Genomic DNA, 72,089 nt, shown 5'->3' on the forward strand with positions numbered 1-72,089 from the left:
ATTCATTTGTGGGCATTAAACAATGTTTATATTATTATGTAATCGCATTATGTTTAATAATAAAATGGCATTCCTGGATTTGCCTTCGTCAAATTTGTACAAAACTTTGTAAGACTTTCTAATGTTGCAACTTTGAGTGCTACTAGTTAGTCTGTTTATATATGATCCCTAATACCCCACAAAAAAAAAAAATTTGAACTATCATAGTCTTTTGTTTTCATGCTTGATAGTCCCATGAAAAAGCTAGAAGTTTTCATTGGAAAGTAATTGCAAATTGGGATGATCTAGTAGATTTGTGCAGTAAAGATAGGGCAACTAGTCTGTGAGGGTGCTGAAACAGGTGTAGAAGTTGTTGATTTGGATAGTGGAACTCGGGTCCAAAAGAATTGTTGGCTGATGATGATAATTTATCGCCAGACTTGGTTAATATTGAAAAGATAAGAGCTCAAACTCCATATTTGTACTCACTGATTCTCCAAATTTGACATAACAAGAGGGTAACATCCAGAGCCTATAACTAATGACATGGCCTATCTATATACAATTCTAGTATATTTGAGACATTTACAAGACTCAGAGAGTGAAAAACTTACAAACTCTTTTCAAGAACATGCATTGAATATGTGAATAGAGAGTTTACTAAATCACTCTGACAGAAGCACTCACACCTATTGTGGTTAAAACATAATGTAATTGTAAAAGGGAGGCCAAAAACCAAAATGTAAATAATAGCCTCCAACTATGGCATTCCTTTTTCTTCAATTCTTATGTAATTAATGTTATTTCTACAAAACTTCAAGCTGTGTGAATGAAGATCATATTAATTTTATCACTGTGAGCATCACACAAATTATGAGTAGCCAAAGGGAAAAAAATCAATTATTCTACAAACTCCATCAGTAAAATTCTATCAAACAGAACACAAAAATTCTACCCTCAATAGACCTGTTAAAAACGAGTAATTGACAATAGAATACCCAATTCAATGCTCAAGCTCAGGAATTGACGACTTTCGTAGATCTGAGTGGTAAAGAATACTCACAATTCTTTCAAGAAAGGATGTTTGTAGAAGTCTGCGTCAATTCTCCTTGTCAACTGGTTGTGATCCAAGTACCTGAGATTGAATCAAAGAATCCTTTAGAGTATATACCAAGACAATTTCCTGCCCATGGACATCAACAATAATAACATAATCCAACAACGCATGTATACAAAAATTTTTACATTAAGAAAGAAAATGCATTCCATTAATTGCCAACTCAAAGATGCATGCCAGGACAGCAATGCAAGTTCTGCGTAGGTAAAACAAGCCATGGAAAGTCTTCAAAATGCATCTATATTTTCCACATTTACAAAGGCAAAAGATTAAAATCTTAAGTCATAATCTAAGAAGTTCAAGAATTGGGCATGAAATACAAAGCCATGGATTAATGAATCATCTAAACAATGCATGTAATGGTACTGAAGTGAAGGTTGCATATCCTAATGAAGGCAGCAACGAAGACACAAAGTTAGGAAGATTAGTGTGGATCATTTGGAACAAACTGAAGTGTGGCAGACATTCCCATTAAATTTAATTATTATCATTCTTACTGTTTCATACACTGCCTTGGTTGCCAATAGCAAGCAAGCAAAAACAACAACAAACTTAATATTACAAAACGTAAAACAGCATTTATATATATCATAAGAACATTATGTCAAAAGGTTAATTATATCACTGCCTTACTCCACATATATTGACATGGTTGGAGATAACTAACGCTATTAGATCACTTATTTGTAGAAGGTTGATGACATGGCCATTAGATTTATTACAAATCAATGACTTATAAAAGTTGTAACTGTTTCAAAGTTATACCAGATATAACTTGAACTCCCTCATATATATATATATATATATATAAGTTAATTAAAACGAAAATAAGATTAATATGTCTATGAAGTCAATTATGCATAAAAATTACATGACCTTCTCAAATCAAACCAAGTCTGTTGATGAACAGTATCTGTATAAGTGTATTGAGGTATTATTCATAAATTATTTTGGTCCATAGTTTGTTGACTATAAAGTATTTCTGTCGTTGGGTAAGTTTAGCTATATTTAGTAAAAGCGGGGTTTATTGAGCCTAATGGGAATGCTCTAATGCCAAAAGAACTTATATAGAAATATGTAAAATAAGTTTGTGTTTTCCCTTATACAGATTATCACAATCTATTTGAAGACTGTTTTTGTATTTTTTTTATTTGTTTGCCAATTTCAGATTGGTAAGAAAAAGAAAAATGAAATAAGAGAAATACAACAAATTTAGCTAGTTACAAAGGTTAGCAAATTGACTAATATCCCACTTCAATCAATTTAAGATCACCTATCGAAACTAATATATGTAAGGAGAGGATTACAATATTAAAATAAACTATTTGAGGAAGTGGCCAAGATGAGATGATGATATCTCTAACATTTCAAATGACGGCAACAGAAATGAAATAAAGATATGTTATATGCAATTTGCACTTTATTCTTTTGGCAAAACCAAACTGCCCAATGAGAAAGACATATGGGACTTTTCAAACCCATAATTAATATCGTATATGGAAGCAACATGCTTTTATTGACTTATACATATATATGAATAGTTCACATGCATATCGTATTTGAAACAACATACTAATTTCTTACTACTGTGAGTTTAAACTTGAAACCACCAATTATTTCCTTTCTCACACTTTTTCTTTTAGGGTATGATATCAACTTATCACTGAACCAATGAATCTCAGGCATAGTAAACATTAACCTGAGTACGTAATTAAAACTGTGTTTTCTAAAGCAACTTCAAGAAGTAATGACTACTGACAGCTATAATGTCCCCTAAACCGTTACGATTGTCCTCTTCATTTTAATATTAAAGCCGTAAAGTAACGTTTAGACTTAGAAGGATTGCTATGGAATTTCAAGGATTACATATTATGATTGGGCTTGGAACTTAGAAACCACTTCTTGTTCCAAAATCCAAATAAAGGGGATAAACTGTTCGTAGCTTTGATGAGTTATAAAATAAGAATGCCGCATTGCCCCACCCCCCGCCCCGTTAAAGAAGTCGTAAAATTTACTAATTGCTTGGTGTGAGTTAAGCTATTGGTCAAATCAGTAGGGTCAAGCTTAATAAGATTGTGAATTTATATTTAAATATTTATGCCGTGGAGCATTTCACTTAATTAGTATTTTTTATATGGCTAGACCACGTTGGTTGACACAATAGTCACAAACACATTTAGCCCAAAAAGTGAAAAAGGTCTCAACACACACCCGGACTTTTCAACACCAGCCCATGGGCTGAAGAGTCACTCGTAGGCTCATAGCGAGTGCCTTCGGCTTCTTGCCTTCGTTTCCAAACAAAAACAAATTAAAAACAATATACAAGACTTCCCCAATGCAATCATTAGGAGAAAAAAAAAGTTTTTTTTTTTTTAACATTTATATACGCATTGATTTGTTGATTATAGATTAAATTTCTTTAATCTCTAATCCAGTTAATGAATTACCTTATTCACTCATTTTGATTTATTTTTTAACATTTATATACGCATTGATTTGTTGATTATAGATTAAATTTCTTTAATCTCTAATCCAGTTAATGAATTACCTTATTCACTCATTTTGATTTATTGATAGGATAATTATCTATAAATGTTAAATACTATGCCGAAATAGTTTTCTAGTTTCACTTTAGGTTCCATCACTTTTATGAATTGTAGAGCAAAACTTTCACTACACAATTCAATGCCCCGGATTCAATAGGACTCATAAATCATAACCTTATTAAGCATCAACATATACTGCAAATCGAGACCGAACCCCTTCTTCCGAAACTTTAGTACTATAGTTTATACAACCACCATAAGTTAGTCAATTTTTATTTTTAATACAATAATACTAGGAGTACTATAAATTTTATCATATAAATTTTATAAACCTATGTATGAAGATTTAAAAATAAAATAAAAAATTAATTAAATTCAAATGTAACTCTCCAAGATGAAGCACATGGGAGATGATGGAGATGTGGAAATTCTAGAAAAAGTGGATACAATACGCAAACAGTTGCGAGAAAAAGAAGGAGAACTTGAAGATTTAGAAGCTTTGAACCAAACATTAATAGTGAAGGAGCGCAAGAGCAATGATGAGCTGCAAGAAGCTCGAAAAGAATTAGTTAATGACCTGAAAGACTTAGCTAGTAGTGCTCATATCGGCGTTAAGAGAATGGGAGAACTTGACAGTAAACCATTCCATGAAGCAATGCAAAGAAAGTATAATGAGGAAGAAGCAGAAGACATAGCTTCAGAGCTATGCTCATTGTGGGAGGAATATCTGAAGGACCCTGACTGGCATCCTTTGAAAGATATTACAGTTGATGGGAACCATCAGCAAGTTATAGATGAAGAAGATGAGAAATTGAATGATCTGAGGAAAGAATTGGGTGATGAAGTTTACAAGGTTGTGACAGCAGCTTTAATGGAGATAAATGAATACAATCCTAGTGGGCGGTCTATAATATCAGAATTGTCGAACTATCCAGAGGGAAGAAGAGCTACACTTGAAGAGGGGGTCATGTTTATATTGAAGCAATGGAAAGTAGCTAAACGCAAAAGGGGAATGAGTTGAAGGAAATAATATATCTAAGTCCTCTAACGGAACAATGTAGTGGAATTTGGGAGACATGTCACAGAGAGATGGAATAAGCTGCCCGCTTACATGATGGTGGTGGGTGTTCAAGGCATGTGTTCTCTGTAATTTACTGTGTTTCATATCGGAGGGATGTTCTCTACAAGTCTCCATTGAACAACTTGTTGAAAGCAACTGCATAGTTAGCATTCTTCTTGTTCAATCGATGGGAAACTTGATGGAAAATCTATTTGAAAATACAGTGTAGCCTTCAATCTAAAACTTGTGTTCTAAAATGAACTTATTTTCTTCCCCAAAAAAGTAAAAATAAAATTAAAATCTATCAAAAAAAAAATTAAAAATTTATTTATTATACTGTAAATATAGTACCATTTGCATTCATTGTGATTTTATATAAACATTTAATTGTAAAATTGGTAGTAGTTTCAATATTTTTGTTTACATTTTGCAGAAGTTCGTTTACACTCGTCTTATATACAAATTCCCAAATAACAGTGACTTTACTCATAGTTTCACCTTCTCAAGAACCTTGACCATGACTCCATCATGCGATTGTACACCTCTTGGGTTGATATCAATCGTAGAACGTTCAACTTCATCTCCGAAATGTTCACTTCCGGAACACTCAAGAGAGTAAGTAATCACATGACCTTATTCTATTTTCCTCTATTTTTGTTTTAGAAGGCGTTCGTTTAGAGGGTTTGTATTACCAAACTGTTAATTTTCAAGTGTAACTTTTCAAAGGCAACTCTTCATTACATACATAAATGGTGTTTCATATTCATTTATGAAGGAAAATGAAAGTTATATGTCTTTTACAGCATAAACAATGTTTAATACCATAGGAGAAAAAAATCACAAGATTCTTTCAAGATTGCTAGTTGTAGAATTGGGGATTAGTTGTATACTGAAGGTGATTTTCCTGGAACCCTATAGCAAGCTCATTCAAGTGGGGGCAAATATAATCTTAAAGCTAACACATTAAGTTGTCCCTCTAACAACTTTAACTTGGTTCAGTGTTTTGGAAACTGAGTGCACCTACATCCATAGGTAATACCAACTAAAAATATCTACTATTATTCACTCCTCACATTATATTCAACAAACCCATATCATCATGCACATCTGATCACAATATTAGTTAGTTTGATTGAAGCCATTACTTGAATCATTCTAAGACTTTACTGCTCTTCATATTAGCTGCATTTCAAGGCATTGAGTAACAATAACGCATAGTACCATTTTTCTATAACTTTCTATACGCTAGTTGGGCATGATACAGCAGCAGCCAAAGTTCAAATACATTTATTATAAGGAATAATAGTAAAATTAATAAATAAGACAATATTAATCACAGATCGCTAAAAAATCACTAAATGCACCGTTTTGCCTTTCATTTCAACAGCACGTTTCACACACAAAAGAGCCTACAAATAGAATTCTCACACACAATTGATTGTGAATACTATAATGAGCTTGAGAATATCTAACAAGCAAACAAAAGAAACAAAGATGAGTAGAAAGAAAAATAGGTACAATGGGCATTAAAATATATATTCCTAAGATCAAAATCATTGTTTTTTTTTTTTAGGGAAAAAAAAAAAGAAAAAGAAAAAAGAGAGAGACTAAGAGAGTTTTTGAAGAAAAAAGAGAAAAAAGAAAATAAAACTATGAAAGATAACATATATATATATATATATGTGTGTGTGTGTGTGTATGAGATGACAGAAAAGATTATCAATATCATCAGTAAACCACAAGTCTATTTTTATTTTTAGTTTTTTATAGGAAGATTGTGAATTCTTTATTCATGACAAGTACGATGGATTAAATCATGAGCCAAAGCTTGCTCAATAAAAGGGAAAAAAGTACAAATAGAAGATTGAAGGAAAAAAAAAAAAAAAAAAAAAAAACTATAGCTACTATAGCTATAGTGCCACTTGATACTATAGCTACTGTTCAAAACTAGGAAAAAAGAAAAAGAAAAAAAAAAAAAAAGAAAAGAGACAAAGTGGCTCACTAAACCCAAATGGCACTATAGAGGCATTGCATTTTTTTTATTTTTTATTTTTTATTTATTTTTATTATTATTATTATTTTTTATATAGTTAATAGAAATAGATACTTCTCACTCCCTCTAATTTTCACTAAGCACAAAAACTCCACAAACTGAGTTACAAACACGTGCGCTAAACTCTTGTGCCCATTCTATGGGCCAATACACACATATTGTTCCACTGTTGCTTCACCAAATGTCTTCCCTTCTACATTGACACCATTAGCAATCTAACCATTACTAAACTTTTGGTGGGGTTGCCTTTCTGTCTCTTCTTTTCTACAATGTTAGTGCCTTTGAGTTTGATAGGTAATAATTTTTCTCAATCCTCCTCCTGCTTCTAGGTTCCCAAATCTAAGAATTCTAGTACTTTAATATATATATATATATATATATATATATATATATATATATATATATTCTGTTTAGATATGGAAAATGAGATACATGGATATAAGAGCAACCACAATCTTGCAAAATACAAACAGTAAGTAATTTTTCACATTTTGACCAAAAAACGACCAACATTTGTGGGTGTAAAATTGTGCATAAATGCACAATTGCTACAATAACCGTGCATATATGCATAGTTATTGTAGCTTTGCATATTATTATTTTATTAATTTCCCAATTTGGCTCCCTTTTTTCTCTCTCTTCTTGCTTTGAAACAAACTCTGAAATGAACTCGGACTTTTCTTTTCTCCCTCATATTCTTACTCTTCCGTTACAGACTCACACCAGTCAAGAAAGTATCACCCAAATACAAAAACCCCAAAACTAAAATTAACAATAACCTATTAAGTGGGCCATGTGTACCACCATGGAAATCTTAGGGGCATGGTCAAAAAAATTGTTTGGGCGTATTATTCAAGCCTATTTTCAATCTTTATCAAGCCCATTATTTGTACTAAGCTTATTTATCAAAAAAGACAAAAAATAAAATTTAAGCTTGGCTCTTTAATAAATAAATAGACATAAACAAGAGATTTTTATCAACCAAATCCCAGCTAGTTACGTTCACAACAATTTGGGGAAAATAGGTATTTACTCTCACAACAATTTGATAGCCATTTACCCCTAATTTGAAAAGTATGTAGTAAAATGCATATGTTTTGAAGTTATTTACCAAAATGCGGCTATTTTGAAACTTGGTGTAAAACTTAATATCTTCAAAAAAATTTAACTAGCAAAATATGCATGAAAGTTTTACCTGTAACTCGATTTTGTTAAAATTAAGTTTAAAAAATAGGGGCATTTTGTTAAATAGTTTCAAAATAAGAGTAATTTGCTGCATAGTTTGTAAATTAAGAGCAAATGCCCATTTTCCCCCAACAATTTTGGGGTCTACTTTTTCTTTAGTGTAGATTCAAAAGTTCCCCTTGCTAGTTTATCAAATAAGCCAAAAAATAAAATTTAAGCTTGGTTTCTTAATAAACAAACAAACACAAAAGAGATTTTTATCAACCAAATCCTACATATTTACATTCACACCATAAATTTGGGGTCTACTTTTCCCTAGTGTACATTTGAAAGTCTCTCTCGTTCAAGGTTGCTTTTCCTTTTGTATGTTCCACAAGTAGAGAGCTTGGGTGCCCTACACTCATTGGGTATCTTCAATTGATGTATTCTTCTAGATTTTATTTATTTAATAAATTGGTAATCTATTTGATAATAGCTTTGCAGCTTAATTGGCAAATTGTGAGGTTTCCAACACATGGTTTTTGAGAACCTCATGAAGCTATACAGAAGAATTAAAACTCTATTGGTGTTTTTGTAACTTATCCAAACCCTATGAGGTGGTTTTGCATTTTAACCTTCCTTAAAAAGAAACATTTCCATGTCCAATGTTAACCCCACTAAACTTTAAGGGGAAATAGGGCCATAAAGGAGGTATGGTGTTAATTATTTTTAGAATTAGAGAGAACAATGTTATTTCCTAAAGATTGAGTATAATAGCTAGGTGTTGTTCTTGTCATTCGGCTTAAATTTTTAATATTATTGAAAATATGTTTTTAAGGTATTCATTAACAAAATCGTATAAAATACAATTATTTTAAATATGGCAGTAAAGTCATTCTTATAACACATCCTTCCTTTTGGGATTAAAAATGGATGGCTTGAGATTAAAAAAAAGGTTAAGTAAAATGTCACAAAATCTCAAGAAACTAGATTCCCAGATGTCCCCCACACCAGGCCACTATTTATGAAAAAACTCAAAACCCAGCTGTGAAATCGTACTTAAGATTAGTCCAGTTCAAGAAGACAGAGAACACAACCCAATATTTGCACTAATCCCATTAGATGACCTGAACAAAACCATAAAACACAGGCACAAAAACTGTCCCACAACCATTTTAACTATATATATAATGTGCTTCCATCAAAGTGAATTAAAGAAGAATATCTAATTACATAAATTTAGAAAACAAACAAATCTTGATAATGTTTTCATTATTCTTATAGCTGGGTTTGAGTAACTGTATGACCTCATAACAGAGAATGCATGATGCAAAGCAATGCTTGATAAATTTATTTGTGAGGAAATTGGTGATGGTGGGTTTGGTAACATGTATAAATGGAACATTAATCATGGGGTTAGGTCCTACGCACTCCCAACTGTTGGTGTTAAGGAAAGCCATAGTTGTGGGAAGTTCAATATCCTTAATCCATGAATATATTCTTCCATGCAAATCCTTAGCAACTATATCCAGGTCTTAGATATGGAGAGCATCTCTTAAGAGACACAAGCATATACAGTATCAGCGCTCATGTTAATATACAAAAAAAATACCCACTTATAGGTATCTCCCAAAGTCTCAAGTGCAAAGAATGTGGGTTCAGGCCAAGGAATTAATCAATAATATGGATTTTTCACATCTGACTTGAGCTGTTGACGGTAAAATCCAGTTGATTCAGCATGTTGTTTAACACACACACAGAATGCAACCCTGCTCAAGTAAAGTGTAGTATAAACAAAGAGCAAAATTTCTTTAAACAATAGCTCTTTTCTGTAATAAGAAAAGAAAAAAGGTTTATTTACAGTCTATAGCACAAATCCAGATCAGCTATTTGCTTTATCCCGAAGAAGTGCTCAACCTAGAAGATGGACAGAAAATTGCACTTTGTAATCAGTGCAAGCAATACGGAAAGACAGAATAAAATTAACGATACATAAACCCAGATGGAATGCTATTGAGCAGAACGCATGATTCTTAACCTCTTTCTTTTTCATAGGAAAATCAGCAGTGTTGAAAAGGATGCAAATGCATACCTCTAGTGACCTATTCTCTAACTTTTAGAAATGTGAAGAGGTATTTTTAGCTTGTAATATTCACGAATCTACAAGTTGTCAGGATTGATATTAGTAAACTAAGAATTTTTTTTTTTGATAAGTGAAAAAATAAAAATAAAAAATAACCACGTATTCCCTTTTTTTTAGTTGGTAAGTTACAACCACACCCAGTAGGTGTTAAAAGTTAAACCTCAACCAAATCCTCCAGCTGTCTCTTACATTGGAAGAAGGTGCCATTTGAGCCAGAGCTAGGGCTCATTAGCAGCATTCTCCTGTTGTACACTGGGCATCTCTTGATTTTTATTTTTATTCTTTTCCCCATGAAGCAAGTCTCGTGAAATCATTTACTAAAAGAAAACTACAACCACCACCACTAAAACCGTACTAATATATGAAACTTAGAAGGCTGGGTACATACTTTTTTATTTTCATGGATATAATAAAATCAAGGATAATATCACAAAATAGTATTAAGATGTTACTGACCTTTCTATCACCAAGCATTGGTGTCAAGCCCCCAGGGAAGTCCTTCTCAACAGTAGCAAAACCACTTCTAGGATCACTCGTTTGCCTGGTAAAAAAATACACACAAAAAAGAAAGAATAAATATACCAAGTAAACAGAGGTTAAAAATTAAAAAATGTTTTTTAGACCATACAGCTACAGACTACTCATGCTTCACTAATTCAAAGCTTTGATTAAGAAGAAAGCCTTCGTTGGAGCAATGCAAAACATAAGATGTGTTTATCAACCAAATATAAATACGAAAATCATTGCGTTCATTGGAATAGCAATAGCCTTATTCGTTTGAGAGCAAAACATGCTCAGGGTGTTGAGCATTATGCTACCTAGATTAAAGTGAACTTTTGTTTGCTAGAACACGCTCTCTCAAAACGATGTATACTCTTTCAATTAATTTTTAAAATGTCCAATTTCCTATCCAAAAGAAAAAGAAAGAAAAAAAAAATCATACTTTTTCACACACACACATATATATATATATAACATTAATTTTTTAAGATTTAGTATATTTTTAGAATCATAATTTTATATGACAAGAAATTCATACTTCATTCCATCTCGTCAACCATTACCAACATCATCAATTCATCAAATGTTTGTTCAGAGCCGAAATTGAACATTCCCTATTAATATAGTTTCTTTTTCTATATTTGATTTATATAAATAAAAGTCCAACTGACTGATCAACTCCCATATTCGTTTTTTTCCTCACTTCAATTACCTAGCAGCCACGCAATGGCTTGCAAGAACAAGCTTTCCTTTATACCATAGTAATTAACGGAAATTCAACAACAAGGATAAAGATTATTGCACAAGAAACCACATAATTGATATCCAAAACTTAACCTTATGATGATCTTCTAGCAGGTATTGACACCAAATTCATGCAAACTAGAGAGAGAGAGAGAGAGAGTACATACGCTTTTTACCACCGACAGCCTTGTGAACCAGCCTTCTCGGCGATGGGCTCGGCGGCGTTGGGTATGGGTTCGGCCTTGTCAGCGTTGGGGTCGTCGGCGCTGGGCTGGTCTCTCGGCGTCGGCGTCGGCGTCGGCGAAGTTTTTTATGGAAGGATTTATCTGACGAAAGAAAAAAAATTAGGGTTTATCTGGAGATCGGATGGAGGGTGAGGGTTGAGATCAGATGGAGGGTGAGGGTTGAGGTCGGAGATGGAGGGTAAGGGCTTCAGAGATGGAGGCTTGAGAGATGGAGGCTTGAGATCGGACGGAAGTGATGAGGGTGAGATCGGATGGAGCGTAGAGATGGAGGTGATGAGGGGTCAGATCGGATGGAGGTGATGAGGGCTTCAGAGATGGAGGTGATGAGATGGAGGCTTGAGATCGGACGGAGGTGATGAGGGTCAGATCGGATGGAGCGTAGAGATGGAGGTGATGAGGGTTGGAGAGATCGGATGGAGGTGATGAGGGCTTCAGAGATGGAGGTGATGAGATGGAGGCTTGAGATCGGACGGAGGTGATGAGGGTCAGATCGGATGGAGCGTAGAGATGGAGGTGATGAGGGTTGGAGAGATCGGATGGAGGTGATGAGGGCTTCAGAGATCGGGTGGAGGGTAGCTGATGGGTTGGAGAGATTTTTATTATTAATATTTATACTTCCCCTAAAGCCGCGTTTTTAACATGCGGCTATAGGGGAAATCTGAAGCCCCGTTTCTTAACCGTGGCCCCATCCTGAACTAGAGCCGCGTTTTTAACACGCGGCTTCAGAACCAGCTCTTAGGCCGCGTTTTACGTTTAAGAAAACGCGGCCTCAGAACAGAACTAGAGCCGCGTTTTAAACACGCGGCTTCAGACAAGTCCTTAGGCCGCGTTTATATCTCAAAAAAACGCGGCCTCAGAACCTGTCTATGGCCCCGCGTAAAAAACGCGACCTTAAGGTTCTGTGAAGCCGCGTTTTCTTAAACGGGGCTTTAGGCTCAACCTTAGGCCGCATTTTAAAAATGCGGCCACAGTAAAAGAAGACAAAGAAAAAAAAAAAAAAAGAGTTTGGGGAAAAATAAAATGCGGAAGTCCTTAGGCCGCGTTTTTATCTCAACAAAACGCGGCCTCAGAACCTGCCTATGGCCCCGCGTATGAAATGCGGCCTTAAGGGAGGTCTTGGGCCACATTTTCAAAAACGGGGCTTTTGCCTGACCTTGGGCCGCGTTTTTTATGGCCGCGGGTTAAAAAACGCGGCCCAAGGCCCCCGCGTTTTGTAGTGTTTCCTTTTCAACTCTAGGCCTCTGTTGTGTCTAATTTTTCCCTTCTTACTCTGCCCCCAAAGAACTCGAAAATCAACCAATAGATCATCCATCTTAACAATGTAATAGGTATCCCTAATAACCAGTGTTGAACCATACAAAAACCCATAACATATCCCCAAATCAAAGTTTGGAAGTCCACATTTCATCACACACAACGCCGAATATTTTACAAAACCCATCAGACACAAATATCGTTATTTTACAAAACCCATCAATGTTTAGAGAAAAAGTTTCAAAACATTGAAACACAAATAAAAGCAAAACACAGCACCTAAACAAAAACATTGAAATACAAACACTCAAATTTAGAGAGATACAAAACAGTGCATGCTGGATTTATAGAGGGAGAGAGAGAAAACGTTGTCACCTAGGCAGATTTTGGAGCTAATGAACTGACCAATTTCAGTGCTAGTGAGAGATGGGCTTGTCGATGGTGCTGGGTCTTTGCTAGGATGGGTTCTTCTCTCAAAAGATTTTTTCACTCATGAGATTATGATGAACTGAACCACTGGTGTTTGATATAAAAGCTGGGAAAAGAAAAATTAAAGGAAGTGAATGTTGGTTCAAAGAGGTGGGTGAGATGAGTGAATGGGGAAGTTGGATTTGGAGTAATGGCATATGAAGGAAGAGAGCAAAAACTGAGGAAAAAGGTAGTGTAAAACTCATTGATAAGCCAGGATAAGCCAAAGGAAGAAAGAGTTCCAATGGTCTGAAGGTGATCTGACTACTCACTACACGGGGCCCCACACAGTTGAAATTAATAACAAAAATGCCATCAAATTTAGTTTTTAAAAACTGAAAACACCGGTAAACCTATTCTCAATTTTCATTCTCATATCTCAGAATGTTGAGAAACAAGTTTTGGAAACAAAGAATGAAAACAAAGCCAAACAAAATTTCACTCAGTGAGTCCCACAAATTTTGAGTTATGAGTTTTAAGTTATATAACTCAAAACAACCCAATCCAAAAACCCTTATCCTAAGCATGCTACTAAACTAGAAAGCAATAAAACAACTAAATTAAACTACGAAAATAGAAATTAAAATATAAAATAAATAAAAGAAAAGAAAGAGAATACTACCTAGAGAAATCCAATGACTGATTTGACCACTCCTCTTGGTCAATCTAACAAAATGAGAACCCACAAAATCCAGTATGTTAGTAAACATTTAACTAGAGGCTTAGACCAAAAAGTAGTCCCAACCAAAGGAAAATTGACTAGAAGGTTTATTTAAAAAAAAAAAAAAAATGAGAACTCTCTTTAAACCACTACTTTTTTAGTGATTTTGGTGTGTTTTGGGAAAAAATTGCTGAATAGACTATTTCCAGCAAAATATTAGGCGCATGGAATGCGTTCAAACTTATTTAGTTAGTTGGACTCTTTTTAAAAGTCGAGTTTGGCAAACTCGACTTTGGGCTGGAAAGCAAACACTATAGTGGCGTTTTTTAGTGCCTATAGCAGCGTTTATAGAAAACGCCACTATAGGGGACCTATAGTGGCGTTTTTGACAAACACCACTAAAAAAAACACCACTATAGTGTTTGCTTTCCAGTCCAAAGTCGAGTTTGCCAAACTCGACATTCAAAAAAAGTCTAACTAACTAAATAAGTTTGAACACATTCCATGCGCCTAATATTTTGTTGGAAATAGTCTATTCAGCAATTTTTGCCGTGTGTTTTGGAAAATGAGCCTAGTGCTCAAAAAGGGGTGCCTTGCAAGTGATAATGGGATCAACTTTGCATGAATTTCCATAAAAGAAAATTTTCTTATAGAGCTCTACCATCTCTAACATGCATATGCAAGCTTGTGTATCTACATACATAGCACTAAGGTTGCATTCACAGGGTGCTCGTCTTGTTTACGTAAGATTAGGGTTTTTGTGTATGCAAGATTAGGGTTTTAGGCAGGTTTTAATGCATTGAAAGTTGTTTCTAGTGAAATAGTTTCCTTGGCAAAGCCCTTCCTCAGTATAGGCCCTCTAGTGATGTAGTCATTAGGGAATGAGTGTTAGAGTCGTAAGGGATGCAAAATGAAGTCTCTATAATGTAATAGGAAACCTAGGTAAATTCAAAGGCAGTGGGATCATTAGAAATAGCCATGGGCACTGGATAAAAAGATTATCCATTAATATTGATATTGCAACAAATTACCTAGCTGAACTTAAGATTATCTAATATGGAATTAATCTAGCTAGCATGGCAGTTAGGTTATAATTTGGAAATTGATTCACAGATAGTGCTTAATAATCGTTTAACATCCAATAGTGTATTTGCACTAGATATTGCTATTTTGGTTTCTGATTGCAGGAGTTTAATGACTTATGATTGAACCATCCTCCTAAAGCATTTCTAATGTAAAGGCAATAGTTGGGCAAATAAACTACCAAAAAGGGTTGTGAACAAGAGAGCAATGCAACAAAAAGAAAAAAAGAAAAAAGAAGAAGAAGAGATAATTGTCCCTATTTTGTGTAACACTGTTACATATAGGACTTAATGTATATAGGCATCCCACGAGAGTACCTTAATGTATGTATATAAACAGTTTACCCCATTTTTCCTTATAAGTATAAACAGTTCACCTAAATAAATAAAAACCTCATTTTTCAATCTCTCTCTCTATATATATATATATATATATATATATATATATAATAGTAGTTAATATTTAGGCTGTGTTTGTTTTGGCTATAAAGGAAATTGGAAAAACATTTTACACCATGCTTGATGTTTGGGATGATTAGAAAATTCAATCAAACCAAAAATTAGATTCTTTGACTATTAAATTAATGGCCTTTTAGTGTAAAATAGATTACACTTCTATTTTACATTCAAACCATTTTCAACTTCTGAGAGAGAGAGAGAGAGAGAGAGAGAGAGAGAGAGAGAGAGAGAGAGAGAGAGAGAGAGAGAGATCACCTGAATGCCAATCTGTGGCCATGTCTCTCATCGCCGATCCTCCTCTCTCTTCCTACCTCGTTTTCCTTCTTCCTCCCTCTGCCTCCATCTTTCTCCATTTTCCTCCCTCAATGATCTCGCCGCCTCAACCCGCCCCCCACCCATGCCATCACTGCCCCCTTTGGATTTTTTTTATTTTTTATTGTAAATAATATTTGTTCTTGGGTTTTGGAGGATCAGTGGTTGGGGTGATTTGTGGGTTACAATGGTGGTGGGTTGGGGTTGAGTTCTAGCGTTGATGGTGGCCGGTAGATTGAGGGTGGTGAATTGGTGGTTGGGGTGGTTAATTTGTGAGTTTCAATGGTGGTGGGTCGTGGGTTTTGATAAATGGGTTTTGATTTTGATTTTGAGATTAATGGGTTTTGATTATGATTTTTTCAGATTAATTGGTTATGTGGTGGCTGATGGTGGCTGGATTTATGGTGGTGATTATGGTGGTTGGGTTTATAAAAATAGGTTGCAAAACCAAACATAGGAAATAGTTTTCCGGCGTATTTTCCACAACACAAATAAACAATTGAAAATATTTTCACTTGCAAATATTTTCCTTTACATGTAAAATATTTTACATTCAACAAAATATATATTTTACATAAAAACAGCCTTGGAAAAATACTTTTTTTTTTTTTTTTTTAAGAAGAATTAGAAAAGTACCTTTTCTTAAAAAAACAAAAAACAAAAGAAGAAAAGAAAAGTACCTTAATTTTGAAGACAAAGTAATCATTAAATTGTAATTATACGTTACCCCACCAAAGTACCAACCATGTTAAACTACCGCACCCAAACTTTTAGAAATAAAATTAAAAAAATATCAAAATTGTTAAGCAAGCGAAAATGAAATGTTCGAACCATTGTTGTTCTTAGTTCTTACTAATTACGGGACCGTATTCCCTTTGAAATTTATTGCTCCATATACGAGTAGTTAATACTTAATATATGATATATCGGACAAAATATTTAATCGACAATTGCTATCGATAAAATGAAACTGACCAGTACAAAACTATAGAGCTTGCCAATGCATTGTTTGTTTTGTTTTGTTTTTTTTTTTGTTTTTTTTTTCCTTATTATTACCTTTATCTCTCCAGTCTCTCTCTCTCTCTCTCTTTCAAACTTTTTCAACATCCCATAAAAAGTTTTTTAAAATAGGTGATTAGTGTCTATTAAGTAATTTTTAGATACTTTCGAAACATGAAGAATGATGCTCTCTCATCTCACATTCATGGTAAGATTTACTTATTAAATTTATTGGAAAATTATTGTGTACTCCCGGAGTACCATAAATACGTACTCCTTCCTCTCACATGAATGGTGAGTCCCACTAATTAAATTTATAGTGGGACTCATCATTTATGTGAGAGGGGAAAGTACGCATTTATGATACTCCAGAAGTACTTAATAATTTTTCAAATTTATAGTGGAATTCATCATGAATGTGAAAGGAAGAAACACAATTTCTCCTTAATTCAAAAGTACTTAAAAAATTTATTACTCTTAAAGCATACATTAACCACCCTATTTTAAATCCAAATTAGTGAGCACCTACCACCAGAAATAGCTTTATGCTTTGCAGTACGGTTTCCCCACCCCACGTGAAGTTGTTGCCTTATTAATTTAATTAATTTATTTGTTTAGCTTAGTTATGAAAAACTGTATATTTTTACGGATAAATATTAAGTCTACAACATTTTTTGAGAATTGTTTTTAAAAGAGAGTTTCAACTTGTAGCGTTCGCTCCTGATGATAGTTTTTTATCATCAAACCTCCTGATGATAGTTTTTTATCATCAAACCAAAACACCAACGGTTTTTGGTATAGACGGGGATTGAACCCCATATCTCTTATTCAACTATCAGAGCATCTTTTTAAAAATGAGTTAAACACAACTTTTTTGCATGGTTATTTTTTACAAGTTATTAGTTGTAGGTAGTAAAAAGATATTAATGAGTCTATGTAAGAATTAGTTGTAACTTGTGAGGTCTACCATTGTGAAAAATCTAATGTTACGATACTCATATTCATATGGGGTTTAGGCTAATACATTTAAGTACGGATTGACATATTAGCTTGATATTAATTTACAATTTTAACCAATATTTATAAATTTAATAACACTTTTTGATAGATAAAATAAAATTTCAACATACAACTTTCATGATGATTGTTTTTTTTATTATTAGGATAAGATACCAATTGATTTTTAGTGTAGGTGAGATTTGAATTTTATATCTCTTATTTAATAATAAGATTTATCAGTTGAGTTAACTAAAACTCATTAATAAATTTAATAAAAATTCAAATTTATTAATATAAAATTTGACTTTTAATTGACCTTATGATATTTTGTCACAATTTTTTTTTAGGGTGGCTACATAAATTTTGAAGACCTCACAATTTAAACGTCATTATTCTAATGCATATGTTTTTATTCAGTTTAAATTACATTTTATATTTTAATCCTCCATTAGAATCTTACCACAATTAAACTAAAAAATTATTAATAATTATAATACTTATTAAATTTCATTCATATTTAGAAAAAAAAAAAAAAAAGACTATTAATAACTAGCATAATTATAAAAATAAAAGAGAAAAAATCATATTTTGTTGAACTAATAAACGAGTTATAGACTAGTATCCATGTCGTTCTCTGAGATTTTGTCGAAAGTAAATTTTTTCTAAGAAGACAACAAGTATATTTCTAAACAACGGAAAGAGAATAAGGCTATAATTTTCTTCTTTATCTCTTTCAATTGATTCTCCACTACATAATTAGATTAGTGGTATCAGATTCCCTAAATAGGGTAACGGAAGAAAATATGGAAGCAAATATGAAAAACAACCCCATCAAATTACTTGTACTTACCCTATTTTAGGATTTTGCTGCAGCACTATTCATTCGCCAAATCAATATTCTATTATTTTTGTGTCATGGTAACAGTGATAGAGAAAAGCATATGTTTTGAAAACTGAAAAGTGAGAGAGATAATAAAAATAACAAGTGAAAAAAAAAAAATTTAGAGCATTCACAGTTGAAAATGTCATCCTATCTTATTTTATCATCTCAAAAAATTACTTTATTAATATACTATACTATTTTATAATACACCCAACATCCTAACTTTTATTTTACAATACAACACATTAAAATAATATAAAGTAAAATAAAAATAATACAAAAATATTCTCACTTCTCTTTCTAATCTCTGTTTCTCTCTCTCTCTCAACCACCTACTACAGTCACCACCACCACACCATCACCACACCACCACCAAACCAACCAATCTGAATCCAAAATCCAAAGTCCAACCATGCGAAATCCAAAATCCAACCAAAGTCCAACCAAAGTCCAACTAATCAGATTTACCCCATCAGAAATCCATAGCAAAACCCCATCGGAATCCACCCCATCATAACCCACGCACAATCAAAACCCACTCACCTTTGCCACGACCCACCTGATCTCCACTACTCGATCAAAACCCACAAACCACATTGATCTCCACTGCCATGACCCACGAACCAACTCGATCAAAACCCACGAACCATGCCGATCTCCACCACCATGACCCACAACCCACTTGACAAAAACCCATGCCGAGCTCGACCCACCCGACAAAAGCCACGCCAATCTTGACCCACTTGATCAACCACCACGCTGATCTCGACCCACTCCGCCAAGACCATGCCGCCAAACCACCAGATAATGCCGAACTCACAACCATGCCAGAAAAAATGAACCACTGTGAGAGAGATGTGAGACTGAGTATGTTTTGGAGAGAGAGAGAAAGTGGTAGATATTTATAGGTGAGAATAAAAAATTATTATTTTGTTTTACAATGTTGCTACAGTACCATCGTAAATTTACGATGGTACTATAGCAATATTGCAAATTTTTTTGCAATTCTAAGCTTTTACAAGTCCAAGTGTTTGGTGGTTTTTGGGCTTTAATGCTAAATCATCCTACATATCCTATTTGGCAGTCCTAATGGGAATGCTCTTAAATGAAATAAGGTTAAGAAATAAGAAATTTGATTTGGGTGAAAATGAAAAGTATTTGTTAGTTAAAATATGAAAAAGTATGTTCTTATCCTAAAACAATGAAAAATATTTTGGAAAGTTGATACCAATGTTCTAAACATGGATTTTTTTTTGGTGAAAATATCATTTTAATTGACAATAATTTCGAATTATTGTGAATTTGGTCCATATATTTTGGTAGCAATTAATTTGGTTACTATTACTTTTAACTTGCAATCAACTTACAGTCAATTTCTTTTAGTGAGTTGACGATATGGATCAAATTGACTATAAGTTGAAAATAACAATGATGAAATCATCAAAATTTAGAGATCAAATTGAAAATAACCCAAAAATATAAGGACCAAAATGATATTTTTACCTATCTTTTTCAAAAGGAAAATATCAATAGATGCTCTAAAGACATTGGTTTATAAACTATTTTTAAAAATATTTTATGGGAAAATGATAAAGCAATTACTTTTTTTTGACAATTTTTTATAATTTTCATAAAAATAGTGTCAAAACTTTCCTAATATGGTTTATTAAAAAAAAAAAAAAAAACAACCCTTACATTTGTCCATCATGCATGCCCCTAGTTACATGCAAGGAGATCACCATAAAAGACAAATTTAAAATACATAGAAAATTACACAGCATTATTATTATGGAAAAGAGTAATCTGAAATCGATACCTCGGCAGTGGGCGCCAATCCCGACAAAAAATATTTATTCCCTTGTTAAAACAAGACAGCCTACCATTGCTTCAAACACCAGCAAAAAACCATAACAAACATTTGCTATAAAAAGCGGAGGAAGGAAATCTCTTTAGAACCAGAACGAAGAGAAGGAATAAAAAGAAAAATGGAAAAAGGCAAAGTTCTGATTATAGGGGGAACTGGGTATCTAGGGAAGAGGTTGGTGAAGGCAAGTTTGGCTGAAGGTCATGAGACATACATCCTAAACAGAGCAGAGATAGGTGTTGATATTGATAAAGTTCAAATGCTTTTGTCATTCAAGGAGCAAGGTGCTCACCTTGTTTCTGGTTCCTTTACCGATCACCAGAGCCTTGTGAAGGCTATCAAATTAGTTGATGTTGTTATCTGTGCAATATCTGGAGTTCACATCCGAAGCCACCAAATTCTCCTTCAACTTAAGCTTATTGATGCCATCAAAGATGCTGGTAATGTAAAGGTATATATACATATATAAATTTTGCAAATCTATATTTTACTTGCCAATCTAAACCAAAACCCAATATTTCGTATCGGTGGTAAAACTGGTGTAATAAAAATTTTGTATGTTTTTGTTTGTTCCGATCATTTCAGTTTGTTTGGGCATTTCGGTCAAGTGAATAAGATTTTTTTTTTTTTTTTTAAATGTTTAACATGTATAATATAACTTTTACAACATAATTTTTGTCTCTCCTCCCCGCAAATAGTCAAATGTTATTGTATCACTGTCATATCACTTTTGTTTTACTTTTTTTTTATTCCTTGTTTTATCTCTCTCTCACTATAGATCGAACGGACTTAGGATTTTAAATTAAAGATGGCCGTAGTATAAGCCCAAAAAAATAAAAAAATAAAAACCCTCCAAATAAGCATTCACATAGTATTAACAAATTATAAATACACAAAATCATAATTTCTTAATGCATTAAGAGTACGTTTGGATTGGGTTGATTTCGCGCGTCTGCGTTTTCCCTTTTCTTTTTTTCTTTTCTTTTTTTTTACACGCGTTTTTGATACTTGCGGCTACTGTTCATGCACTGTTCAATGAACAGTAGCCGCAAAGTTTGACTTTTCTAATTTTTTTTCAGCCAATCAATGCACATCGTGTACTGTTCACAGACCCACAAATTTCACTTTTCAGCAATTTTTTCATTAGAAATGGATCCCACGGTACTATTCACACATTTAAAAATTATTTTGCTACAGTGTTTTTTAGTTTTCAGTTTTCAGCTTTATCCAAACGGACCCTAAAACGCAATCATCTATCAATAAAAACAAAAACAATTTTTTTTTTAATACTAGGCTACTTTTTTTTTTTTTTTGGTTGAATTTAGAGCATTTACAGTAGTAGTGCTAAAAAATTTTAATTTTTAGCACCTCAAAAAGATACTTTATCTATTTTTACTATCTCACTTTACAAAACACTAAATATCAAATGTTCTTTTTTTTACCACTTCATTTAAAATAATATAAACAACTCGTTAAAATAATAAGGATAAGAGAGAATTTGAGTTTTTAATTAAAGGAAGAGAGATAATTTTAATAAAATATTTTATTTTATTTTTAACAGCTTGCTATAGTCAACTTGTATTTATACTAGTTTACTGTAATTGTAAAAAATTTAGTTTTAACTTCTCCAATAACACATGGTTTTTTGGTTGTCAAATAGTTTTTTTTTTTTTTTCTAAAATACAATCACCATTGTGAATTCTTTTATTGTTTTTGTTAAGTTTTTGAATTGGATAGTGGCTAATTGTACTAGGCTAGCTAAGCTGATTGGAGAGGAGGGGGACCTAAGGTTTTAGAAGAGGGGGCCAACTACAAAATGAAAAATAGCATAGGTAGAAAAAAAAATGGGCCAGGGGGGCTTGGGCCCCCACCTGGGTCTGTCCCTGGATCATATTATCTATTTTTTATTACATTTCATTAAATTATTATTTCTTTATAAAAATTTTATTGCTCTCTAAAATCAACTCTCTTTATGTATATGAGTAAAGAAATATTAAAAAATATATTTACAGCTGAATAGTAATAGTATATATTTACCCAATTATTGTAACAACAATTCTAATTTATATAAGTTTACATGGGCTGATGTGAGTAATATTTATAGTTGGATATGCAAAATTTACCCTACTATTATACATTAACTTATGTGAGTACTCTCCAGATGCCATTGGGGAGGGGGGCGGGTTAGGAATGGGTCCCTTAATTTTTTTAAAACTCCCACTCTCTCATATATTTTTGGTCTATGGAGGATGAGTCTCATGACCTTTTTTTTAATATAAAAAAAAATTATGGAAGATGTATGAATGAAGGTTCATGTAAATATTTTTTTTTTTTGTTAAGCAAATATCATATGTTAAATAAATAATATATATATAAATAAATAAATATATATATATATATATATATATCTTGGCCCTCCTAAAGCTCCGCCACTTGTACTTTACAATCTTTTTATTTTTTTCCTATATCTCTCAATGACGTGAATCTCATTAATTATATGCCCACAAAATATCTATTAATAAAAATTTGTATGTTCTATTTTAAATTAATATAGTATAAACGTGATAAATATATATTTGATACATCCACGTATTGGTTTTGTTGGTTTTTCATTAATTAGTTTACATGACAAGTTTTTTTTTTTTTTTTTTTTTATACGTTGGTAGAGATTTTTGCCCTCTGAGTTTGGCACCGACCCTGCTAGAATGGAGGATGCATTAGAACCTGGGAGAGTGACATTTGATGACAAAATGATTGTAAGGAAAGCCATTGAAGATGCTCAAATACCTTTCACATATATTTCCGCAAACTGTTTTGCTGGTTACTTTCTTGGTGGTTTGTGCCAGCCCGGTAAGATCCTTCCTTCAAGAGATTCAGTGGTATTGTTGGGTGACGGAAATAAAAAAGGTATTTCCTTAACAACCTTACTAGTTTTGCATTGTACAGATCGAAGAGAACCATGAATACCACTGAAATGTATTTGATTTGAGGATTTTCTATATGTACTCGAATTTTATATTTACCTTTACAAGAATTGCAACATTTTTCGTCTTAATGTGGCAGCAATTTATGTGGAGGAAGATGATATAGCCAAGTACACCATCAAAACTATAGATGACCCTCGAACTGTCAACAAAACAGTATATCTAAGGCCACCTAAAAACATCCTATCTCAAAGAGAAGTTGTTGAGATTTGGGAGAAACTAATTGGCAAAGAGTTGCAAAAGTCTTCCATACCCAAGGAAGAGTTTCTAGCTTCCTTGAAAGGTACGATTGATACTGGTTTAATTTCTAAGACAAGTACTGTATTAATGTCTTACTTGGCTCCTAACTTTATGTTATTTTAATGGAGAGAGAATCCTGTTTTTAATCCCAAAAAAAAAAATGACAAAGACAAAGAATTGACTGCCTTTAGGGTCAATCACGAAATTGTCATAGAAAAGCCTCGTTAAAAGAAAAAGAAAAAAAAAATATTCACCGAAAGTTTAATTATGTTATTACCGATCTCATTCACTGTTATGAGTTTTAATAAAGGTTGTAAAAATTCATAACTAATTATATTTTTATTTCAAAGTTTTCACTGTGTTTATGTCACATGTTTTCTTAAATTCTGATACGGTTTTTCTTTCTCAAAAAGGACAAGAGTACGCACAGCAAGTTGGACTTATACATTACTATCATGTTTGCTACGAGGGGTGTCTTGCAAATTTCGAGATAGGAAATGATGCAGTAGAAGCTTCTGAGCTTTATCCAGAGATCAAGTATACTACAGTGGAAGAATACATGAAACGCTATTTATAAGTACACATTATGGTAGCATAATTCTTATAAGTGCCTGTGCCTATACTATTTTATGTGTGTTCCCTCAAAAAGGAGTGATGGACTTTCTTTTTTTTTTGGGTAGAAGAGTGATGGACTTTCTTTTTTTTTGGGTAGAAGAGTGATGGACTTTCTTCTACTCCTCTTTCTCCCTATAATAATTTTTCTTTTTAAAATGTAACATAATGAGGTGGACAAATGCCAAAACTAGGGGAAAAGAAAATAATATCTTGTCCCTAGTTCTAAATAAGATCATTTTGTTTTCCAATATATATATATATATATATATATATATATCTCATTATGTACTTGACTTGAAAAATATAATAACCTTTTTTTTTATAGATGTGATAATATTTGATTTTTTTTTTCACTTTATGATAATTGATCTTTACAATCAAACCAAAACATTAATGGTTTAATTTTTGTATAAGAGGTAGCTTGAGGAAAAAATCTTTAGATTTAGGAAAAAATCTTCTGTAAAACTTCTATAATGAATTTGTTGCCTTGAGGATAGTTTAGATTAAATCTTATTTAGGTCTTTTTACCTTGAAACTAAACAGTTACATTGGTTTTTTTAGGTCATCATATCGCTTGTCTTTTTTATTATTCTGCTTATTGTGATATGATTGTTATTGTTTAATATAGATCTGAATAATAAACCTAACTAACAACTTGGTTAATTAATTCAATTAATCAATCTAAGTATGCAGGGGTCTAAATGAACAAACAAACTTATAATATTTTGTTATAGGGATATTTGTGAGATATATATATATATATATATATTTTTTTTTTAAATTTTTGCAAGTACCATTACAATTTGGAAAACTGGAAAGGTTTTAAGAATAAAGTAGTATAATCTAAATGTAGTGGGGCGAATATTGGGCCTTATTATAATAAGGTAAGTACTAGGCCTAACTTAAGTATCATCCTAAATGATAGAGATAAATCTAGTATTGGCTAGCCCATTTTTTAATGAATGCAAAACCTCGAATCCTTGGTTAGACCCAATACCCTTCCAAGCCACATGCCGAGGTCATGTCCAAGGTGTATCCAAACTACCAAGATAAATCCTAGAGAGGCTAAACTTCTCTGAGATAGCTTTCTAAAAGTTCTTGATAATTCCACAATAGCCCCCGCATCAATATAGGTCGTCTGCTTGACACCATCACATTTAATGCAGAATGACAAGCCTGAACAGTAAGAAAAGCCCCAGAAGTCTCTATTCATGATGAAAAATCTACAAAAGAAGAGTCCGATAAGGACAGAAGTTATTCAGGTGGATTAGGACAAAATATGAAAAGGGGATGACTCATATAAAAGAAAGAGAAGAAAGAGAAGAGGGAGGAGACACAGAATATAGGAAGAGAGAAAATAGTAAGGAAAACACTCAAGGGAGATTCATGTAACATATCACACTTGAATTAATAAAAAAACTCTAGTAGTTTACGTGTTTTTTACCAAATTTTCCATTGTGGATCAATATCAACCCATAACACAAATCAATTGTAACACGTGTTTTACTTAGTATCTTAAACCATCGAATTAGGGATCTTTTGTCTCATTATTCCTGCTTCACTTTATACTCTACCAATAAAAATTGAACACATACACACTTCTTTTAATTAAATCCTAATTTTTAGCTTTTTCCTTATTTCAATCTCCTTAAAATAAATATATTTTTCCAAGAGTAATACTACAAACACAAACTATTTTACAACATTTTTACAAAATGTTGATGTGGTCAACTTCTTATTGGTTTTCATTTATATCCACTATTAATATCACTTTTCATTTACTAATAATTACTCACCTAATCAGCGGTTTGTAAAAAAAAATTAAAATAATTATATTTCTAGCATTTTTCTTTTTCCAATATTCCACGCAAAATAATTGAGAATCTGGCTTTCATTCACATAAACAACTGGCTTAACCAAGTGGTAGAGATCATTATTGCAAAAGTGGAGGTGGCTGAATCTGTTGCGGGAAATGATTAGTTCTTAGAATTAGGGCACATATGAAACGGAAAAGTAAAAAAAGAAAAGAAAAAGTAATGAATTAAGAAAATATAAAAAAGAGAAAAAGGGTGATGAAATTGGGTTGTTCTAACATGCCAAGCACTGAGCCATGATCTACAATATGTAAGTGCATCAAATATGTTTTAGAACCCTTTATTAATTTATAAATGCGGCTAGTGAATGCATCACTTGATGCACTTTATATCTGTACCTGTGAGGCTGTGAGTGTGACTACTCCACTATAATTAAACCACCTTGCCAAACATATCATAATCGTATTTATAAATCTTTTATTTTTTGATAGTAAGCTAGAATTAATATTTCATAATCATATATTTGATACCCCTGAATAATGTAGTATAAAGACTGCTTGAATGTGTTTTGTATAAAGCTCTACAGTGTCCCTAATCTTTATTGCACGTTCCATGATTACAGATTTTTCCTGTCACTCGTGTTTACAGTTTAAAATAAATAAATAAATATATATATATATATATATTTATATTTTTTTTCATTACATAATCACACCCATAAGTTAAGTGATGTCCTATCTGAAACTAATAATTCAACCAGGTCTCCTTATTGCGTTAATTTGTTAGCCAGCCTAGGAGTCTTTATCTAATTAAGATTACCATAAATATTTGATATAGTTTAAGAAAGTACATTGTTTTACAAATTAACTCATGATTTGGTGCCAAGTCCAAATAAGTCTTTCCTTTCATTTTAAAAAAAAAGTCCAGTAAATCTTTCCATTTTTATGTCCTTAATAGACAATTTTTTCTATTATTTTTTACGGGATAGAAATTCTACTCTAACCTAATATAAGTGTATATGTATGTGAACCTTTCTTATAGAGACTTGAACCCCAACTATTACCCCCCACACTCCACATGTATTTATACTTGTGAAAATTATCGTATCAAGGGTGCGCGGTGGTTTTAATAGACACCCTTGAAAAGTTACAAACACAAAAATGTTACAATCTTTATTAATTTTGGTCAAAGCTTCTTTTTTTCGTATTTTCATGAGTTTGAGTAAATTGTTTGGATTTTTTTGTGCTAGGAGTCCATTAAATCAAGAAAAACATCCACAATATATATTGTGGGGACCGGCCCAAAATAACAGGCTGGGCCCTAAGCCCGTCCGAGGACACAGCCCATCCGAGGAGCCAGCGTGACTCAAGCAATTCTTATTCAGACCCACTAGGGCAAAGAAAACATGTCCGAGGAGTAATTTCTCCTCGGATATTGCAAAATCCGGAGCAAAGGTACATCCAAACCACTACAGCCCATCTTCTAAATACGTAAAAAGGAAGGAAACTCGAAATATCTTAGCAAAGGCTGCCACCACCACATTAAATGCATTACAACTACTCTTCTGGCCGCATTAATGTGGAGAAGACCCCTGAACAGTGCTACCTTGACTACCGCAACTCACAAAGAACTGAGAGAGATGTCTGATGAGACAGGTGCTCAAGTGGGGGTTTGGATGATCAACAAGTGTAAAACCCAGATGATTGGAAAGAGCCTATATAATATGTAGAAATCCCCCAAGAGAGGGGGACGAGAAAAAAGAAGAGAATACTGTAGCATTAAGAGGAAATCCTATTGCACTGATCTGTATCCATTAATCAAGTTTTTAGCCCTATCATTCCTGGGGATCTTTTGACACAGTGGCATTTGCTCTTGCTCGTGTATTTCCTTAACCCATGCAACAAACCGTTTAAACTTAAACCGAGTTCTTTAGCCCATACTCTATAAGAACTCATTGTGTTGGACTTTTTGGACCAAGACTTAAACAACAAGGACTGGGTCACCAAATTGTTCCTCTATAATTGGTGCCGTCTATGGGAAGAACTTAAGTGTTAGTAAGGACGACGGTTAAGCATGGCAGAATTAGGTCCACACCAGGAGAATCCCCACCAAGCTGACCCTCAACTGACGGAACCTATTGGGTCTCAATGGCAAAATAATCCTTCCAACCCGGGAACAAATCCAGGCAATGGAAGGAATCATGAGGGAAGCGTACATACTACCCAGACCAGCCAAAGCCATATCCAAATGGGTAGTCGTGTATCCCGAAGGCGAAACAATCATCAGGCCATGCAACGAGAGATAAAAGACCTGAAAAGAAAGCTACATTGTGCACGGCAAAAGCGATCTCCCTCCAGCTCAAATGCATCCTCTAATGAGGAGAAGGACGTCAGTTACAGACGGAGGTCGAGAACTCCCCCGAGTGAAACTTTTTCTTACGAGAAGGAGTTGCACCCTGTACGGAGGTATGAGAGCCCATCTAGCAAGGGATTGGGTAATGATGTCATTAACAAGGCATTGGATCAGATCTCCAGATCGCCCTTCGTTCACAAGATTGAAGGGGCTAAATTACCTCGACGTTTCAATCAACCAACGTTTGCCATCTACAACGGCCGAGCAGACCCGGTGGAGCACGTGAGCCAGTTTAACCAAAGAATGGCCATCTACTCCCAAAATGAGGCTCTGATGTGCAAAGTTTTCCCATCCAGCTTGGGGCTAATGGCGATGAGATGGTTCAACAGCCTGAAGACAAATTCCATAAGCTCCTATAAGCAGCTCACTCAGGCTTTTTGTTCTCGCTTTATTACAAATAGCAGAGTCCCTCAACCCCTAAGTTCGTTATTGTCCTTGTCCATGCACGAGGGAGAGACCCTAAAGGCGTATTCGGATAGGTATTGGGAGATGTATAACGAGTTGGATGAGAACCACGATGATGTCGCCATCAGCACATTCAAAAGCGGTCTCCCCACCGAGCATGGATTAAGGAAATCTCTAACTGGTAAACCCATTACCAACGTTCATCAATTGATGGATAGGATTGACAAGTACAAAAGGGTGGAAGAAGACCAGTTACAAGGAAAGGGAAAGGAGAAGATCACTCCCCAAAAAGGGAATGATTACAGGTCAGAACAATATAACCATAACCAGCCGAGGAGAGATTTTTCAAGACATGCTGGACAAAGTAACATGCAAACGGTTAATACCGTGTTCAGAGAGCTAGTACAGCAAATTCTGGAGAAAGTCAAGAATGAACCTTTCTTCAGATGGACAGGAAAAATGGCTGGGGACCCTTCGAAACGCAACCAGAACCTGTATTGTCACTATCATCAGAACCATGGGCATACCATTGAGGATTGCAGGAATCTATGGAATCACCTAGATCAGCTGGTCCGAGAAGGAAAGTTACGTCACCTTTTACACCCCTCAAGTGGTCATCTGGGCCAGGCAATACAAGAGCCTCGAAAAGATGTATCATTAAGACCTCCCACGGGGACAATACACGTCATCCTCGCCGCTCCAAGAAGAACCGGCTCATTTCCTTCCAGGGTGCTGTCCGTGGCTCGACTCTCCGCCGAGGATAGGGAAAAAGAATTTAAAAGATCTAAAAAGGGAAGCTCTTTAATATTAGGATTCTCGGACGAAGATAAGAGGGGAACTATTCAACCTCACGACGATGCCTTAGTGGTTACGCTGAGAATCGAAGGTTTCGATATGAGGAGGGTACTAGAAGACCCGGGCAGCGCAGTAGAGGTAATGTACCCTGATCTATACAAAGGGCTAAACTTAAGGCCGGAGGATTTGACGGCTTATGACTCTCCCCTTATCAGCTTCGAAGGGAAGACTGTTGTACCAAAAGGGCAGATCAGATTACCCATACAGACCGGATCAAAAGCAGTGGAGGTGGACTTTATCGTGGTCGATGCCTACTCGCCCTACATAGCGATAGTAGCCAGGCCATGGATCCATGCCCTGGGAGCCGTATCTTCCACACTTCACCAAAAGGTAAAATACCCATCCGGAGGCCAAGTGGAAGAGATTCGTGGAGATCAGGCCATGGCTAGGCAATGTATGGTGGCTGCCATCTCATGTCAGTCCAATGCCGAGTCCTCGGCTCTTGAAAACTTATAGCAATCAACCACCTCGGCAGGGCAAGTTAGTGAGCTAGCCGAGGAGGTAAGGTGTGAAAGTTTGGAGAAGTTTACCGTTGACAATGACCCAGAGAGATTTTTCCAGGTCGGCTCGGAGTTACCTTCTCAAGAAAAAGAGGAACTAGTCGGGTTTCTGAGGAAAAATGTTGATGTATTTGCATGGGACGCTTACGATGCCCCTGGGGTTGACCTTAGTCTCATTTGTCACTACTTAAATGTTAACCCATCTTCTATTCCAAAGAAGCAGCCACCCTGACGCCCCTCGAAAAAACATGCCAGTGCAGTTAGAGAGGAAGTAACGAAGTTGAAAAAGGCAGGGGCTATCAAAGAAGTATTTTACCCCGAATGGTTGGCAAATACGGTGGTGGTAAGAAAGAAAACGGGGAAGTGGCGAGTCTGCGTGGACTTCACAGACTTGAATAAGGCATGCCCGAAAGACCCGTTCCCGTTACCTCGAATAGACTGACTGGTAGATGCGACGGTAGGCCACCCTCGAATGAGCTTCCTGGACACCTTCCAGGGCTATCATCAGATACCACTGGCATTAGAGGATCGGGAGAAAATGGCGTTCATGACACCCGTCGGAAACTACCACTATAAGGTGATGCCTTTCGGACTAAAGAACGTGGGGTCAACCTACCAAAGGATGATGACCAAAATGTTCGAACCGCAGCTGGGCAAGGTTATTGAAGTCTACATAGACGATATGGTGGTAAAAAGCAAGGTGGTGTCCGAGCATGTGAAAGACCTGGAGATCGTCTTTGGCGTCTTAAAGGAGCATAAGTTGCGGCTCAATGCTTCCAAGTGTTCATTTGGGGTCGGGTCTGGGAAGTTCCTAGGTTATATGGTGACCCACAGAGGAATAGAGGTAAGCCCAGATCAAATCAAAGCGATTAATAGCCTATAGGCTCCTCGGAATCCAAAAGAAGTGTAGAAACTCACTGGCATGATCGCAGCGTTGAACCGGTTCATATCACGATCTGCAGACCAATGCCGACCTTTCTACCTCTTAATAAATAAGTGAAAAGGGTTTGAGTGGTCGGAGGATTGTGTCCTAGCCTTCTAGCAACTTAAAGAATACCTGTCGCGACCACCCATCATGTCTAGCCCTGAGGCGAACGAGGTACTGTTTGCATACATAGCAGTAGCCCCTCATACTGTAAGCCTGGTACTGATACGGGATGATAATGGAGTACAACGACCAGTGTATTACGTAAGTAAATCATTATATGAGGCTGAAGTGCGCTACTTACCATTGGAGAAAGCAATTCTGGCAGTAGTGCATGCCACGCGAAAACTCCCCCATTACTTTCAGGCACACAGTCATTGTTCTAACCCAGCTTCCCCTTCGATCGGTGCTCCGAAGCGCCGATTACACGGGAAGAATCGCCATGTGGAGTGCACTCTTGGGGCTTTTGACATTAAATACATGCCTAGGTCCTCTATAAAGGGTCAAGTCCTTGCAGATCTAGTCGTAGAATTCGCTGAGCCTTCTGTGGAAACAGTAACACAAGGGGAAAACATGGATGGAAAATCGGTTGGCATAATCTCAGCTCGAGAAACCTCGCATTGGAAGGTCTATGTGGACGGCGTGGTCAACTAAAAAGGATCTGGGATCGGGCTAGTTCTGATATCGCCCGAAAGTATTACCATTGAAAAGTCGATAAGACTCGGGTTCTCAGCTACGAACAACGAAGCCAAGTACGAGGCCCTGCTTCAAGGAATGATGATGGTTCAAAAATTGGGCGGAAAGGCAATGGAAGCGTTCTCGGACTCCAAATTGGTCGTGGGCCAAGTGATGGGTGAGTTAAAAGCTAGAGATGCTAGAATGCAGGAGTATCTCGGTCGAGTCAAGCGCCTGCAGTCAGACTTTGAATCCTTTAACCTGACGCATGTTTCTAGAAGTGGGAACACACATGCGGATTCGCTGGCCACTCTGGCCACGTCCTCTACGCATGATCTGCCATGAATGATCCTCGTCGAGGATTTATGCCAGACAAGTTCAATCGGAAGAGACACAGCTCGGATCCATCATATTAGAAGGAATCTCAACTGGATGGATCCTATAATGAACTTCCTCAAAGACGATACATTACTAGAAGGAAAACTGGAGGCCGAGAAGATACGGAGGAATGCTCCTCGGTTCTGGTTGTCAGAGGACCACAGGCTATACTAGCGTTCCTATTTTGGGCCATACCTATTGTGTATACACCCAGAGGAATCCGAGTCCTTGCTTGAAGAACTACATGAGGGGATTTGTGGAAGTCACACAGGAGGAAGATCGCTGGTGCACAGGGCACTCACCCAAAGGTACTGGTGGCCGAACATGCAGAGAGAGGCCCAAGAATATGCAAAAAAGTGTGATCAATGCCAGAGATTCGCCCCAAATATCCACCAACCGGGGGGAGTCCTTAACCCCCTCTCCAGCCCTTGGCCGTTTGCTCAGTGGAGTCTTGATAATGTCGGCCCTTTCCTTAAAGCAGCAGGGAATAAGCGATACATAATAGTCGGCACCGATTATTTCACCAAATGGGTAGAGGCTGAACCTTTGGCCAACATCAGGGACGTGGATGCCAAGAAATTCATTTGGAAAAACATCATTACGCGCTTCGAAACTCCTCACACCCTCATCTCAGACAACGGTCTTCAATTTGATAGTAAAAACTTCAGGGAATACTGCTGGGACTTTGGGATCACAAACCGATATTCCACTCTTGCCTACCCCCAAGGAAACGGGCAAGCCAAGGCCGTAAACAAAGTCATAGTGAGCGGACTGAAAAAGAGGTTGGATGATGCAAAGGGGAGATGGGTGGAAGAGCTACCACACGTTTTATGGACCTATCGAACGACGCCGTGACGGTCAACGGGAGAAACCCCTTTTTCAATGACTTATGGGGCCGAAGCCGTACTCCCACTCGAGGACAGCTTCCCCACATTGAAATCTAGCACTTTTACCCCAAAAAACAATGACGAGTTGCTGGGGAGAAGTCTAGACTTAGTTGAGGAAAAAAGGGAAAAAGCGATGATCCATATGGCCTATTATCACCAGAAGCTAAAGTAGGGGTATGATATTAATGTAAAGCTGTGACCTTTGAGTCTAGGCGACCTCGTGATGAGAAAGATTCTTGGCAGCGCTAAGAACCCTTCTTGGGGCAAGCTGGGACCCAATTGGGAAGGACCGTATCGCATCACATCTGTGGCCGGAGTAGGTGCTTATTACTTAGAAGACTTAGATGAAAAAACTGTACCTCGCCCGTGGAATGTAAATAATCTAAGGAGATATTATTATTAATGAAAACAGCTCTGCCTACGTTTTATTCTGTGATCATCGCATATCCATTGATCCACTTCCCTCTATCCAAGTTTTAAACAGAACCTAAGTCCTGCATGACTCCTCGGACCACAGACTTAGGGGAAATTAACAACTTAGGGCATCTATCCAAGTTTTAAATAGAACCTAAGTCCTACATGGCTCATCGGACCACAGACTTAGGGGAAATTAACAACTTAGGGAATCTATCCAAGTTTTAACTAAACCTAAGTCCTGCATGGCTCCTCGGACCACAGACTTAGGGGAAATTAACAACTTAGGGAATCTATCCAAGTTTTAAACAAAACCTAAGTCCTGCATGGCTCCTCAGGCCACAGACTTAGGGGAAATTAACAACTTAGGGCATCTATCCAAGTTTTAAACAGAACCTAAGTCCTGCATGGCTCCTCAGACCACAGATTTAGGGGGAAATTAACAACTTAGGGCATCAATCCAAGTTTTAAACAGAACCTAAGTCCTGCATGGCTCATCGAACCACAGACTTAGGGAAAATTAACAACTCAGGATTCCTGTGCAATTTTAAGGTACGTTCATAAGTCTTGTATAATAGCATCTATTGTTCTAAGTTCGCCGCATGGCACTGCCTTTTCTCATTTGTTTATATCGGTAGAATCTTAAGGATTGTTGCAAACATCAACTAGAGGGACAGTAGCATTAACTTTGAACAAAGTAATGAAACTATATCAACATCAGTCATAAATACAAAGGAGAAATGGGAGAAAGAACATTCTATATTAATAGGCCGAGAGTAATACAAAGGGAAGTCTTTACAAAAGAACAAAAAGTAAGACAACTCCCGTTTTAAAAAAAAAAATTAATACAGTAAGAAAAACCTAGGAGCTAAGCCTCGGCAGGAGGATTCTCTTTTTGCTCTGGCTGAGAAGGGGGAACGTCCTTAGCTTGGGAATCTGCCCCAAGATCCTCGGTGACTGACTTCTTAGCAGGATCTTTGGCCTTCGAGGAGGTCTTTTTGCCATTGCCCTGGTCCTTCTTCTCTATTACCGCGTCCTCGGCCTGGACGGCTACTTAACCAGATCCCCCAGCAGTATCAATTAGGGGGATGGCATTAGGAACAACCATAGCTTGCCCAGTAGCTTCAGTTGCTTCATCAGGGATCTCTCGGATCTCAGGAGGAAAAAAGACCTTCTCAGGCAACCTTAAGGCCGAGTTTGCAGGGACCCCTACAGCATTGAGAGCATGAGCCCATGAAATGCTGCAGTAATCCCTGCATACCTCTGGCAGCTCCTCGGAAAGCCTTGCCTCGATCTCCTCCGCCCCTAGCTGATAAGAAGCCTTCTTCTCAGCCTCGGCTGCTTCCTTGACTAGCTGAGCTTCTTCCTTAGCTAGCCAAGCCTCCTCCTTGGCTTTCTGTAACGCGGCCTTGAGATCCAACACGTTTTTCTTTTCAGTGGCAAGGTTGGTCTCAGTTACGAACAGTTTTTGACGCTAGTCCTCGGCTTGACTCTCAGCATTCTTCAAGCCCGCCTCAGCACTCCGGCGGTTTTTCTCAGCTTCTTTGAGCTTCTCAGACAACTTGAATTGCTCCTGTTTCAGAGACCCCAAAGACTTCTCCACCTCTGCACGAGAGAAAGCCTCAGCTTCGGCCAACTTGCAGTTGTTGCGGCAATACTCCTCGGCCACGAACACTTGCTGAGTAATCTGCCCACAAAACAACAAAACGATATGTTAGAATGTGACAGGGTCTAATGATTTTATCAAAGGTAAGACGAATCACTTTACCATTGCAAGGTCCCTCTTGAGAGATAGGAAGAGCTCAAGCTACGAGAATCGCCTATAAGCCGCCATGTCCTTGGGAAGGAGTACGGGCTGCTCTAGGGCCTCAGCAATATATCCTGCTCGGCCCCTATTGTACTCTCGGACCGAGGCGGTATATGGAATGGCGACCCCGTCTACCTTGAGTTTCGGGCTCCAAGTGCGCGGATTAACACGCACTTCAGCCCGGTCCCCATCTTCCCGACTTTCCACGGATGGAGCCCTTTTATCCTTCTGCTCCCGGGTTGTTTTTGGCTGTTTACCCGGGCGGGGGCCCACCTCACCTTCCTCAAGGGTTTCAACCGGCCTCTTCTTCTTCAGGTCCGGATTAACTTTTAGGCCAGGATCGGAAGGGGGTTGAGGGGCAACGGGGGGAAGAATAGAGGTCTGGGACTTGGAGGGCGCCTTTGATGATTGACCTTTGCCTCGGGAGGCCATCAACTCTCGTAGGCTTTTTCCTTTGCTGGAAGCCATATTATCTACCTCCTCGTCTGAGGAGTCGTCCAAGCAGGCTATAACAAGTGGCTCGCCGACCACTGAATTTTGGTCTTACTCTCCCTCAGGATCTGAAAGCTCAATCAGAGGAGCTTTGGGGATATCTTCTTCAAAGTAGAACTCGTCTATCTCCTCCTCCAGAGAAAGACAAGATGATTCAGTTTCTCCTTCAGCTTACGCGGCAGCTTATTGTCTGGTGGAGGCAACTGCGCAACTGGTGGAGGATTTTGAATGTCGGGTAAAATGACTGGCCTGAGATCGTTTCTGACTAAGAATCTGGGCTTGGATACGTCAATCCTGGCCAACCTCGGACTACCAGCTCTTATGGCTTGGCCAACGTCTTGGAAGGCGCGGGATAGGGGTTGGTAGCCCAAAATCAAATGAGCCGCGTGTAGTTGTCCGTCGTCGTTAACATAGATCTTCGACCTCAAAAGGTAGTTCAATGCCAAAACATTTACGTGGCTCAGCCGAGAAGCAACGTGTACTTTATTTGCAAAATAGCCGAGGAGAAGACTGAGGTTAGGTCATAAAATTTTTGATTTTTAAGCAAAAGAGAATGATGCTAAAGGGCTAAACCCCCTCCCTAAAGGATTGGCCCTAGAGGCGCCGCACCTGGATCTCCTGCCCGAGTTGGACAATGAAAACCATCGCTCCACTCTCCTGAGGCAATAAGGAAGTCATCCTTCATACCCTTATTGGATTTGGGGAGGCAGGAGATTAGCCTAACGACCTCGGATCGAGATTTAAGATAATACCCCGCCTTCTCGAGGTAGTGGCACTCGTACAGGTGAACTACATCGTGCCATGTAAGGCCTAGACCCATCCGCTTGTTCAGGACATCTATGCTGCCTAAGATCCTGAACACGTTTGGAGTGCACTGATACGATGTCAGCCTATGGTTAAACAAGTAGTCCCGGGTAATCCTACGCATGGGAAGTACCATTCCTCCTTCTATAAAAGCTATCATGGGAATGACGACTTGACCCACGTCCCTATCAATTAGCACTCATTCCGGAGGACAATACTGCAAACCCACCCCCTGTGGGATGCGATATTTTGTCCTAAAAGCCTCCATAGCGACCGGAGTATCTACCAGATACTTGAATCTACCCATCTAGTCAAACCGTTTGGCCGAGAAGGAAGGTCGAGGTGAAAATCAAGGGTCGAGATGAAAATTGAGGCTACAATAAGGAAGTAGAACTTACGGGTGTCCTTGCGACAATCTCTGAAATACTTAGAAGTCTCTTTAGGGAAGGACACCTCGCAGAAATAGTTACAGAAATTCGAAGGTCAGGAGTGTTCGTGGATGTCTGGGCACTGGAGTTCTCTGGAGTTCTTTGAACCTCTTATATGCTGGTGAACGAAAAGAAAAACAAGTCTCCTTAAGGCTTTATATAGCAAGGGGGAAAAAGGGAATCGCTCCCGCTCAAGAACTCGGGGAAGAATGTCAGCCATTAGATCTGCGCCTCGCCGATAAATAGGGGAGACATAAAGCCGCCTGGAGTAAATAGCCGCGTCTCGTAAATTGTAGCGCGCCAAAAGTAACTGCCCCCACACGTGTGAACCAGGAACTAATTAATTTCATCCTTTGTAATGTCAAAACCCCCCCTTTTCTCCTCGGAAGGAGATAAAAAAAGTAGCCCCCCCAAAATTTTAAAAAACTATTTTATATTATGTGTAAGTATTAAGAACTTGAAATATTTAGCTACAAAAATAGAAGTTGGCCCCTCCAAATGTTTGAATTAGTCCAATGATGCTCATAAAAACCAATAGAATTTGTCAATTGGTCTAGTAGTTATAGAGACAAGATAGTTTTTGTTTTCTCTAATTCGTTTTTTGTACATGTTTAATATCAAACTAGACAACTTTTGTATACTCGTTGGAGTTTAAAAGATGATAAATTCCCCTAAAAAATTATCTTGCAAATATACATATGTGAAAGTTGTTAATTTTATATACAATATATTTATAAATTATGACTTACTCTAGTGTCAAAATATTAATGTCTATATTTGTGTGTGTGCATTTACACATGTGTGTGATGGTTTATTTTGACTCAAGACTAATATATTAGTACCAAAATTTGGCCCCCCCCAAACAAAAAATCCTAGCTCCGCCCCTAGGGACTGGCCCAAAATAACAGGCTGGGCCCTAGGCCCGTCCGAGGACGCAGCCCATCCGAGGAGCCAGCGTGACTCAAGCAATCCTTATTCAGACCCACTAGGGCAAAGAAAACATGTCCGAGGAGTAATTTCTCCTCGAATATTGCAAAATCTGGAGTTAAGGTACATCCAAGCCACTACAGCCCATCTTCTAAATACGTAAAAAGGAAGGAAACCCGAAATATCTCAGCAAAGGCTGCCACCACCACATTAAATGCATTACAACTACTCTCCTGACCGCATTAATGTGGAGAAGACCCCTGAACAGTGCTACCTTAACTACCGCAACTCACAAAGAACTGAGAGAGGTGTCTGATGGGACAGGTGTTCAAGTGGAGGTTTGGATGATCAACAAGTGTAAAGCCCAGATGATTGGAAAAGGGCCTATATAATATGTAGAAGTCCCCCAAGAGAGGGGGACGAGAAAAAAGAAGAGAATACTGTAGCATTAAGAGGAAATCCTATTGCACTGATCTGTATCCATTAATCAAGGTTTTAGCCCTATCATTCCTGAGGATCTTTCGACACAGTGGCATTTGCTCTTGCTCATGTATTTCCTTAACCCATGCAACAAACCGTTTAAACTTACTTAAACCGAGTTCTTTAGCCCATACTCTATAAGAACTCATTGTGTTGAACTTTTTGGACCAAGACTTGAACAACAAGGACTGGGTCACCAAATTGTTCCTCTACATATACATATATATATATTTTTTTTCACAACAATTTCATAAAAAATGAAGTGACAAACTATAATTGATAATAATCTGAGCCCACGATTAAAATCATTTTTTTCCCAAAAATTAAAACACGCACCTAAGAATTGATGCGAAATCAAAGACATATTCTGAAATTTTTATGAATGCTGCATGAAAATACATGTGTGAAACTCAGGATTATGATAGGTCTCCATCGTATTACTAACCTAAGCACAAGGATCTATAATTAATCTGAATAATTTACATATCATAATATAATACATATGATAAGATCTATTAATCAAATGCTCATAATCATGTTTTGTTGCAATGTATGAATATGCGAAGGCATAATGATGAGAGTATGAGACAAATAAGTGAATAACATGAAAAATAAATCGATAAACATTCTAAAAAGTAAAAAGAGAGATACAATCAACCAAAACCAGCATGTTATAATTAATATAAAATAAATCCTAACCTAAACATATATTTTTCAAATTTTAAGAAACCAAGCATGCTTGATCTACATAAATCAAATAAATTCAAAGACAAGAAAATCCTAATTTTAATTACTAAGAGTAGCGGTTTTGCTTGCACTCACTCTCCATTGCATAAGTGAGTGGCAAATCATTGAAACGTCACACACATCGGATCAAATGAACACAAAATTGATTACCATCTTCCCTCTTTGTTTGGTCCCCTTTGATCAAAGAAGCCATATCAGCATTACAGAGATGCTTATTGACACTGTCGGTCCCATTTTGCGTTTTCATTTTTCAATTTTTTATGCGAATTTATGTTATTTTTAAGACATAAATTGGGGTTTTCAGACAGGTATGGACTATTTCTTGATTAACTCTTAAATACATTGTCTAGCAAGATAAAATAATTGGCTTAAATAATTCAAGAAATTTGACATTTTCTGAGAGATTGGTGGTTGGTGGATTTAACGGATTTAATGCATGAATAAGAGATGCACCTTCTCTAATTGAGATTCTACGAATTTCTTCATCGGAGCAAGACTACAATTGTCTAAACAACAAAATAGCAATTTTTTTAACAGAAATTAGAGTACAAACATGTTATATAAGTATACTAAAATTATTAACATATATAGTTTACTCTAAGTGGAACGCTATTATGAAATATTAAAGAAAAGTTTAAAAATATTACTCCCATCAAAACTCAATTATAAAATGTTTCAAAATTGTAATAGGAGTTTCATTATTTATTTGGAATTATATTATAATATATTATATATTTTTTAATAAAAATATATATTATAGTATTTAAAAAGTACATTTAACTTGGAAGCTGAAAGCTTCAAAAACCAAAGACATTCTCTATAAAAAGCCGTGGAAGGAAATTACTCAAGCACCAGCAGCAGGAAGTGAAAAAGAAAAAAAGATGGAAAAAAGCAAAGTGCTGGTTGTAGGGGGAACTGGATACATAGGGAAGAGATTGGTGAAGGTAAGTTTAGAAGAAGGTCAGTAGACATACATCCTCCATATCCATAGACCTGAGAACAAGTATGATATTGATAAAGTTCAAATGCTTTTGCCATTCAAGGAGCAAGGAGCACACCTAGTGCCGGGTTCCTTTAGTGACCATCAGAGCCTTGTGAATGCTGTCAAATTAGTTGATGTTGTTATCTGTGCAATAGCTGGTGTTCACGTCCGGAGCCACCAAATCCTCCTTCAACTTAAGCTTGTTGATGCAAACAAAGATGCTGGTAATGTAAAGGTAATACCATTTACTTGTTAGCGTACGTACGTCTTCACTGCTATTTTGTTCATCCATATTAATTTCAACCCCAATAAAACAACACGTATATACTATCTTGTTTCAATATATATATATATATATATATATAAGTTGGTTCTGTTCTGGTCAAAACGGATGAAATGTTCCATAAAATTTATGAAACTGATACACTGCAAATTATGTTGATATCGAAATATTATGTTTCAATTGAAAAATCTAGACAGCAGTCATCTAGATTTATTAACAATTGTCTTTATATGGAACTGTATCCTTAAATAGAACAATATAATTAATGCATTCTTAACTAGGGTTATAGTTTTGTTACTCATACATGACAAGTTATTATATATATATATATATATTGGTAGAGATTTTTGCCATCCGAGTTTGGCACCGATCCTGCTAGAATGGAGAATGCATTAGAACCTGGAAGAGTAACATTTGATGACAAAATGGTAGTGAGGAAAGCTATAGAAGAAGCTCGGATACCTTTCACATATATTTCCGCAAACTGTTTTGCTGGTTATTTTCTTAGTGGTCTGTGCGAGCCTAGTAAGATCCTTCCTTCAAGGGATTCAGTGACCTTGATGGCAATAAAAAAGGCATTTCCATGATAACCTTAATCTTTCCTTTTACAGAATGCAAAAGTAGATTCATTTTAATTATTGCACTTTGAAAGCACAAAAGGGATAATTAATTTTATAATTAAGAAAAAATCTGTAAGCCTTTTTGTGGGCCACAGAGAGAGGTTTATTACAGATCATTTTCTTCTAGTTTTCTATCTACATCCTGAACCTCATTTGATTTTGAATAAGTTAAAATAATGACGCTAACCAGTTTTTTAAAGCACTTGATGATTTTCTATATGTTGTCACTTTTCCATATTTACCTTTATAAGAATTGAAACATTTCTTGTTTTAACTTTAATTTAATGTGGTAGGAATTTATGTCGATGAAGAAGATATAACAACGTACATCATCAAAACTATAGACGACCCTCAAGCTCTCAACAAGACGGTATATCTGAGGCCACCTAAAAACATCTTATCTCAAAGAGAAGTTGTTGAGATTTGGGAGAAGCTAATTGGCAAAGAGTTGAAGAAGTCTTCCATATCCAGGGAAGAGTTTCTAGCTTCCTTGAAAGGTAAGATGGTACTGGTTTAATTTCTAATTAAGAAAAACAATGAATTAATATCCCACTCAGCCCAAACTCATATATATATATATATATATATATACTAGAGCGTTTCAACTTATAATATTCGCTTCTGATAATCACTCTTTATTATTAAACTAATACACCAATTAGTTTTTGGCGTAGCTTAACTAATAAAATTTCTTGTCGTCAAACTTATTTCATTTCAATAACAATAGCCATATTTTTTAAAGGAAAAAAAAAAAAATCAAATCTTAAGGGGGCACCATGACCCACTTAGATCCTAAGTCAGCTTTTTTTTTTTTTTTTTTCCGGTCATGATTGAAGTAATTTTTGAGCTTATATATATATAATATATATATTTTTTTTTTTTTTTCTTGTATCTCTTTTTATATGTCAAGTTCTATTGGGAAAAAAAATAGAAAGAAAATATTTCTTATTTTATCATTTTTAAAGTAAAAAGTTATTAAAAAAAAAGAGAAAGAAAAATAGAGAATCAAAAGTTTAAAATTAAATTGAAAACATTACATATAAAAAAAAAAACTTTACCTTACAAAAGAATGAAGAGCTTCTATAATCCAATATTATTTTTCTAGCTAAACTCTAAAGTTTTTAAATACACAAAAGTATACTAAATGGTTTAAAATTGTTATAATTTTATCATTTCAAGAATTTAACAACAACTTATATAAATTATACTTGAGATTTATTTAATTATTAAAAATAATTTTATAAAAATTATAAGTGAAATTAATTTTGACTATGAAAGTACATTACAATACTGCTTATATATCTATATAACCTGAACAAATAAACATGAGTGTACAAAAATCCTTTATTTTTATAGGTTTTTTAAATATTAAAAATACCTTTTTGTATTCTCAAAGTGGCATTTATTGTCCATATTGGTTTTAAGGACTGATATGTATGCTACGTATGTGTTGTGTGTGTTCGCAATATGTACGTGTATCTACATATGTTTATGGGTGTACATAAAAATATATATATATATACTAATAATTTTTGCTCTCCTAAATTTAAATTCTGACTTTGTCATTGGTTTATATATAACACAATCATAAATATTTTTTAAAATTTTATTTTATTTTTCCAATATATAATTGCACATGCATAATTATACCCTTCGGATGTTGGCAAGGTTTGATCAACTAATCGAAATGGTTTCACACATTCGCACAAAAATGGTCTCAGTATGTATAGTTTGATATATATAAATATATATATATATATATATATATATATAAATATATATATATATATATAAATATATATATATATTTCAAAATTTTATTATTTATTGTTTGATGTTTATATGTTTTCTTATTAAATCTGATATGGTTTTTCTATTTTCAATAGGCGAAGAGTACGTGATGCAAGTTGGACTAATACATTACTTTCATGTTTGTTACGACGAGTGTCTTGCAAATTTCGAGATAGGAAATGGTGCAGTTGAAGCTTTTGAGTGTTGGGTTTTGTGGAGTCTAGTTATGTTTGATCCGATTGACGACCTGAATAATGTTGCGTGGTTTTTAATAGAAGATTTTTTGAGGCTTAGTTGCCCCCAGGAAAAAATTTTGGCCTGTTTTGTAGCCCATTGTGAATCCTGTCCGAAGAATGTAGAAAACGCAGTTTTGGTAATTAGGGTTTGTTGTTGTAGTTTTTGAGAGAGAAAAACTGTACAGCCGTATTTTGTATTTTTCCCTAATAATAGTAAAATTCCTATAATTCCGTAGACGTAGGCAAATTGCCGAACCATGTAAATATTTTCTTGTGTGTGTGATTGTTTTTCTTTATCGTATATTTTCTCTAATTTTTTGTTTCTAACAGGTTGAGAATTTCATGTTAATTCCCTACACTGAGCTTTCTCCAGAAATCAAGTACACTACAGTGAAAGAATACATGAAACGCTATGTATAGGCATAATTTTTAATTTTTTTAATTTTTTTTATACATTTGAATATTTTATACTTTATCTTAAGATTGTACCTAAAAAATAAGAGTTCTACCACCACCCCCTCCCCAAAAGTATTGATCAACTAATTTAGTGAGCAAAAAGAAAGAAAGAAAAAAAATTCAAACGGAATTTTTACAAAACCTAGCTTTTAGATTTTTTTTTCTCTTGATTTTTTTAGTTTTTTATGTTTTAAGAGGAGAGAGACATAAAAAGGTAACAAAAATACAAATTTACCCCTATTTTTAAAAGTGGATAACTGGAGACAGAGTTAAATAAAGTACCAATTTTTAAACCACATGCAAACAAATTGTATTTTGGGCAAACTATAGGTGGGCAAAATGTAATTTCCCCTTATTTTTATAAGCATGCATCCTTAAGATTTTATTTTAAATGCGTACATACCTATAAGTTATACTAATAACCAATTTGGATGGAGGAATACTGTAATGTTGCAGGGAGAGGTCAGTTGTGATGTTGCTTTGGGGAAAATTATTTTTCAACTGGACCAAAAACACTAAAAAATACATAACCGACTTTCAATTAATAAAAAATGGTTACAAGATTAGACCTTACAAATAGCTCCGCCTTGTTTGAAAAATGTGATTTTTTTTTTTCAGTTTTTAGATTATACAAACGATTGAAAGAAATCCAAGGAAACAATGATTTGGATTTTTCTTTATCCCCCAACTTTGTGTGCCTTACAGCCTGAACTATTTTTGTCCATACACCATAACATTATTATTATTATCATCTGCTAAAATAGGATTAAAGTATTTGGGCAGAAGCGTTCTTTAGGAAGAAAGGTAGCATGCTAATTAAGGTGGCCCGTATAATAATAATAATAATAATATACCGAGTTACTCTTCCTAAGTTTTGCCCTAGCTTTTTTTATAATTAATGTACATCATCTAAAACTCTCCAGTTTAATTTTGATCTCCATTCTTTTGTAATTTAAGAGATGTAACTATGTGTCTATGTTTTATCTTTTGACTAATGCATAAGAAATTAAATAAAGTAAAAAATAAAATAACCCAAAAGCATTGTAATCTCAAAGTTTCTTCCCCAATAAAGGGGAATTGACTATTGCATAAGAAATTAAATAAAGTTAAAAATGAAATTTCCCAAAAACATTGTAATCTCAAAGTTTCTTCGCCCAGTAAGGGGAATGCAGGTTTACTTGCTACAAAGCAAATTAATGACCAAAATAGTTTTTCACTTTTGGCATCAAAAGTGTCTTTTATTTTTTTTCATACCATTTCAACAATGCCATCGATCGTCAAGATTGGATTGAGTATCGAATCCACAGCCATGGTACATTAGAAAGTCAGTTAATGATTCTTCTCATGCTGCCTTTAAGTTCTCAGACAACATTTGGTAGTATTGTTTTTGCTGTTCACCAAATAGAAGAGATATTGTTAGGCTTTTAAAAAAATCAATTGGTTTATTATCAAGTCTCAGGAATCCTTGCACAGTTGCACTAGACCAAAAAAAAAAAACCAGAATGAATCATACCTTGTCTAACACGGAACGCGAGATTTGACCCACTGCTCTCTCAAAATGTGTTGATTTGATTGTCAAAGAAGCTGCATCTAAAGTGCTCTCAGTTGATTTCAGTCTGTCTTCAAGAGCAACCATTGCAGCTTCATTCATCTGTCAATAGTAGAAATTTAGACAATTCATTCATCTGAAACCCCTACACACACACACACACACACACATGTATTCCAGTATAGACAAACCAGTGCTCCAAGATCAGCTCCACTAAAATTTTCACAGGCCTCCATTCGCCCAATAGAACTCAAATCCACACTGGCATCTATAGGCTTCTTCCTTGCAAGAGCTTTTAAGATCTTTCCACGCTCATCCGGACTGGGCAAAGGAACGTAAAGAAGTTTACCAAACCTACCAGGCCGTAATATGGCTCGGTCCATCATCTCAGGTCTGCCAAATGAGATGCCAACAGGAAGGTATCAATAAGGTTATAGTCATTAGAACAAATTGAAGTAAAAATAAAAAATGTTGAGTTTTACCTGTTTGTTGCACCAATGACAAAAACTCCCCGCCGCTGCTCTGCACCGTCTAATTCTATAAGTAACTGCAATTGCAGGCAATGGGAATATTTCATCAATAATGGAATATAAATTTGTAAACAAAAAAACATAATAAGTAGGGAAGCATGGTTTTATTCAGGCTCCCTCTGGAGATTATTTGACCTGGTTCAGTAGCCGTTCAACAATCCATCCCCCTTCTGTACCACGATTTGTTGTCAAAGCGTCCACCTACAAATCATGGGGGATAAAACCATCTCAAAAAAGCAGAGAAAAATTAATGACCACAGCATAACTCCTACCCATCAAATCCATTAGATTTCATCTATATGATCATGAAAGAAAACCTAGTGAAATGACAAGGAGAAATGAACAATTACTAAATGGCAATTCCGCATACATCTCTAATATGATACACTAATTGACTTGCTTTTGCTTCAAACATATATCATGTATTAATATTAAACAAGTGCCTAAAGAGACCCTATAAGGTCAACTTAATTTATTAAGAAGATGCATCATACTTGCCATTCTATTAAACTGAGGAATTTAGAATTATGTTGGTTTCTGCTTTGTTGTCTTTTACTATTCTGAAACTTTTGTATGATGATATCTCGTGGTGACAACATAAGTTGGTTCTTATAACTGTTAACTATCTGCTTCAAAAAAACAGTTGTAAAACTGAAATTTCAAGCTTTCCTAGGAGAGAATCTTAATGCCTTGATTGCTGAAGAAGACAGTACCAGTTCAAAAAACTAGTTCGAGAGTCAATCCACATTAACTCTTGAATTCCATTAGACAAGAGAGTCAATTAGACACTGGACTAGTCTAAAACCTTTTTTTTTTTTTTGGGGGGGGGGGGGGGGGGGGGGATAAGTAAATGACTTCATTACGAAAAATCTACCTCATATTACAAGCACAAGATAGTCTAAAGAAAAAGTATATTGGCAAAGGGAAAAGGTAAGATAGTTTGCATTTAATGTGTTCTTGAAAATGGGAAAAACGCATTCCTCCGCCCAGAAAACCTTATTTACCAATTTATAATTGAATTTACTCAGTAAGTCATAAGCACTGTTAAAGATCAAAAGAAGTCATATTCTAGAAGAAAAAAAAACTCCATCAATAGTAGCCAACATTCCAGTCATTCCATCCAGGCCAGCCCAATCTTGATAACAATATAACATTTAAAATAACCACAACAGCACAAGAACAATAATAGACATTTATCAAGCAAAGAGAACCACAAACCTCATCAAAGAAAAGTATGCATGGTGAACACGTCCTTGCACGACGGAATAATGTCCGAACTGCCAGCTCACTTTCTCCAACATATTTATTCAAAAGTTCAGGGTCCTAACCATCAGCAAAAACCATGACCATCCAAGTAAGTATTTGAACTCAAAATCAAACAAAAATACAATGACGAGTACATTTATTTTTCTAACAGTGCAACTTGATTCTCACGATACCAATGTACTAAACACCGTTATGAAAATATATCAAACATTGCAGATACACGGACAGAATGGAAAGGGAAAATCAGAGACTAACCTTGATGTGAATGAAATTGGCTCCTGCCTCATTAGCCACAGCCTTGGCAATCAGTGTTTCACCACAACCTGGAGGCCCATAGAGCAAAAATCCTGTATCTAAGTCCAATCCAAGCCCCTGAAGATGCAGATAATTTCATGATGCGGGATCAGCAATTTAGAATGTAGCTTCTAGGCTTCTACGCTTTCAAGAAGAACTCAAAGAAGTTTCTAATAAATGAAGTGCAGGGCTCCAAATTTAATTAAGGTACCATCAGAAGAAATAGAACACAAGAATCAGAAAAAATAAAGATTCCTTTGCTAAAAGTGAAACTCAAGCATATCAAGAAGTGTAAACCTGCCGGAGAAACTATGTCAAAATGGAATTCCAGATTGGCAAACTAATTGCACAGGATGAATAGACAGCAAATATCACCATTATTCCTCTCCTTTCTAAAGTAATCCACTACAATATGCATTTTGATCTGTGCGTGTGTAGTGGGGGTGAAAGACTAAATTAGCAGCCTCTCTGTGTACAGCATTCTTCTTACCTAGCTATAACATGATTTCAGTCGCATCATTGACTATGCCATCTTCAGACATAGAAAGTCCTTGCCCAAGGAACCTTGAAACTTGACATGAGAGACAAGATAGCTTAGTTGGCATCGTTATCTAAATAAAATTTGTTGCTCTATTGACGTTCAAAGAACGACATCCCTCGAATGTGACGCTAACCTGGAAATGGGAAATTTTAATGAATCCTACACAGTCCTTATCATGAACAGCCTGAATTGACCTGCCGGTAATTCTTCTAATAAGAAACACCTGTTCTAACAAACTTCTACGATTCCTAACCCAAATATCAAAAGTAAAACTTCAATATCACTATGGAGATACTATTTTGATAATCTCCAGGCATATCCAGTGGCATGATTCCTGCAATGGAGCAGGGCTGCTTGCCTAGCTTTAATCTCTTGACTAGTTGATTCTCTAGACCTCAACAATTTCCCATGGAAATTCAGCTAACATAATTTAGTGGGAAATACTGGTTGAAGCAAACTAGAAGATAAATTTACCTTCATGTCAGTGAAACATATATTTTCAAACTTCTCAACCGTTCCATCCATCCATCCCTCTATGCATATATGTATGTACATATATATCATTTACAGATATAGGTTCTTCCTTTGAAGAGCCCTCGTACGCTCTCTGTTTAAACTTCCAATGAAGTCTTGCAAAGTGAGACACACATACACACACGCACAGCATAATAAATGAGAAAACAATTATTGTTAATACCTCATAATCCTCTGGATGTTTAATACGTCTAACTATGTAACGCTCAAACTCCTTTCTTAAGAAATCAAGCCCACCGATATCTTCCCATTTTACGTTAGGAATGGTAGAGAATCCTTCTCTTCTTGATGATGGTTGAACCATTTTAACTGCTTCCTGCAGAACACCACATAATAGCAATTTGCATCATCATTTAAGAAAATCACTAAACAAGAACAAACTAGCAGAATTGTATTGACATACAGTATGACAGTGGCTAAAAACACTAAAAAAAAAAAAAAAAACTAAATATCTACAGTGTTATCTCCACATTTTCAACTTTCACACTTAAATTAGAGTGATGAGACAGGATTGATTCATAATGGGTAAGTACTGTGTTGTGCAGATAGCACACCAGGACTCAAATCAATAACAGTAAATAAGCGGAAATCAAATAACAAGTACACACAAAGAACACAAGAATTTACGTGGTTCGGCAAACTGCCTACCTCCACGGAAACGATGGAGAAATTTCACTATAAAAATTAGGGAGATACAATAGTGTAAAAGAACACTCTCAAGAAACACAATTCCCAATACACCCTAGCTCTCTCTCACCCACAAGACAAGAAAACACTATTCTTCTTCTTATACAGCTGCTGCTAGGGTTTTAGGAATTACTCTAATTCTCTCTATGTATTTTTTTTTTTCAACCCAAACCTAATATATATATATATATATATATATTATAGGTCGGCTATTACTAGGAATTATATTCCTAGTTGTATTTGGTTTCCTAATACTACTTGTATTTGATTTAGAAGACCAAATTGGGCTTTGGCAATTCAAGCCACATGGCCCACATCAACAAATCTCCACCTTGGCTTGAATTGATCAAGCTACACGAGCAAACTCCTCCATCGCCTCTACCTTAGCCCATAAGGGCTTACAAGCTGCAAACATCAACCAAGTCCAAGTAGCTCTTGAACTTATTTGTTGGAACTGACTTTGTCAACATACTAGAAGATTCCCAAGTCTTATTCTTCTGTAGTGACCCCATCTCTTCTACATCCCTGTAAGACGATGGATCTCCACTACTAGTTATGAGAGCAAAGCTAACCATGTCTTCAAAGCCATATCTCTGTGGTGCTTTGTGAACCCGCTTCTCTCTACCTTTAGCAATTGAATAAGACTCTTTTTGTTGCTGCTGTGGATCAATCTCAACATCACCCTTATCATTAGGTGAACTATTCTCGTCAAGCTCCACCTCAACAGTTAATTTCTCCTGTGGACTATCATCACATGTCTTTGCTTCATTCTGTTTCAACATAAAGGCTTCATCAAATATGACATCTCTGCTGGTCATTGTTTTCTTTGAGATTGGATCCCAAAGCCTGTAGCCTTTAACACCTTTTTCAAAACCAAGAAATACACATTTTATTGACTTCGAATCCAATTTAGAACGCTCTCCACTCTGCACATACACATAAGCTAGACAACCAAAGATTTTTAGACTCGAATAATCAACTGGTTTACCTGACCAAACCTCTTTTGAAATCTTGAAATCAATGGCTAAAGATGGAGATCTATTAATAATGAAGTTCGCTGTGTTAACTGTCTCTGCCTAGAACACCTTAGGCAACCCTACATTCAATCTCATGCATCTGGCTCTTTCTGCTAAGGTTCTGTTCATTCTCTTTGCAACCCCATTCTGCTGTGGAGTTCCTTTAACTGTGAAGTGACGAGTAATGCCTTCTAATTCACAAAATCTTATGAATTCTTTATCTCTATACTCTAGTCCATTATCTGTTCTAAGATATTTTATTTTCCTGCCAGTCTGATTCTCAACCTGTGCTTTCCACCTTTTAAATATGCCAAACACATCAGACTTATGCTTCATAAAATAAATTCATACCTTTCTAAAGTAGTCATCAATGAAACTGACGAAATACTGAGCACCGCTATGAGAAGAAACTGATACTGGACCCCAAACATCTGAATGAATGTAGTCAAGAACACCCTTACTTGTATGAGAGCCTGTCTTAAAATTGACTCTATGCTGCTTCCCATACACACAATACTTGTAGAAGTCTAGCTTGCATGTCTTCACCCTTTTCAATAAATTTCTCTCGTGCAACTCTAACATACCACGTTCACCAATATGGCCAAGTCGCATATGTCATAATTTTGTGTCGTTAGTGATGGACTCCACCGGAGTGGTGACTGCAACTCTGCCTACAACTGTGTTCCCAATCAATCTGTAAAGCGTGCTTATTTTCTGTCCCTTCATCACCATCAAAGCACCTTTGGTAATCTTCATGATTCCACCCTTTGATGAGTATGAATAACCCAAATCATCCAACACTCCTAAAGAAATTAAATTCTTTCTAAGATCTGGAACATGTCTGACATTACTAAGAACTCTCACAACTCCATCAAACATCTTGATCTTCACGGTACCAATTCCAATAACCGGGTATGTAGCATCATTACCCATTTGGACCATAACTGTGGTAAGGCTTATACGTGTCAAACCAATCTTTCTTTGGAGTCATATGATATGAGTATGCTGAATCTAAAACCCAAGATTCCAATAAAACATTTTTACTTGATGAGACTGAAAGTAAATCTGCACCAACTTCACTGTCATCTGATATTTCTTCAGCAACACTAGCTGATTCTAGGGGCTTCTTTCCATTCTTCTTCTCCTCTAAATGCTCTTTCAACTCTTTACACTGATTCTTATAGTGCCCTTTCTTGTGACAATAAAAGCACTCTACGTCTTTCTTTGCACGTGATTTAGACTGTGATCTGTTCCTGTTGGAGTTCCATCCTCTTGACCCGCTTCTACCTCTATTGCTTGACTCAAACTTTACAATAAGTCCATCAGCCTGAGAACCATTACCATCTTGCTCCATCTTTATATGTGACAAGAGAGCACTAGTCACCTCCTCGAGTACTATAGTCTATTTCCCGTACATCAACGTAGTCACTAGATGATCAAAAGAAATAGGAAGTGACGTTAATAAGAGTAACACTTTATCTTCGTCCTCATAATTCACCCCAAAACTTGACAGTTGGATGTTCAACATGTTAAACATGTTGAGATGCTCCAACAGATCAGAACCCTCCTTCATATGCAAACTATACAGTTGCTTCTTCACGTACAACTTGTTCGTCAGATTCTTTCTCATATAAAGACCTTCTAGTTTTTCCCAAACCTCCTTTACGGTCTTTGCTTCTAGGATGTTGTGAATGACCTCATCACCTACATTAAGACGAATAGTGCTAGCTGCTTTCTCATCCATCTCTACCCATTCTACATCCTTCATCGTTTCCAGTTTCTTCTCCTTCCCAAGCAAGGCCTTATGAACTCCTTGTTGAATTAGGAGATCCTTCATCCGCCTTTGCCAAAGTGAAAAATTTCCCTTACCACAAAACTTCTCTACATCATACTTTGTACTTGACATCTTTACTGTATTCAAAGGATTGAATCCTAACCTTACTCTGATACCACTTGTTGTGCAGATAGCACCCCAGGACTCAAATCAATAATAGTAAATAAGCGAAAATCAAATAACAAGCACACACACAAAGAACACAAGAATTTACGTGGTTCGGCAAACTGCCTACCTCCATGGAGACGACAGAGAAATTTCACTATAAAAATTAGGGAGATACAATAGTGCAAAAGAACACTCTCAAGAAACCCAATTCCCAATACACCCTAGCTCTCTCTCACCCACAAGACAAGAAAACACTATTCTTCTTCTTATGTGGTTGCTGCTAGGATTAGGAATTACTCTAATTCTCTCTATGTATTTTTTTTTCAACCCAAACCTAATATATATATATATATATATATTATAGGTCGGCTATTACTAGGAATTATATTCCTAGTTGTATTCGGTTTCCTAATACTACTTGTATTTGATTTAGAAGACCAAATTGGGCTTTGGCAATTCAAGCCACATGGCCTACATCAACATACTGAAAATAGAATATATAAAAAAAATATAAAATTTGTATTCACTTGACCAAAATTCACTTACCTAGAAATGTAAGCAAGTGAATAAATGAGAGCATATTAGATACAAAACGATAAGGAAATAGAAAGACAAAAGCACCTCGAAATCAGCCATTGTGATGGCAAGCTTTTCCATCTCTTCAGGCAACCATGGTTGCCTCCACCACTCTTCAGAATGCTCCTCATTTATAGAAGAATATTTAGATAGCTCAGACTTTCTTTCATCAATAATTCTCTTCATGGCAAGGTTACCAGCCTTGTTAGCCAGGGCAGCCAAATCAGCCCCAACAAAACCAGGCGTAGACCTGGCTAGATTGAGAATATTGAAAGAACCCTCCAATTTAAGATTGCGTGTAAGTACAGAAAGAATCTCAAACCTTCCAGTTTCATCTGGAACACCTACAGCAATCTCACGGTCAAATCGTCCAAGCATCCTTAGTGCAGGGTCAAGGGCATCAGGCCTATTGGTAGCTCCAATTACAAGCACATAGCCAGGTTTCGTATTAGAACTTTCTGAGCTTGACTTAGCATGTGCCTGGTATAGTCTCTGAAGTACATCCATGCAAGTTATCAACTGTGTCACAATTCATCGCTCCATATCTCTTAGATTTTCTCTTTTAGAACCAATTGCATCAATTTCATCAATAAATAAAATTGACGGTGCAGTGTTGTATGCTCTAGAGAAAAGCTGATGAATATTTTCCTCTGCTGCACCTGAAATATCCATCAAATGAGAAACAACTATAGGACTTCTAATTTTTAGGAAAAAAAAAAAAAAGTAGCTGCTTCTCAAACAATTAAGCCCAATGCAAGAAGAGGGGGATAAAAATGAGAAATTATGCCAAAAACTAGGAAAAATTAATCATTTTTGAATGCCGAGGCCCGAGATAATGAACCTATTCATGTCTTTAAATTGAAAAATCTGCATCTAACAAGAATCACTTCCCTAAAAATTAAATTGATGAACGATACTGGTAGAATGCAAAGCAGGCTTTAAGTCCCCTTACTCACAAATTCCTTACCACCCTATTAATCAAAGATGTACACTCTTAGGGTGTTCCAAAGTTTTTCAAGCACTTGAATATTTAATAGATGTTACTTCATACACATACCGAGTAAGTACAAGAAGGAATCCCTTCAAGGTGGCCCCAAGATCATAGCTTTCAAATCCATGACCTTATGAGAGCGTTTGGATTGAGCTGAAAGTGCGTTGCGTTTTCAAGCTTTTTTTTTTCCCCGTGCGTGAACAATAAAATCATGTCAGGGACAAAAAATATTGTTTATGCACTGTTTACGCATTGTTCATGTTCTGTTTATGCACTATTCATGGGTCTCACAATACTATTCACACATTTAAAAATTATTTTGCTACAGTATTTTCAGTTTTCAGTTTTCAATTTCAGTAACAATAAGTTCAATCCAAATGGACCCTATATATCCCTTTAGGAAATTTAACAATTATTGAACTCTTATCTTATAAAATGATAATAATTGATCTTGGGAATGAGCATAAACTATTTATCCCATTAGGGGTGAATGCCCCTCAATTACTCGACAACTAGTGGTGGAGTGATTGCCCGTAAGATTTAATTACCGGGCTAGAGTGTTTTTTTAAAAAAAAGAAAAAAAGAAATAATAATAATGATAAAAAGGAAATGCATACCAGAGACAGCAGAGATGATCCCAGTAGAGCTAATCATATGAAATGGAAACCCGGTCTCATTGGCAATGGCATGAGCCAATTTGGTCTTGCCACAACCGGGTGGCCCGTGCAACAAAATCCCGGATATGGGTTGGACTCCAAGGCACCTCGGTAACTCTCTATGGTACAATGGCACAATCACCTCCATTTTTAACTCTTCAATTACACTATCTATCCCTCCAAAATCCTTAAACCTCGGCCCCATTATTCCCCTCTCCCCATTACCATGACCATTACCATTCTTCTGAGGTTGAGCTTGAGCTTGAGCATCCACTTCCACTTTCACTCTCTCCCCATTAGCATTATCACTACCCATTTGTTCAATCTTATTCTCAGCCTTGCTAGTATCAACATCATCATCTTCTGACATGTGAAACTCATTATCATCATCATCTGACGTGGAGGTTGTTCCATCGGAACTTGAATCCTCAGACGATGATGATGTCGTTTGAGGAGTAGTGTCCGCACTTGTTCTACTTTTAATATGTGAATCTTCTATTAGCTCCAGCTTCTCTTCATCTTCATCAGCTTTCGTTCGCTTCTTCATCTTCTGAAAACCACTTCTACTTCTTCTTGTGGGTGTTGTTTTGTTCGTTTGGTGTTTAGATAGAGATACCAAGGACTTTCGAACAAAAACAGTGAAGGGCCGCTTCTTTATTTGTTGGAACACGATTTCATCAACGTTGGCGTTTAGACCTGAGCTTGCAAGATTCAAGCCGACGACCAAATGTATCTCTCTTCATTCATTCTGCTGCACTCTCCACAAAGCCTACTTATAATGTTAGCAGCGTAGTTGTTCATGCGTTAAACTCATACCCAATGCACTGCTACTAACCCATGTATCAGAGTGGGTATATATATCTGCTAACTCTCCTCCAATATGATTACTTACTCAAGAAGTACTTAATAAAAGAAATGATAAATAAAAATATATATAACTATTTTTTAAATGTCAATTTTTTTTTTCTTACATCCCAATCTGTGGTTAATGTCTTTTTTTTTTTTTTTTTTTTTTTTTTTTTTTTTTTTTTTTTTTTTTTTTTTCTTCGGTTGAAAAGGATGATATGCGTATATTAGCTAGCCATAAAAGGCGAAGTATTGGCTACAAGCCTTAAAGAGTACAAACCATAAGCATCAGATTCTAATTTGATACAAAGCTCATCCAAGGTAGGAGCATCTAATAGGTACTTAATGAGATTTATGCATTTTTCAATACTAAAATAATAGAGTGGACTAAGAATGGGCCTAAAAATGAATATATATAAAATAAAAAAAAAAAGGTTCAATTTAGCTTAATTAGTAAACTTTTTTATCATCAAATATATTAAAAATAAACCGCGCCTATATTATATATCAATTAGTGTCTTAGTCTGATAATAAAAAACAATCATCATAGAACAAATGTCATAACCAATAGGTACTAGGTTGAAATATTATCCCATTTATCAAAAAATAAAAATAAAGGTTTCTACCTGCTTAGCATCTAGAAACATAAATTCAACCGTTACTCAAAAAATTGGAAAGAAAGTACTAACCTTCCAAATTGGTTCGCATGAGCATTAAGAATACCTCGGCATCCTCAAAATATTAATTACTCAAAAAATTGGAAAGAAAGTACTAACCTTCCAAATTGGTTTGCATGAGCATTAAGAATACCTCGACATCCTCAAAACATTAATTCAACTGTTACTCAAAAATTTGGAGATAGAGTATTGACGCTTCCAAATTGGAGAATTAAGAAATTGTAATGCTTAGTATCCCTCTCAATAAGTTTAGGCTTTCTTAGCATTGCTACAGTGATCTACTAGTAGCAAAAGTAGCAAATCACTGTAGCAATGCTACTTAATTTTTATTCATTTTTCTCTCTCCTCTCACACTACTCTCTTCTCTCTCTTGTCCCCTTTTGCTTTCTCTTAGATGGAGGAATGTGAGGTGGTTATGAGTCACTAGTTGTGGTGGGTTCCGATTTAGTAGTGGTGCATAGTGGGTTTGCAATAATGGTGGTTGTAGAGGTGGTGGCTACTGATGTGGTAAGGTTTTTTTTTTTTTTTTTTTTTTTGAAAAAAAAAATTGTAAGAGTTATTTTAGCATTTTGGTGTCCCAAAGTAGCATTTTTTTAGCACATCAAATTTTAACATTCTAACAACTTAATTGATTCTTAAAAAATAAATAAATAACAAAAAAATGACTCAATATTCTGCAACTTGACATGTGCCAATGTTAAGAACCTTTGATAGACTTAATTACGAGTTATTTGTAAATTAAATAATTTTTTTGATAATTAAACACAAATAATTAAATAGATTTGAAAAATAAAGTTATACGATCGATAAATGCATATTATGTAAGATTAAGTTTTTGTCAAAAACCAAATACTATTGTTAGAGCCATATTTGTTTTATGTATTAACATATCTTTTGACAAAATGCACTTTATTTGCAATTAGGTAGATCTAAGATGTGTTTAATGTATCAAGCATGTTGCACAAACATCACAAGTGGTATCATTAAAGACATGAAAATTGAATCAAAAAACAAGTGAAGAAAAGCTAATTTAGTGAAGCTCGACACTAGCATCTATTAAGCTTAATGAGGAATTCTCAACACAAGCTCGATTTATCAAGAACTATGATTTTAGAATTCTTAGATCCGAATCTCAGCCCATGATGACTTGGATTGCTAGGGTTTCGTTCTCAAAAACCCTAGACCATATAAAATACTTATTTTAAAGTCATCAAAAACATAGAAACTCAATTAGAGAACTCATATACTTTGTGAGAAGCTACTGCATTTTGTGCACCTTAGGATTTTGTAACCAAGTGCTTCCAAATCTTCAACATACTTTGAAATGAAGAACATTGCAGCTAACAACAATCATTCAATTGGTTGGAGTTAGTCATGTATTGGGATTTATGCAAAGGAAGAAGTCTTCTACAAGATCAAGTCCAATTAGGGATTGGAGTAAAGTTTCAACTGTAAGTTGGTATTTTGGGGTAGTTCATGATAGTGGTAAGATTTCTTATACTTGTAACTGCTTGTTATAGATTAGTGGATTCTTGGGAGTGGTGACCTGAAATTCATTCGGTGGGGGGTTTTTGCCTTACGAGAGGTTTTCTCTATTCGTCAACAAATCACCATGTTAATTTAATTCCCGCTGCACTTAGTTTATTTGGTGTTTTGTTGGTGCCTTCACGATTTGCATGTAATTTGACCTAATTGATCAACTTGGGTAATTGAAGTAAAGAACTTTGCAACTAACAACAATCATTCAATTGCTTGGATTTAGTCATGTATTGGGATCTATGCAAAGGAAAAAGTCTTCTACAAGATTAAGTCCAATTGGGGATTAAAGTAAAGGTTCAACTCTATTTTGGGATAGTACAAGGTAGTGGTAATATTTCTTATACTTGTAACCTCTTATTATTGATTAGTGGATTATTGGTAGTGGTGACCTAAAATTCACTCAGTGGGGTTTTTGCCTTGTGAGAGGTTTTCTCCATTCGTCAACAATTCACTGTATCAATTTAATTCCCGTTGCACTTAGTTTATTTGGTAATTTGTTGGTGCCTCCACGATTTGCATGTAATTTGACCTAATTAATCGATTTAAATAATTGAATTAATTAACCAGGGTCAATCTATAACCAAAAAACTACAATAGATTATTAAAAATTAAAAATAAATAATGAAACATCTAAAACTTTTAATAATTAAGTTTAAATCAAAGTACTATTTTAATTCTTTTTTAAAAAAACATTGGTGATAGGGCAATATTTATGTGGTCCCATGTATAATGCAAATATGACATGCGTTACCTAACTTTCATTATTGAAAAAAAGAAATGGTTGATTATCCAAATAATAAAAATAAATAATCACACTTTTTAAAATTTTCTAAAAGAACTTTTGATAGGAGATTTTTAATTTGATTAGTAGTTTTAAAATTCTGGCAATATTTTCATTTAAAATGATAACAAGAATTATTCTTAATAGGAAGAAAAATGTTGATATGAAAGTTATTACAATATTGAAAGCAAAATACTAACAATATTTTGCAAAACGCATTACATTCTATGCAATGCACAAGTTATTAATTTGCCTAATTTTAGTAATATGTTTACTCAAATATAGCTTGAGTAATCCAACGTTATATTTAGTTCAACAACCATTTTTGTAAAGTACAACACAAAATCCCTTGAATAAGGATAAAGTTTGACTCTCAAATTGTTTGTGTCCTTGGTCTCTAACCATCGATAAAAAAATGACTTTTGTTCTTGTCATGTGTAACGCACATGACTTGCTTGACTCAATCAAGTAAATTATATACATTGCACATGATGGGACACATGTCATCTTCCCATTAGTAGTTGGATGCAAACTTTATCACTTGAATAAGAGATATGAGATTTAACCACCTATACCAAAAATCAATTGGTGTTTTGCCCTAATGATAAAGTGCAATCATTATGGAGTGGACATTGGGGCTGTGAACGAACCAAGTTGTTCATCTCGGACTTGGCTCAATAAAAAACTCGTTCATCATTGTTTGTTTATAATCAAGCCAACTTAAGCCTTAATTTTTGGCTTGTTTAATAAACAAGTTAAGCCCAAGCCAAAAAAATCGCTCATGAACAATAAGGCTCGATATATAGCAAATTGAGCATAGATTGGTTTTATGGGCTTGGTAATAAGTTTGATATGGGCTTGAACAATAAACTCTTATCTTAATATGTGCTTGATAATATACTTGTATTGGATATCAATCTTAAGAGCTTGATATGGAGCTCATGCTCGGGTTGACTAATGAATCAAGTCAAGCCAAGCTAAGCTCAAGTTTTTGGACAAATTGATGAGCTTAAGCTCAAACATTTTTTGTAGACTAGGTTAAAACTCAAACCAAGCTTGAATGCTCAATACTTGACAAAACTTGACTCGTTTATAACCCTGGCAGACGCCATAGGTAATAAGTTGAAACACTATCCTACCAATAAATAAAAAGAAAAAAAAAAAAAAAAAACAATAGGCATAAGTGACTAACTTCATTTCGTTTCTACCTCCTTGACATCCTCAAAGCATTAATTCAGTCGTTACTCAAAAAATTGGAAAGAGAGTATTAACCTTCCAAATTAATTTGCTTAAGAATTAAGAATACCTCCTCAGCATCCTCAACATATTAATTTAACCGTTACAAAAAAAAAAATGGAGAGAGAGTATGAACCATCCAAATTGGTTTGCATAAGAATTAAGAAATTGCAATGCTTGGAATCCCTAACAATAAGTATAGGTGTCATAATAGTGCCAAGAGCATTAGCATTGGGTGTGTTGAAAAACTCAAAATGTTGTTTTAGCACACTAGAGAGAGAGAAAGAGAGTTTGCAAATTTTTTGAATATTAAATGACAAAAGTGCCCCTAGAGTTTCATTACTTTACTCTCTATAACGTAGAGTCTCACTCTTACACAAATTGGCCGACCAAGAAACAGCCAATAGAGGGCAACCCAATCGTCTCCCCTTATTTGCCCCCATACAAACACCCATCCTTCTTCTCTGTTCAAAAAATCTTTGAAATGAAAGAAACACCCATACTCCACTGTAAGGACCAAATTTGAGTTCTTAGCCTAAAGGATGAATGAACGTAGGCCCAAAAAGTCCAATACAATGAATTTGTAAAGAGTGGGTTGGAAACTGGGCTTTAATAAATCAGATGACAAGAAAATGAAGATAGTCTGACCTAATCTAAAGAAAATCGTCATCGGCACAGTCCGAGGAGATCAGTTCTTATATATTTCTTTCAAGCTTGATTGCAAGTTCAATTCTTAATTGCTACAGTGTTTTTCTCTTAATTTCCCGATCCCCTCCTCTCAGGGTCTCTCTTCCATTTTATACTATCTCCCTTCTTTCCTTTTTACCATCCACGTGTAAGGCAGATTGTTGGTATTTGATCCTTGTCCCATTAGTACCTTCTTGAAGTCTCTGGTAGTAGCTATAAAGCTAAAAATTACTGTTTAGATATCACCTCCACATTAATGCGACCAGCTGGTTAGGTGCAAAGCATTCAATGCGGTGATAGCAGCTTCTCTTTAGATATTTTAGAACTTCCCTCTATTCTGTGCTTCTATGATGCTTATCCATATCAAAAGAATCTCCTAAAATGCCACCTTGGATAATAGACTACCATTTAGGATCTCGGCTTTGCCCAGCCGAGGAGAGATTCATCCTCAAACCATCCTCATGAACCCATATGATCAAAACTAACCTCTTCACTTACTAACACGAACTCTTCTAATTATGTTCGCCCCTCATTGGACTACTTCATATTCTCGGATTGGGCCTTTGGCCCAATATACACATAGACATATATATCGCTCGGCTTAACATCCCTACATCCACCATCTCCCAAATGACATTGTACTCAAAATTTTGGGAAACCTACCAGTCAAACTACCAAGCATGACATGTGTTACCCAACTTTCATTATTTAAAAAAAAAATATATATATATATATATATATATATATATATATATGGTAGATTATCCAAATAACAAAAAATAGATATCACACTTTTTAAAATTTTCTAAAAACTGATAGGAGAATTTGAATTTGAGTAGAAGTTTCAAAAATTTTAGCAATAAAATTTCACTTATAATTATAATAGGAATTATTCTTAATGGGAGGAAAACTAGAAGTGTTGATTTGAAATTTATTACCATACTAAACACAAAATACCAACAATATTTTGCTAAATGCATCCATTCTATGCAATGCACAAGTTATTACCATTTTACATTTATCATCGACCCGAGCTTGAACATTCAATATTTGACAAAACTCAACTCATATACAGCCCTAGGGATGCCATAGGTAATAAGTTGAAATATTATCTTATCTATCAAAACATAAATAAAAGACCATGCAAAAGAAGCTAACTTCATTACCTTTCTACCATGACATCCTCAAAACATTAGTCCAACCATTAAGCAAAAAATTGGAGAGAGTATGACCCTTTCAAATTGGTTTGCTTAAGAATTAAGAAACTGTAACACTCAGTGACTCAGTATCCTTGACAATAAGTTTAGGTGTCATAATAACGCTAAGAGCATTAGTAATGGGTGTGCTAAAAAAACCCAAAATGTTGTTTTAGCACACCAAAAAGAGAAAGAGAATTTCATTATGTTTCTACCTTGATATCCTCAAAACATTAATTCAACCATTAGTAAAGAATTTGGAGAGAGTATAAACCTTTCAAATTGGTTTGCTTAAGAATTAAGAAATTGTAACACTCAGTGAGTTAGTATCCTTGACAATAAGTTTAGGTGTCAAAATAGCGCTAAGAGCATTAGCATTAAGTGTGCTAAAATCCCAAAATGTTGTTTTAGCACACCAAAAAGAGAAAGAGAACTTCATTATATTTCTACCTTGATATCCTCAAAACATTAATTCAACCATTAGTCAACAAAATGGAGAGAGTATGAACCTTTCAAATTGGTTTGCTTTACAATTACGAAATTGTAATGCTTAGTAAGTTAGTATCCCTAAAAATAAGTTTAGGTGTCATAATAGCGCTAAGAGCATTAGCATTGGGTGTGCTAAAAAAAAAAACCAAAATGTTGTTTTAGCACACCAAAGAGAGACACATAGAGAGAGAGAGAACAGAACAAAACCCTCCATCCAATGTGCCACTTGAGCAAAAAATAGCAAATTTTTGGATACTAAATGAAAAAAGTGCCCCTATAGTTTCATTACTTTACTTTTTGTAGAATAGTCTCACTCTCACACAAATTGGCATTTGGCTTTAAAAGTGACCCACTTCTATATTACATAATTTTTAAAAAAAATTATGGTAGATTTTCCAAATAATAAAAATAGATATCACACTTTTTAAAGTTTCCTAAAAACTTATAGGAGAATTTGAATTTAAGTAGCAGTTTCAAAAATTTTAGCAATAAAATTTCACCTACAGTTATAACAAGAATTGTCTTAATGGGAGGAAAACTAGAAAAGTGTTGATTTGAAAGTTATTACCATATTGGACACAAAATACCAACAATATTTTGCTAAATGCATCCATTCTATGCAATGCACAAGTTATTACCATTTTACATTTATCATTGACCTGAGTTTGAACATTCAATATTTGACAAAACTTAACTCATATACAGCCCTAGTGAATAAGTTGAAATATTATCTTATCTATCAAAACATAAATAAAAGGCCATGCAAAAGAAACTAACTTCATTACTTTTCTACCTTGATATCCTCAAAACATTAATTCAAACCATTAGTCAAAGAATTGCAGAGAGTATGAACCTTTCAAATTGATTTGCTTAAGAATTAAGAAATAGTAATGCGCAGGGAATCAATATCTTTGACAATAAGTTTAGTTGTCATAATAGCACTAAAGGCATTAGCATTGGGTGTGCTAAAAAAACCCAAAATGTTGTTTTGGCATACCAAAAAGAGAAAGAGAACTTCATTATGTTTCTACCTTGATGTCCTCAAAATATTAAGGGTCCATTTGGATATAACTTATTTTTGCTGAAACTGAAAACTGAAAATACTGTAGCAAAATCATTTTTAAATGTGTAAACAGTATTGTGAGACAATTTTTAATATTTTTAAATGCGTGAACAGTACTGCTATAGTGCACGAACAATAATTTTTGTCCCTGCTTCATGTGATTTTACTGTTTATGTGCTAAAAAAAAAAATGCTGAATGTAGGTGCGCAAAACGCGCAATCCAAACGCTCACTAAGGCTATGTTTGGTTTGCGCGTTTTACGTCCACGTCTTGGCGCAAAACGCGTTTCAGCCTTTTTTTTTGCTTTCAGCCGTAAAGGCTGACTTTTTCAACCGTGAACAGTGCATTTGTGCACTATTTATGGACCCACAAATATCAATTTTTATCAACTTTTTCATTAAAAATGGTCTCACAATACTATTTACACATTTAAAAATTATTTTGTTACAGTATTTTTCAATTTTCAGTTTTAGTTTTTAGTTTTCAGCTGTATCCAAACGGACCCTAATACAACCATTAGTCAAAAAATTGGAGAGAGAATGAACCTTTCAAATTGGTTTGCTTAAGACTTAAGAAATTTTAACGCTTTCTCTCTCTCTCTCATATTCCAATTCCTTTCATTCTATGGTTCTCTTCTCTCTCTCTGTCTCTCTTTCTCTCTCTCTCTCAATCTCAATCTCTCTCGACAGTGCAAATGGCGATGAATCTGACGGAAGGAGCGATAATGAAGATGTGCAGAGGAGAACTGAAGGCGGAGGATGAAGGGGTGAAGCCAATACTACAAGTGATAAAAGTGATGCAGGTGGTGACCAAAGCCCAACAACAGCCCAGTAGCAGTAGCAGTACCGAGCGGTATTGGGTTGTTCTCTCCGATGGGACCCACCAGCAACAGGGCATTTTAGCCACTCAGAAAAACTATTTCGTCAATGATGGCAAGTTGCAGAAAGGCTCCATTGTTCGTTTGACCCACTTCGTCTGTAACGAAGTCCAAAGACGCATGTCAGTCACTCAATCCCTTTCCTTTTCCTTGTTCCTTATGTGGGTTTTGTTTTGTTTTTTCGTTTTCAACAGTCGAGATATGATTATTCATCAAAAATATATATATATATATATATATATATATATATATAGTCGAGATATGATTTTAGGCCTAAGGCGACAACTTCAAATATTTATCTATCTATCGAGGGCTTTTTTAAATGCAAAATTGCGAATCAAAATTTGGGTAATTGAATTTAAGCAAATCTGTTTGTGTTTAACTGATTAATGCGCAACCACATTTATTTGGATTGGAGAATCTAATGTACTGTACCAAAATTAGTGTAAAGTTTGTGTTCAACTTGTCTTATATTTAATTGATTTTATGATTAATTCTCTTAACGTTTCTTGTTACATAATGGATTTTTTTTTTTTTTTGGTGGGTTTTAATTTTGAACAACTTTTTTTCTGTAGAAGCAACTTTAATGGGTATTGTCAATAGAAACATGTGTGCTATTATAGTTTCATTTAACAATTGAAATTTACTCAATAACCTCAACTTTCGCAAGCAAAGACCGGATTCAATTAGTAATATTTACTTGTAGGGAAGTAGATATTTTGCTGATTTAATAAAAATATTTGTTTAGATATCAATCTAAACAGTGACCAAGCTCTATAGTTTTATAATAGTTCCGTTCAGGGAAGTAACAATGCAGTAATGTGTATGTAGAGATAAGAAAGGAGAAGAGGGTGGGGGGCAGGGGTACTTTTACTGTCTTAGACTTCCAAAGACTTTCATCATACTGGGTGCCCTTTTGGATTCCGCGTTGCGCGTCTACGTTTTGTGAAAATCACGTTTCGTTTTTTTTTTTTTTTTTTTTTGGGTTCCCGCCGCACTATTTGACCAAATCAACTGTAAACAGTGCATTGTTTATGGGTCTCACAAATTTCCCTTTTCAGCCACTATTTTATTAAAAATTGGCCCCATGATACTATTTACACCTATAAAAATTATTTCGCTATAGTATTTTCAGTTTTAGTTTTCAGTTTTAGCAAAAATAAGTTCAATCCAAACGGACCCTGAGATTTCATTATCATAAGGTGAAGTGAAAAAGAGGAGGACGGGTTTCATTTCCCATATCTTTGCAAGGTAAACTCATTAGTGTCAAGGAAGTTTTTTCCAGCCATGCAAAAAAAACTTTTTTGATGAGCATCTAAGAGTCTGGTAACTCAATTAGTTGGCTCTTCTAATTGGTGTCTTCAAGGGAGACATCCAAGGATCAAATCCCCCACCCTCAAATTGAGTTTTATAAAAATAAATAAATAATAAAATAAGGATTTTTTGATAGGTAGATGGGGGGAGGGGGGTGTGGTTCAAACCACAAACATGGGGCACCACAAAGGATGCCACTAATGCTGGGCTCTCACTTGAACCCTTCTCTTCAATCAAAATTATTCTCATGTCTGACCAATCTTAAGAGAATGAACAAGGTTTTTCAACTTTGACGGTATACTTTACACCCAGATTCATAAACTTGATGGTATTCTTTCTCCTTTGTAAATTTCTGTTTACCAATGTTTTCACATGGCCATGCACTCTTGGACAGGGAGAGTCATGTGCTAAGCTTTATACTATCAGAAAAATGAAGATACTCTAATATTATTTTGACATAAATATCTTTAAATTTAAAACCTTTTATCATGCCTCAAATCTTAAGCGCACCAACCATCATTAATAATTTAATATTGAACCGAGGAAGTGACACTTGCTATTGCTGATATCCTACCATGTGTCTTAGTAAAATGTTGTCTGTAACACTGTTGGAAGCATAAGATCCTTTTAGTTGATTGATGAATTCGTTTCTAATTAGCCTTTTCCATTGAGCACTAGGTCAACCAACGCCTCCTCATGTAAGAGCAAGGTGGAGAATGTAAGAGCGGTGGAGAGTGAAGTCTTGGGTTCAAGACCCATTAGATGTGTAACATACCAATTAAAAGCATTGCTCGTAGTCATATAGCTTTTATTCCAGTTTGTCATAAAGGAAGTCGGGAAGGTGAACTTTACCGTTGGAACTTGGGATATTAGTTTGTTTCACTAGTCCTAGTCTTCTAAAATCGTCCTTTTTTTTTTATTATAGGTAAAAAGAGAGTTCAATAAAATCGTCTTCAGTTACATAAATTAGTAAGGTATCTTTTGTCAGTTTTTTTTTTTTTTTTTTTTTCTCTCTCTGACATTTCTTTACACCCACCCAGTGAATCTTCTACTTCTATTTTACATACAATTATTATATTTTATGAAAGAATCCTCCACTATTTGGTTGATGGGACACCAGATTATTAATGTATGTTTTTGAAGTCCCATGTCCCACCACAGTTGCCTCATTAGAGTGTTGTTATGGTGGGACATGGTCAAATTTGTTATCCTGTATCTTGTTCAGTTATGCCTAAATTTAGAAAGGTCATGTTCAGGGTTATTTAGTAATTGCCTTTATCTCTGTATATGGTAAGCAGTCCAATCTTAAGTGGATTGCGTTTGTCTTTTTCATTGTAAGACATGCTTTTCCTTATATGAGTAGAAGTTTCCTATTTTGGAAGTTCTTATTTTGTGCAATAAATGGTCTTTCGACCAAATAACATTTACTACCTCTGCCTCCTGGGCACGAGGATAAACTACTCAACCTGTTAGGGTTGAAAAGCCCTTGAATTACCTCATAATTGGTTCTGGCGGGCAAGGTCAATTGTCCGAAAGAGTTTGATTAACAGTGAGGATTGTTGTGCAATATTTTATATGACGTGCAACTAATCTGAGTGAAGTTCTCCTATGTTATAAAAAAAATATTAAAAAAATAAATAAATAACATTTCCTACCTCTATAACATGGAGGGGAAATGCAATTAGTCTAATGCCATGAGGGTGTGTGAGTTGTATTTACCTATGAAAACGTAATAATTTAATGAGTTTTTCTTCTGTGTCATTATACATTATCTATTATTTACATTCAATTTCCCAGCTCCATGACTATTATTATTTTGGTGATGACATGTTGATTCTTTTGACTGCAAGCAGGATTATTATCATTGTTGATTTGGATTTGATAATTGAGAAAAGTGATCTCATTGGAGAACCTGTACCAGTGGCAAAACCTGTGGTTGTACAATCCCCAGCTGGCCAACCAGGGACAGGAAATGGGAATCCCCAATCATTTCCTGGAAGTTCACCTGTTGGTGGTCTGGTTAATAAACCCAATGCAGCTGGAGCATCTATGGAGCCTCCTAGAATAAATCAATCATATGGCAATGCATATTCTCATAATTCTGACTCAGGGAGATATGCTGCACCAAATGTGCCTGCTGCTTACCCTAAGACAGAGTCTAGTGCTGGATATCCTGGATCAGTGTCGTTAGGTGGTTCATATGGTGAGCAGAGTTTCCGCAACCCTAGATCAGAAGCTTCGCAGCCACCTCTAAATACCTCTTCCCACCAACCTCAGCCTGTGTATCAACAACCATCTTCAATGTACACTAACAGAGAACCAATAGCTAGAAATGAAGCTCCCCCTAGGATAATTCCCATTGCTGCTCTGAATTGGACAATTAAGGCTAGAGTTACAGCAAAAGGAGAACTTAAGCACTACAATAATCCCCGCGGTGATGGTAAAGTATTCAGTTTTTATCTTCTTGATTCTGACGGTGGAGAAATTCAGGTAACTTGCTTTAATGCTGTGGCTGATCAATTCTTCAACCAGATTGAAGTTGGTAAGGTTTATCTGATTTCCAAGGGAAGCTTAAGACCTGCTCAAAAAGCTTATAACCACCTCCCAAATGACCAGGAAATTTTCTTAGAGAGCACGTCAATAGTACAGCCTTGCTTTGACGACGACAGCTCAATTCCACAGCAGCAGTTTCACTTCCGTCATATAAGTGATATTGAAGGCATGGACAACAACAGCATTATGGACATTATTGGTATTGTAACTTTTGTCAGTCCCTCTGCTTCAATAATGAGAAAAAATGGTACTGAAACTCAGCGGAGAATCCTACACTTGAAGGACATGTCTGGCCGAAGTGTTGAATTAACTCTGTGGGGAAACTTTTGCAATGCAGAAGGACAGAGTCTGCAAAATATGTGTGATTCAGGGCTTTTCCCTGTTCTAGCTGTGAAAACAGGTAGAGTAAATGACTTCAATGGGAAGTCATTGGGTACCATCTCTACCACTCAACTATTTATTGAGCCAAATTATCCAGAAGCTCACAGCCTGAGAAGATGGTTTGATGAGGAAGGAACATCCCGTCTGTCTCAATTTCCATACACTAATTGACTTGCTTTTGCTTGAAACGTATATCTTGTATTAATATTAAACAAGTGCCTAAAGAGACACTATAAGGTCAACTTAATTTATTAAGATACATCATACGTGGCATTCTATTAATCTGAGGAATTTAGAATTGTGTTGGTTTCTGCTTTGTTGTCTTTTACTATTCTGAAACTTTTGTATGATCATATCTCGTGGTGAAAACATGAGTTGGTTCTTATGACTGTCAACTATCTGCTTCATAAAAACAGTTGTAAAACTGAAATTTCAAGCTTGCCTAGGAGAGAATCTTAATGCCTTGATTGCTGAAGAAGATAGAACCAGTTCAAAAAACTAGTTCGAGAGTCAATCCACATTAACTCTTGAATTCCATTAGACAAGAGAGTCAATTAGACACTGGGCTAGTCTAAAACCTTTTCTTTTTTTTTTTTTTCTTTTTTTTGCGGGGGTTGGGGGGGTTAGTTTGCATTTAATGTGTTCTTGAAAATGGGAAAAATGCATTCCTCCGCCCAGAAAACCTTATTTACCAATTTATAATTGAATTTACTCGGTAAGTCATAAGAATTGTTAAAAGATAAAAAAATTAAAAAAAAAAAAAAAAAAAAAGGTCATATTCTAGACGGAAAAAAAAAAAAAAAAACTTTGTCAATAATAGACGACAATGTACCCATGTTCTCTAATAAATAAGAAACAGAAACACACCATGCAACAACAAAACGCTAATGCTAGTAATTTACATCAACTACTGAAAGAAAGAGAAAATCCCAACATTCCAGTCATTCCATCCAGGCCAGCCCAAACTTGGTAACAATATGACATTTAAAATAACCACAACAGCACAACAACAATAATAGACATTTATCAAGCAAAGAGAACCACAAACCTCATCAAAGAGAAGTATGCATGGTGAACACGTCCTTGCACGACGGAATAATGTCCGAACTGCCAGCTCACTTTCTCCAACATATTTATTCAAAAGTTCAGGGCCCTAACCATCAGCAAAATCCATGACCATCCAAGTAAGTATTTGAACTCAAAATCAAACAAAAATACAATCACGATTACATTTATTTTTCTGACAGAGTGCAACTTGATTCTCACGATACCAATGTACTGAACACCATTACGAAAAAATATCAAACATTGCAGATACACAGACAGAATGGAAAGGGAAAATCAGAGAGACAAACCTTGATGTGAATGAAATTGGCTCCTGCCTCATTAGCCACAGCCTTGGCAATCAGTGTTTTACCACAACCCGGAGGCCCATAGAGCAAAAATCCTGTATCTAAGTCCAATCCAAGCCCCTGAAGATGCAGATAATTTCATGACGCGAGATCAGCAATTTAGAATGTAGCTTCTAGGCTTCTATGCTTTCAAGAAGAACTCTAAAAAGTTTCTAATAAATGAAGAAAATGCAGCAGGGCTCCAAATTTAATTAAGGCACCATCAGAAGAAATAGAACACAAGAATCAGAAGAAATAAAGATTCCTTTGCTACAAGTGAAACTCAAGCATATCAAGAAGTGTGAACATGCCGGAGACACTATGTCAAAATGGAATTCCAGATTGGCAAACTAACTGCACAGGATGAATAGACAGCAAATATCACCATTATTCCTCCGCATTTTTTGGCCAAGAAAAAAATTCCTTTATGCCTAAAGTAATCCACTACAATATGCATTTTGATCTGTGCATGTGTAGTGGGGGTGAAAGACTAAAAATTAGCAGCCTATCTGTTTGCAGCATTCTTCTTACCTATAACATGATTTCAGTCACATCATTAACTATACCATCTTCAGACATAGAAAGTCCTTGCCCAAGGAACCTTGAACATTGACATGAGAGGCAAGATAGCTTAGTTGGCATCGTTATCTAAATAAAATTTTTTGCTCTATTGACGTTCATAGAACGAAATCCCTCGAATGTGAAGCTAACCTGGAAATTGGAAACTTTAATGAATCCTATACAGTCCTTATCATGAACAGCCTGAATTGACCTGCCGGTAATTCTCCTAATAAGAAACACCTGTTCTAACATACTTCTGCGATTCCTAACCCAAATATCAAAAGTAAAACTTCAATATCACTATGGAGATACTATTTTGATAATCACCAGGCATATCCAGCGGCATGATTCCTGCAATGGAGCAGGGCTGCTTCCCTAGCTTTAATCTCTTGACTAGCTGAATCTCTAGACCTCAACAATTTCCCAAGGAAATTCAGCTAACATAATTTAGTGGGAAATACTGGTTGAAGCAAACTAGAAGATAAATTTACCTTCTTGTCAGTGGAACATATATTTTCAAACTTCTCAACCATTCCATCCATCCATCCCTCTATGCATATGTGTATGTACATATATATCATTTACAGATATAGGTTCTTCCTTTGAAGAGCCCTCGTACACTTTCTGTTTAAACTTCCAATGAAGTCTTGCAAAGTGAGACACACACACACACACACACACACACACGCACAGCATAATAAATGAGAAAACAAGTATTGTTAATACCTCATAATCCTCTGGATGTTTAATACGTCTAACTATGTAACGGTCAAACTCCTTTCTTAAGAAATCAAGCCCACCGATATCTTCCCATTTTACATTAGGAATGGTAGAGAATCCTTCTCTTCTTGATGATGGTTGAACCATTTTAACTGCTTCCTGCAGAACACCACATAATAGCAATTTGCATCATCATTTAAGAAAATCACTAAACAAGAACAAACCAGCAGAATTGTATTGACATTTTCTAAAATGCAAAAGCCTTCAATACAATCAAAATTGTCAGTCTTGATCACCAAAAGGTAGACATACATTATGACAGTGGCTAAAAACACTAAAAAAAAATTAAAAAAATAAAAACCTAGATATCTACAGTGTTATCTCCACATTTTCAACTTTCACACTTAAATTAGAGTGATGAGACAAGATTGATTCATAATGGGTAAGTACTGAAAATAGAAAATATAAAAATATATAAAATTTGTATTCACTTGACCAAAATTCACTTACCTAAAAATGTAAGCAAGTGAATAAATGAGAGCATATTAGATACAAAACGATAAGGAAATAGAAAGACAAAAGCACCTCGAAATCAGCCATTGTGATGGCAAGCTTTTCCATCTCTTCAGGCAACCATGGTTGCCTCCACCACTCTTCAGAATGCTCCTCATTTATAGAAGAATATTCAGATAGCTCAGACTTTCTTTCATCAATAATTCTCTTCATGGCAAGGTTACCAGCCTTGTTAGCCAGGGCAGCCAAATCAGCCCCAACAAAACCAGGCGTAGACCTGGCTAGATTGAGAATATTGAAAGAACCCTCCAATTTAAGATTGCGTGTAAGTACAGAAAGAATCTCAAGCCTTCCAGTTTCATCTGGAACAACTATAGCAATCTCACGGTCAAATCGTCCAGGCATCCTTAGTGCAGGGTCAAGGGCATCAGGCCTATTGGTAGCTCCAATTACAAGCACATAGCCAGGTTTCGTATTAGAACTTTCTGAGCTTGACTTAGCATGTGCCTGGTATAGTCTCTGAAGTACATCCATGCAAGTTATCAACTGTGTCACAATTCATCGCTCCATATCTCTTAGATTTTCTCTTTTAGAACCAATTGCATCAATTTCATCAATAAATAAAATTGACGGTGCAGTGTTGTATGCTCTAGAGAAAAGCTGATGAATATTTTCCTCTGCTGCACCTGAAATATCCATCAAATGAGAAACAACTATAGGACTTCTAATTTTTAGGAAAATAAAAAGTAGCTGCTCCTCAAACAATTAAGCCCAATGCAAGAAGAGGGGGATAAAAATGAGAAATTATGCCAAAGGACCAAAAACTAGGAAAAATTAATCATTTTTGAATGCCGAGATAATCAACCTATTCATGTCTTTAAATTGAAAAATCTGCATCTAACAAGAATCACTTCCTTGAAAATTAAACTGATGAACGATAATGATAGAATGCAAATTAGGCTTTAAGTTCCCTTACTCACAAATTCCTTACCA

At 35.5% G+C, this 72,089-nt stretch overlaps 4 protein-coding genes, 1 long non-coding RNA gene and 3 pseudogenes across 5 annotated transcripts in view; 3 read left to right on the forward strand and 5 right to left on the reverse strand.

Annotated features, from left to right (window-relative positions):
* Positions 1 to 1,072, reverse strand: part of LOC115971056 — a 16,331-nt gene extending 15,259 nt beyond the window's left edge. The window contains exon 1 of the mRNA XM_031090725.1: positions 1,043 to 1,072. The gene's annotated coding sequence lies outside the window, so the exon portion shown is untranslated. The remainder of the gene's footprint in view (positions 1 to 1,042) is intronic.
* Positions 1,073 to 9,530: 8,458 nt separating this feature from the next.
* On the reverse strand, positions 9,531 to 11,596 carry LOC115969987. Its single transcript, XR_004087102.1, has 3 exons — positions 11,475 to 11,596; positions 10,519 to 10,603; positions 9,531 to 9,836 (listed from the first exon to the last, which is right to left on the reverse strand). It is a non-coding gene; the product is annotated as an uncharacterized LOC115969987 (long non-coding RNA).
* A 9,030-nt stretch (positions 11,597 to 20,626) lies between these two features.
* LOC115972164 (bifunctional pinoresinol-lariciresinol reductase 2-like) lies at positions 20,627 to 24,419 on the forward strand. The gene is made up of 4 exons (XM_031092345.1): positions 20,627 to 20,984; positions 23,200 to 23,440; positions 23,597 to 23,800; positions 24,171 to 24,419. Exons 1-4 carry the CDS (start codon positions 20,655 to 20,657, stop codon positions 24,332 to 24,334), a joined length of 939 nt encoding a protein of 312 aa, XP_030948205.1. The 5' UTR covers positions 20,627 to 20,654; the 3' UTR covers positions 24,335 to 24,419.
* Positions 24,420 to 40,203: 15,784 nt separating this feature from the next.
* On the forward strand, positions 40,204 to 43,654 carry LOC115970099 (annotated as a pseudogene).
* Positions 43,655 to 45,032: 1,378 nt separating this feature from the next.
* LOC115971607 lies at positions 45,033 to 54,819 on the reverse strand (annotated as a pseudogene).
* LOC115970062 lies at positions 49,381 to 50,851 on the reverse strand. The gene has a single exon (XM_031089729.1). The coding sequence runs from the start codon at positions 49,907 to 49,909 to the stop codon at positions 49,490 to 49,492; it is 420 nt and encodes a 139-aa protein (XP_030945589.1). The 5' UTR covers positions 49,910 to 50,851; the 3' UTR covers positions 49,381 to 49,489.
* Positions 54,820 to 63,387: 8,568 nt separating the features above from the next.
* LOC115970984 (replication protein A 70 kDa DNA-binding subunit C-like) lies at positions 63,388 to 68,220 on the forward strand. The gene is made up of 2 exons (XM_031090637.1): positions 63,388 to 63,785; positions 66,831 to 68,220. The coding sequence occupies exons 1-2, from the start codon at positions 63,481 to 63,483 to the stop codon at positions 68,080 to 68,082; spliced, it is 1,557 nt and encodes a 518-aa protein (XP_030946497.1). The 5' UTR covers positions 63,388 to 63,480; the 3' UTR covers positions 68,083 to 68,220.
* A 598-nt stretch (positions 68,221 to 68,818) lies between these two features.
* The window catches only part of LOC115971610, a 4,244-nt pseudogene continuing 973 nt past the window's right edge, over positions 68,819 to 72,089 (reverse strand).

The sequence above is a fragment of the Quercus lobata genome, chromosome 12 (genome assembly GCF_001633185.2).
Source record: "Quercus lobata isolate SW786 chromosome 12, ValleyOak3.0 Primary Assembly, whole genome shotgun sequence".
In the NCBI taxonomy this organism is placed as follows: Eukaryota; Viridiplantae; Streptophyta; class Magnoliopsida; order Fagales; family Fagaceae; genus Quercus; species Quercus lobata.

Bases quoted from the DNA above. Each gene is read 5' to 3' on its own strand.
- LOC115972164 (XM_031092345.1), top strand. From the start codon at position 20,655: ATGGAAAAAGGCAAAGTTCTGATTATAGGGGGAACTGGGTATCTAGGG. The intron at 20,985-23,199 runs GTATATATACAT...ATACGTTGGTAG, and splicing joins AAGATGCTGGTAATGTAAAG to AGATTTTTGCCCTCTGAGTT. The intron at 23,801-24,170 runs GTACGATTGATA...TTTCTCAAAAAG, and splicing joins GTTTCTAGCTTCCTTGAAAG to GACAAGAGTACGCACAGCAA.
- LOC115970062 (XM_031089729.1), bottom strand. From the start codon at position 49,909: ATGACCAGCAGAGATGTCATATTTGATGAAGCCTTTATGTTGAAACAG.
- LOC115970984 (XM_031090637.1), top strand. From the start codon at position 63,481: ATGGCGATGAATCTGACGGAAGGAGCGATAATGAAGATGTGCAGAGGA. The intron at 63,786-66,830 runs GTCAGTCACTCA...GACTGCAAGCAG, and splicing joins AACGAAGTCCAAAGACGCAT to GATTATTATCATTGTTGATT.